This window comes from Acomys minous (genome assembly GCF_964271855.1).
Source record: "Acomys minous genome assembly, chromosome: 3".
NCBI lineage: Eukaryota > Metazoa > Chordata > Mammalia > Rodentia > Muridae > Acomys > Acomys minous.
The window spans coordinates 115,954,377-116,026,465 of record NC_140485.1 but is presented as its reverse complement, the minus strand read 5'-3'; the positions used below and the strand labels follow the sequence as shown (position 1 = coordinate 116,026,465).

The following is a 72,089-nucleotide window of genomic DNA, read 5'->3' as shown; positions in this document are numbered from 1 at the left end:
GCTGTATAGTTAGGGTATAGTGCTCTGTATGCTAACCTAAAATTTCAATTTTAAAAATGAGCCGCCTAGAAAATACATTTTAACTGTCAAGACCAATGTAGAATGTTTTTCATGCACATTGCACATAATAGCACATTATGCCCACACACAATCAGCTTTTATCTATCATAGAACACTGCAATGCGTGTGAATTGTGTAACAGCATGGTGATATATTTCGGGAAATATCTCCTCTTGCTTGCAGAGACTGAACAATTGCCAGACATTATAGCTGAAATAATACTATGCCTTGAGATCATGTAAGTCTATGTACTTAACCTGTTAGCCTGCTGTGCACTCAGCCTGATTAAGTTTAACTCATTTTAATTGTAACAATGTAGCCAACCTTTCTAAGCCTTGGATTTCCTCAACAATCGGCTTTTTGCCACTTAAACTAAGTGTGTAGCCTGAATCTTATGTATTCTTCCATGCCCCTGACCCAGAGTATAAAGCATGTGTGTATTGTGGTAACCATTTGCTAAAAACAGCCATCAGGTACTGAACACAGCAATATTCCATATACATTAGACGCAATGTCTGTGGGTTGATATGGCTGTGGGTTGATATGGCTGTGGGTTGATAACATCTGACTGTGGCTGTGAGTGCTATTCTAAGTTAGTTAGTGTCAGTAAAAATAACTTCCCTATTAAAACTCCATTAATGATCTCTGTAAAGAATCCCTCATTCCTTTCCCAATCTGTATGTTCTGTGCTATTTGTTCAATAAACAGAAAAAAATCCCATTGTTAGACAAGGCACAGAAACAGAACGGACACTGGCACAGAAGACAGGTGATAGGCTCAGATTAGGAACAGGCAACAGACAGGCAACAGAGATAAGCCACTGACCACAAGCTACAACAAGACTGAAGACCCGGGCAGAAAAGTGAAGAACTCAACCTTGCCTTTGCTCTTGGTCAAACTACTCCAAGAAGTCTCGGTTTTCCTTCCTTAGTGTGGTATCACTGCCCAAGAGAAGGTTCAGAAGAGAGCAACTGCCGAGGGAAGGACCTGAGGCAGAGCAGTTAGAGACCCACATCACACCGCAATGAAGCAGCCAGACATGCACACCACACTGCGGTGCTGAAGAGCATGCTTTGCCAAGAACAACTGTTGGCCAAGTTCCAAGGCCATGCTGTTTTAATCTCTATTTATGACCCATTTTTATTTTCTAATTAAAATGTAATTACACCATTTCCTCCTTCCCTCTTTTCTTTTCAACCCCTTCCATGCCTCACTTTGCTCCCTTTCAGTTCATGGCCTCTTTTCCTTTAATTATTAAAGTTACATGTACTTGTAAACACATAAATATGAGGTGAGGTGCTCACTCCATTTTGTACTGCTTGTGTGTATATTTTCAGGGTTGGCAACTCAGTATTGAATAACCTGTGAGGGGGCTCATTCCTGGGGAAGATGTCTCAAATCCGTGCTCTTAAGCTTTTTTTTTTTGACACGTTATTAGTAACCTTCAGTGGTTCCCCATGATATTCCTGAACAAAGTCAGAGCAGAGAAAATACCACCTAGTGTTCTTGTTGATTCAATGCTCTTGAAGAATAGATCTGAATCCCAGATTTTTAAAAGCTACAAAATTTAAATTCCGGTGATGAGGAAAATATGTACAATTCTGCCCTGTTTATATGTGCTTGAGTTTGGATGAGAAATTGGAATTTTAATTTAATTTGTTTAAGTAGCCAAAGTAGCAAGCTGCTACACAAAAAGGTTGAACAACAACAACAACAACATCACCATCAGAACATTTTGACTCAGTTTCAAGAATTAGATCTCATCCTGTGAGCTTTGATGATTTGGTCTAGAAAAACTTCGCTGTTGCATTGGAGGTCTTGTTTTTACTTTGTTTTACTTTTCACTTTCTAAGTATCTATTACTAAGGTGCATAACGGAATAAAGACAGATATAGGCTGATACTCAAATTGTACCATGCAACCTACACAATAACACGATTACTCAAAGCCTCAATTTCCAGAATCCAGAGCTCCTTGGTGTTGCATAAGCAAGACATTTGGCCATTACTCTTCTGCCCTACTTTTTCCTTCCTTGGTTTATAAAGCTGCAATGACACTCACCTAAATGATTATAGATTGTCTAACAGTTATGTCAAACTATAGCTTTCATTTTCCCGCTCTTTAATATTAGATTGCTTCTAATGTCTATGCTGAAGTTCACTTATGCTTTTCTCTGTAACTTCCATTTGACTGATCCATCAAAAATATTTAATATCACAGATTATAAATGTTTCTTTCTAGCTTTATTTATTTTATTCATGTTGTTGCTGAGACAGTCCTTCTCTATGGCCCAGGCTGGCCTCACTCTCCTGAGCCTCCCTCCCCAGTGCTAGAATTACAGTTTAGCACCACCATGATCAGCTGCAGTTCTAGAATTTGGTTTAACGTCTTAATTGTTTTTATTTCTCTATTGATGTTTGCAATGCTGCATTCATTGGTAGAACGTTTTGTTTTCTCTCATTAAAGATTATTTTTTGTGTGTGTGTACAAATTGTGGCATGTCTGTGATCTCAGTTGGTTTCAGTTGACCTTTTTTTTTTTTTCTGGAGGATGGGCCTCCTTTTCCTAACCTAGTTTGTAAAGTGAGACACCACGAACAGAAGAGTCTGTATTCCTCTGTTTCCTTTGTGATTATTATCTTGTTTCTTCTGTGGCAGCTCGTAACTCTTGAGTTGTCTAAACTTGGCATGTGTTTTTTAGTGAGATTGTGCAAATCTATGTTTCTCCATATCTGACAAGGCAAGCATTGAAAACACAAAATGTATTGGTAAATAAAGCGCTTATAAAAAAAAAAACTGCTTCTTACAAAATAACCCTCCAGCAGTGAGGTGACTACAGTTTTAAAAAAATGTGTGCTTAAATGTCAGGCCCAAAGCATATTCAGAGTCTACAGCCAGTGTTGAAAGCAGATTTCCAGGAAATGCTTTGTCACCCGTGTCAAGACAGCCTCTGTCTAGGATACAGAAGGCAGATGGGATCTTCCAGGAAAAAAGCAAGTATTAAAATACTTGCCTTGTCCCGTTCTGAATCATTCTTTGCTAGAATGGGAAAAATAAAGGCTACAATGACTCTCTGCTTCGACTCTTCCAGTATTCTCCCATGTGGGACAATGTAAACTTGGATTTAATGCTCTATACTATAGAGTCTATAGGGCTAGGTGAGCTGAGCCTAGTTCTGACTTTGCTATTTGATTATTACTAACCATGCACATGTGTTTTTAAATGAATACAATAAAGAAAACAATGCCTGTTGTTAAATAATATCATTTGAGCATGGTTTATGTTAATATTATATTGATATGTATAAATTAATCATTTAGTTTAGAACTCATTGTATAGTAAGTTCTCAGAAATGATTTTGATATTATCTCAAAAGATATCATGATGGAAAAAATATGTCTCTGAGGATATAAGCTAAAAACTACATATTTATCAAAAAGTAGCATGTACCTAAGTCACCTTGGTAGATATATGTGCTATATAGCACATGAATGTGCCATATAAATAAAGTCTTAGGAAATGTACAAGTCTGGGACATATTGAACCATACTCGTAATTCTAAAGGCAAGACTGTTCAACTTGTGCCCCGTGCCTTCTCTCTCACCCTTTGTCACTTATGTTGGCAGTCTCTTTGGATGTTCATAATGACTTGATGAAAAGAAAATAAAACCAAGCTTGGCTTTTCGGTATGCACATAACTCACAGAACACAAACCCTGTTACATTACAGTCATGCTAGAGAAAGCTGTGATGGACCATGACTAGGAAAAAAATCTTTCAATAAATAGAAATTTTGGTAGCACGTACCTTCCAGTGCACACCTAACCTAGAACAAAGGATGTTTCCAGGTATGGATTTGCACAGATGGCCTGAATTGGCTTACCTGGATGATCAGAACCCTGGAAGAGTCTAGATGAAAGGAGATTTAAGAAAATGATAAGAGTGACTAGATCTCTTGATATAGGCTCTGAAAGAAAAAGATCTATAGTCCATGTGAATACCTACCAAAATGGTACACCTGAAGGGAACCCTGTTAGCCACCTGGTATGAAGGCAGCCCACATGGAGATGCTAACTACGCTCACTTCACTGCTTGGCCAACAGCTTTCTGAGCCAGTAGTGATAGCAGCAGAAATGGGTGATAAATAGGTTCTTAGCATGGTAAACCCCTCTCCTCATTTTCCAAATTTATAGGGAGGCAGAACCAGGACCACAAACCAGGAAGCAAGTTAGAAAGGACTCCATTGTCTCAGGGGAGCCATAATTTGTTACTGTGGTAAAAAAAAAAAAAAAATACTGATGTGAACTCAAATCTAGTTTCATCACTTGGCGTGTTCTGTGAACTCCACCATCTGCTACCCAGGGAATATCTCATACACATCACAGGGCTCACACTCATCAAGGCAGATTTATGTCAGAAGAAATGCATAGCAGGCTGGTGTGCTACAGGGCTGGACCTATACAGATAGCAAGCTAGAAGCAGCTCGAACCACAGATCGTACGATGAACTATTAGACACATGAGTGGTCTTTAGCTGTATCTTTCAGCCTATGGGTTACTGACTACACAGAGAGGACTTTAATAGAAACAGAGAGGAGTGTATGCCACCCAGAAGGCATAGACTTGGAGCTGGGAGCAGAAGCTGGAAGGACTTCTTGTTCCTGTGACAAGCTTCGGTTACATAATGGGGGATTATATGAAAAAAAACTTTTTTGTATTATTACTTTTTATTTTATTAATTTATTCATATTACATCTCAATGATTATCCCATCCCTTGTATCCTCCCATTCTTCCCTCCCTCCCATTTCCCTCTTACTCCCTTCCCCTATGACTGTGACTGAGGGGGACCTCCTGCCCCTGTATATGCTCATAGGGTATCAAGTCTCTTCTTGGTAGCCTGCTATCCTTCCTCTGAGTGCCACCAGGCCTCCCCATCCAGGGGGATATGGTCAAATATGGGGTACCAGAGTTTGTGTGAAAGTCAGACCCCACTCTCTACTCAACTGTGAAGAATGTCCTGTCCATTGGCTAGATCTGGGTAGGGGTTTGAAGTTTACGGCCTGTATTGTCCTTGGCTGGTGCCATAGTTTGAGCAGGACCCTTTATATGTAAGTTTAGAGGAGGGAAAGTGTGTTGAGTGTAAGTACGCATGTCATTTTGAGTGCGATATACCCAAATTGTCTACCTAAAGCTGAGGAATAAGCAAAAGAAGGGACATCAGGATCCAGTTTGTGCTGTTTGCCTTCTTCCTGCATGTTTTTAATGTGCAAAGATAAATGTAGATGCATGATCAGAGCCTGCAGGTGTGGTGCAAGCAGAGCACAACTTAGAATAGCCACTTCTGCTGCCACAATGATATTCCATGTCCACTGTGACAAAACGGACCTAAGGTTGAATATTCTCATGTGGTTTTCCCAGTAGACCACTCAGTGGTGGAGTCTATATTGATTTCTACCAAAGCTAGGGTCTAGTGCCTGGAGGTATTTTCCTATGCCCTTCTATCTCAAAACAGCCTTGATGACACGGATGAGAAATGATGAAAATTCCAGACCAACTCCTAATATTCTGGCCTAGGTGACCTGCTAGAGGAGTAAATACAGATAAAGTGAAGGGGATGGAATTTCCAGTTGGGGAATATGGAATTACTTAAGAAGTCCAGCAAAGAAGTGGGGTAGATTCATACTGTACACCAAATATAAGAAAGATTTGTTTAAAGACTGTTTTCTCTTTCTCTCTATCTGCCTGACTCTCTCTCTCTCTCTCTCTCTCTCTCTCTCTCTCTCTCTCTCTCTCTCTCTCTCTCTCTCTCCTCCCTCTATTTTTCTCTCTCCAGAGAAAGTAGATTTAGTGGATATGGTGATGCTTAGAACAGGCACAGACAAAATGGTTAAGTGACCCCAAGTTTTCATTCCCGATGTAGACATGGGCTTTAGGTTTAAATAGAGGAAGAACTGGGGTGAGGGAAGGACTGTAAGCTTTGTCACAGGTGAAAGCAGTCTTGGCGAGCTTTGCTCTTGGACACACCATGGACACTCCCTGAGATTAACCTTGAGATAGACTGGGTGGAGCCCTCCTGGGCCTGGAATTCAGAAAATGGACCTGGGGACTCTACCTGGACTATTGTGTTTCTAATCAACTCTCGATGGGAGAGGGAGACCACCCTTGCATGGGACAGACAGGCAGATGGACAGGAGAGAGGAGCGGCAGGTTCAGACCGGGCTTGAGCACACGTGGGTCAGCAGGAGGGTCAGTGAACAGGCTGAACCAGCGCGCAGACCAGAGACACCTAGGGACCCATCCCATGGAACAGATACTGGAAGGTTCACTCTTTTTTCCCTTTAACCTTTTTTCCCTGTTGTGTAAGCTAGTTGGGTTGTATAATAAAGTTTAATTGTTAAGAAACAGAGCCAACACTGGGGTGATGAGCAAGAGGCCATATACAGTGTGTAACTAAGTGGTCCATGTCAAAGTATCATCTGGCGGGTCATTATTTCCACTCTGGTTCTTTAAGATAGTTTTGAAAAGTCATCATTTATGGGAGACCCAGCAGCTGCTATAGGATAATGTTTCTGCCTAGGGATGATCTCATCATGGGGTGATCTATCTGTGAGGCTCTGTTCTCCCTGGACTCTGAGGTGATGTCAGGGTTAGGACAATGGCTATGGTCTTTTGGACACATTTTTGGGAACTCTGGAAGTTTACTTTATAATGGTTCAGTAAAATGTGGAGGCCGTCATTCTGTGTGTCCTACCTGATCACCTATAGTACGGATAATGAGAGTGAGACTATCCATAGTAAATCTTCACCTCCAGGAATCCAAGTGTCACTGGAAGATAATGAAAATTGCTTTTCCCATATGGAAACAATAATGACTTTACAGTTCTATGCCATGACCTGAGAAAAATGGTACTGGAGGTTTTGTTAGAGAGGAGTTTGTCATTCCTACAAATTTGTTAGGTCATGTTCTATAAAACTTATAATCCCCTGTTTTCACTGTCATCTTGGAGGCTGACCGCCTCCGTCTGCTAACCTAGGCCTGGTCCTGGAAGCTTCTGGCCTCTGTACGATCTAATCTAAGCCTAGAATGTTTTCAGCCTCTGAGACTTACAGCTGAATAAACTCACCCTTTCTAGCACTTTCTGAACTCTTGATGTCTGTTTCAACACAGCTGTTCTGGCTCACACTCCTCTCCCAGATGACTTATTCAATCTGGCTTTTCTCAGCTTCTCCGAATTGCTCTGCTTAGCCTCAAACTAACTCTCGCAATCTGTTGTAATCTTCTGGCTCCTTCGTATTCGCTGGCTCATTGTGTCTTCACCTGCGTCTACCTTGTTTTCTCTTCAAGCTGTCTCTGTAAAACATTCTCCAGTAAAGCTGCCTCCCGCCATCTCTCATTCTCTGTGCAGTTCCCTAAAGTAGCTTCTCTTTCCTCTCTCTTCTCATGAGAGTTGGGCGTATCCTTTTCTGTCAAATCTTCTCTGATTTGTCACCTTTTCTGCCACTCAATCAGACATCACTTTCAATCATGGGCGCTTCCTTCTACAAACCAACTTTCCCTTCACAGTTTGGGATTAAAGGTATGTACCACCATGCCTGGACCTAAGCTTTTCTTTACCTCAAACTTGCTCTATAGCAGGCCGGCCTTGAACTCAGATCTGCTTGCCTCTGTCTCCTGGTTTAAAGGTGTGTTTGTATTCCAGGCGGATCACACAGTATGTGGGGAGTTTGCTTATTTGTTGCATTAAAAGTCATTGTCCCTTTCTTGGGTATACTCCATTTCTTTCACAAAGCATATTACTTTCCCCTGTCCTCAGGCTCCCTTTGTCCTCACCAACTGTGGACTACTACATTAACAATTTTCTGCAGCGCTCTCTTGGTTGTTGTGAACTACTTCACTTTGCACTTTTCTCAAAGCATCCTTATTTATCTATCAAATGTGAAAGACTTGCTGGGAATAGCATTCACGGCTCACAGCTACATTTTGTTGCATGCTCTTTTGTATTTTATGGTTACTGATGGAAAATCTGGTGTAAGTCTGATATTTCTGCCCTTGTATTTGTGTTGCTGCTTTTGTGTGTGTGTGTGTGTGTGTGTGTGTGTGTGTGTGTGTGTGTGTGTGTGTGTGCTGCTTGTAACATCACATCTTTACGCCTTATTTTGGTATCCTTGCTGTGGTGTGTTGTGGAAACTTCCTCCTCCAGTCACGCTATTTAGAGTTCTATGTGTGTTTTGTGCTTGTGTGTATACCTCACTGTTTGTCTGCGCTTAGGCAGTTTTCTGCTATAATTTTGTTAAATAGTCGTCAGCTCCACTTGACGCCATCACTGTTCTTTTTGGATCACAGATTCACAGGTTTGGCCTCTGGAATGCATGGTTAGAAGTATCATTCATGCTCCCTAAAGTGCTTCCTTATGCATGTATGTTTTTATTTGTCTCCACTGCTCAAAGCTGGTTTCCTATGTAATCTTGTCTGTGAGCAATACAACATAGTATAGGTTTGGTTTTTTTGTTTCTTTGTTTGTTTTTGTTTTATTGGCAATCTCCTTCGTCTTAAGTATTTATGTTTGGTTCTTTTTCAATGTTTCCATATCCTTGCTGAATTTTTTCTCCATACTTTGGACTTCCACCTCTAACTTAGCGTTTCCTTCACTTTGTCTTGTCTTGTCAAGATTGTCTTGTTAAAAGCTTGGTTAGATTTTCTTAATTTGTATATCTGTTTATTTTATTTTATTTCCTATATTATTATTTAAAAGAAAGATTAAATTTTCTCTCATGCATTTCTGCTACCTCCTCAACTCAACACCTTAATTGTTACTCATAAATAAGGTTATTTTTTAACTCATTGTATTGAATTTTGTATATTGATGCAAATCATGGTCATGTTTATTTTATCACAAGAATATATATCCTAGGTCTAATAGATAGATATGATTGCATAGATACATAAGATAAAAAACTTAAATAAGGTCTTTAAAAGCCTCAGAGACCCACAGAATATGGCATTTAAAGATGTTTTTATTATTCTAAAGATTCTTTGACAACAAGACAAGTTAACTCCTGGCAATTCCCAGCCTACTTCAAAGAGGATGATTAGCATCAAAGAAGTTCCTTATGGAGTTGGCTTCAAATGAGGCAAACCAGACATTGGGGAAAATATTCACATTTCTGACACACACTGAATTCTGCCTAAAAATAGGCAAGCTTAGATGCAGGCAGAGTCGACAGGTGAACTCTGCCAAGACAAGGTAAGCAAGTCCTCAATAGTTCCTGCCTCTCAAATATGTCTGTCAGATATATTGGGCCAGAAGGCTGAAGATGATGCTCCAACATTAATGAGAGTGTTGGGTAACTGTTCAGGCAGTAAACTGTCTCAATCATTTTTCATTTTGGAAGCTGCTAACCTGGACTTCCTATTCACTCAGGTATTTAAGTCTTATTTCTTATCAAGTCTCTGATGGGGTTGAAGACTAGATAGTTTAGTCTTACAATTAAGCTTAATTGGTTAGGGGTTAAGATGTTTTTAGGTCAAGACAGATGTTTTAAGTTAATAGAGATGAGATATGATAGATATTGATCTTCATTCAGAAATTCAGACCCAACAAGATAGGAAAGATGTTTACTTCAAATTTGCCAAATACAAATAACCAAATCACAATGAATGTAACATTTATATAATTCCTGATTGTCTCATGGTTCTTCCTGCTCTATGTAGTTTATTTTAGTCATGTGTATACATTAAAAAGAAACATAATAAAAAAAAAAGAAAGAAAAGCTCAGGACGTTTGGATTCATAACTGAATTTTATTAAAGTTTCAAGGAAGAGATGATATTAATTCTTGTTTCTCAAAAAAGAAAGTGAAGGGACACTGTCAAATTCATTATACAAAAGCATGCTATTCTGAGTTTTAAAAACAGAACAAAAAGAAAACTACATGCCAATTTTTTTTGAACACAGAAACAAAATGTTTCATAAATTCAGAAACACATTAAGAGCACACATTTTGGCCAGGTGAGCTTCATCCTGGAGAGAGAGGGTTGTTTCAAATTACTTAGAACAGTACGTGGAACACAGCATATAAAGGAACTAAAGGCCAGAAGTTACACAATCACTTCTGTTAATGCCAAAAAAGACATTTGGCAAAGTTTAACACGCTTTCATGATAAAAGTCTTGGAGACATTAGAAATGAATAGAGAATATCTCAAACTAATACAATCACAGCAACCGTGGTGGTTTGGATGAGACTGGCCCCCATAAACTCATGTATTTGAATGTTTAGCTCTCTAGTGGAACTGTTTAGAAAGGATTAGGAGGTGTGGCCTTCTTGGGGTAGGTGTGGCCTTGTTGGAAGAGGTGGGGGTGTGTTTAGGTTTCTAATGCCCAGCTATGCCTAGTTTTGCTCTGCCCACAACTTCCACAACAAATGTTAGCTCTCGGCTACTGCTCTAGCACTATGACTGTCTGTCTGCCACCACACTTCTTGCTATGCTGACCATGAACCAAACCTCTGACAGGGGCAAGACAGTTAAATACATAGCTGACCGAGAACAATGGTTAGTAATCACAAGGACAGAAAGCTAATTGGTTTTCTAGTTTTAACTCTGGAATATTTGGGGTTTTGTTTGCTTGCTTGCTTTTGTTTTCTTTTTTACAATTCATAGTGAAAGCATAAAACCCCAAGGGAAGCTCCACAGCTTCAGAATGACCATTCTAATCATGGGGTGTAATATTTTTGTGAGTTCATTGTAATAAAATGATTTTTAAATAAAGAAATAGTGTGTTTTTTTAAAAGACAATGAAACAAAATTATGTTTCCAGGCCCTATTTTCTTGCTTCTGAGGGAACTCCTCTCATAACTTAGAAATCATGTATATAAAGAGGAAATATAAACTATATTTGAGAAGAAGAGCTACCAGTAGGAAGCAAGCCTCTGTTATTGGCCTGTTTCAAGTTTATTACATCCATGCAAATTTAAGGCCCTCTAAATTTGCTGTAATTTGCTGCTCTCTAGTGGTCAATTTGAACAACTCCAGACTGATCAAAAAAATGAAGCATGAGAAAACCTGGGCTATTCCTTTCAAAATGGTACCTCTCTGTCCAGGGCTTGCATCTGCGCAGGACAGAAATAACTTTGGCGCTGGCAAGAGGGACTCCAAGGCTGAGAACGGACAGGATCTCAGGGAGAGGCTATATTGGGTCCTGGATGCCTGGGAAGGCTTTTCTTCCCACACCCTGTGTTCTTCTTGTCATGTTATAACCTCCCAATTCCTGATTGCCAGTGGATGTGTGTGTGTAACCTATAGTAACTGTAACCACACTTCCCCATACCATTCGAAACCATCTTTAAAAAAAAAAAGATGAGTTGGGGAGGGGGCATGAGAAAGGGAGGGTGGGACTGGGAGGTGACGAGGGAGGGGGCTACAAACGAGATGTAAAGTGAGCAAATTAAGAATAATAATAAAAATTAATTAGAAAAAAAAAGACCCTGAGCTGGGTGCAGTGGCGCACGCCTGTAATCCCAGCACTGGGGAGGCAGAAGCAAACAAATCTCTGAGTTCTAGGCCAGCCTGGTCTACAAAGTGAGTCCAGGACAGCTAAGGCAACACAGAGAAAGCCTGTCTCGACAAAACAAAATAATCACAATCATAATCAGAGTCATAATACCACTCCCTCACCCCTACCCACACTCACTTGAGAGTGTGGAAGACAAAACACCCACACACATAAAATAAAAATGACAATTTAAAGTACTAATGAACTACAGACTAATTTCTCCACACATCAAATGACTTTCCCTTCAATTGCTTGGACCAGAGAGTTATCCTCTGAGTGTCACCATCATCTTGAGCTGAAGCATTTCCAGGCCACTCTGCAGCTAAAGTCCATGCTTCCAAGATCCTCTCCCTCCCAAGCTATCCCTCCATAAAAAAATCACCCACAGGTTTGAAACTGTGTCTTCATCAGAATCACATTAACCTTCGTTGAAGATGCTAACCCAGACGTCCTGGTGTTCTGCCAACATTGCCCTCTGGAGTCCGAAGTGGAACCAGAATAGGCTTTTCCTTTTTCTTTTTCTTTTTTTTCTTTTCTTTTTTTTTTTTTTTTTTTTTTTGGTTTTTTGAGACAGGGTTTCTCTGTGTATCCTTCCAAACAACCTTTCCATGGGGTGCTGGCCTCGCTATAAAGGAGAAAGCTTAAGTAGGAGTTACAGAAGTCAAGGTAACATTCTTTCTTCTCCAGCAGGCTTGCTAAACAGGCTCCTTCCGGTCCAAGTGTCTGTGAGGGTGCTAAGACTGCACTGCAGGGAACCTCCGGAATAAGTTCATAGTCCACTTAGGGAGGGGCCAAGGAAACAACAATAATGCTCAGGAAGGAGAGAGCCGCAGGGCACCCTGGGAGGAAGAGAGCCTGCTTGAAGACAGTCATTGTCAAAGTGCCTCCTATCCAGGAGACTCCGGATTGAGCTGTGACAAATGACATTCATTTTCTAATCTGTGTGACCCAGCACACACCCTAAAAGTCTCTGAGTGTGTCTCTGTCATTCTGTGAAGGCTGACTGGATTTCTACTCTTTTGGTCGTTTGTGGGCTTTGTAGGGTTGCTTGATGGTTACTCACAGACTTCACTGGATTTGTAACAGTTGTCAGAGCTGACTGAGCTGACTCCGTAACGCTACTCACAAACCTTTCGCCAGTAAACATGGAACTGTATGAGAGTCCAAATGGAAAATTATATTTGATAACATGACAGAAATCGATTGTTTTAAAGAAAATAAAGGAGAGAAGAATGATAGAAAGACAAAGAAAGGGCCACAGGGAACCAGAGGAAGGATTTTTCTAAATTGCAACCTTCTGGTGATTCTGCTGCTGCGTCCTGATCCCTCCCTCCCTCCCTCCCTCCCTCCCTCCCTCCCTCCCTCCCTCGCTCCCTCCCTCCCTCTGTCTCTCTCTCCTTCTCTCTTTGTGTGTGTCTGCCCAGCAAAATGCTTTCAGTGTCCTTCCTGAAGCAACATCACTGCCCACACACACGGTGCTGCTACCTTGCCCATGACCCCGGTAATCAGGAAAATGTGAGAAAAATTGGAGGCAACTGGCCCCAAGTAGGGATATCTAATCCCAAGTCTCAATTGACTTTCTTCTAACCTTTACACTGTGGCCTAGCTACTATCAGAGGAAGTCCTTCAATTAAAAAATATTTAACTTTTAGGTAATAAACACAGGAGGTTGGAAAGATGTTCCAATCACTAAGAGCACCTGTTGCTCTCTAAGAGGACGCAGACTAGGGGGTCCCATGAAGACCCTAGTGGCTCACAACCATCTGTTAAATCAAGTTCCAGAAGACTTGATGCCCTCTTCTGGCCTCAGCAGGCACTGCACACATGTGGTACACAGACATGCATGCAGGAAAAAAAACCATCCTATATATGAATAAAAATAAATAACATTTTATAATATTAATGGACTATAGAATAATTTCACCACACATCAAATGACCCTTCCTTCAATTGCTCAGATCAGAGAGTTACAGTCTCAGGATCACCATCATCCTGAGCTAAAGCCTTTCCAGGCCACAGGAGAGCTAAAGTGCACCAGTCACTCTCTCAGATTCTACACGGCTCATCTATTTTTAAATAGAGAAATTTATTTTTTCCTCATGTATTCCACTTAAAGAAAAATTTGAAAGTTCAGAAGCATGTAAAGTAAAAATTTACAAAATGAACATTTACAAGTATATTCTTCTAGATTTTGTTCTCTCTCTCTCTCTCTCTCTCTCTCTCTCTCTCTCTCTCTCTCTCTCTCTGTGTGTGTGTGTGTGTGTGTGTGTATAATACAACAGTAATACACCTGACAATAACAGCTATTTTACTACATCTATATTGGGGTGTACCATGTACTCATTCAAGTAATCCTCATGGCGTACCTGTGAGATATATCTCTGTCTATTTCCCATGTGAAGAAACAAAAGCACTGAGAGATTAAAAAACAGATTAACCAAATCACATATTTGTGAATTCCAGCGCTCTTTGAGGCAGGCACACTGGCTCAGAGACAAACTGTTAATCACAATGTTATGTTGCTATCTGTGCCAGTGGCCACTTGTTATTCTTAAATATGTGAAAACGCCCTTAAAAACCTGTTATGCAGGTTTCTATGCTGTGGATTTGATTCAATTTGGCTTTAGCTTGTGTTGACTGGGGGAGCATGTGTGGCAGAGCATTGGTGTGGAGGTCAGAAGACAGCTGTGTGGAGTCAGTTCTCTCCTACAGCGTGAGTTCTGGGAATCAAATTGAAATAGTCGTAGTCCATAAGACTGAGACTATGTCCCCCATCTTTCTCTGTGATAAGGCAACACACACACACACACACACACACACACACACACACACACACACGCATACATACACACAAAGTCCATTCACAGTTAGTTCCACTTGAACTTCTGGCCTCCCCCAGTCAACAGGAACAAAACTCAATGTTGCTGAACCTTCAGTTGAGAACTCTACTTCCAAGTCCAGGGGCCTGAGCCAGCTAGCTCTTTTCTGAGAACAGGAAGGCCTGGAGTTAAGCATTATCTGATCGGCCCCTCCCATTCGTTCCACTTCTCACACTCAGCCTTTCTGGCCCTGTTTCTATAAAAGGAAACTCCTTTGTGTGAATCAGGGAGTCATTTGTGGCTTCTGTAGTCCAAGGATCTCTGCCCTTGGAGTAGGCCTCTCCCCAGCAAGAAAGGGGCTGCTGCAGCTGCTGCGTGATGCCCTACTAACTACAGGCTGCTTCTTCTTCTTCTTCTTCTTCTTCTTCTTCTTCTTCTTCTTCTTCTTCTTCTTCTTCTTCTTGTTTATTATATCTCGGGAGCTTTTTCAACTTTCTTTTACTCTTTTACTGCTCTTTTGTTATTCACATGTAAATGCGGGCTACTTTTTGTCTCTTCCCCTGTGGTCTATAACATCCCCTGGCAGATGTGCTCATTCCAGGATGGGTCTCACGTCTTTATTGCCAGGAGATTCCAGTCCCTGGGGCATTGATTACCCTACCCCTCTGGACCTCATGGCTTCCTCTACAAGTGAGTGGTTCCACAAAGTCTGTCACAGGTCTTAGCAGCTCAGGCACAGTTGCAAACCTGTCCTCTCTCTTAGTTGGACCAGTTAGTTTCCTCCTTTGCATGTGACTTTGTAAAAAGAATGGATAATAGGACCCATCTAATCTAGAGTTTGAAAAGTGAGCAGGCATGTGTTTGTGTGTGTGTGTAATATGTATAGGATATGTTACCTATGTCATATATGCACACATATACACATATGTGCACATGTGTATATGTATATATATATATCACATGTATATGTGTATCATATACATACATATATTATATATCATGCACATGTACATTTGACACACACATATATGTGTATGTATATTAATGAAGAGAATAAGAAAAATTAGTAAGAATTTCATTTTTTTTTAACAGAAATATTTTGTTATCCACTGCTTTCCAGAACTTAGATCCCAGGAGTGTTCTTTGTTATCAAAAGACTCAAAAGAGGGCATCGGGTCCTTTGGAACTGAGTTTACAACTGATTTTAAGCCACCTTATGATGTGCTGAGATCTGAGCCTGAGTCTTCTGTCAGAGGACTCTCCACCACTGAGCCATCTTCCAACCCCTAGTGTTTTGGTTTTGAGTGATTGCTTAATTAAAAGACAAGATCACAACAAATTCTGGTTTCAAAAAACCCTTAAGACAAACTTAAATATACAGAGAGGCAATTTAGGCCAAGTTCATTTCAACTTAACATTACTCACAGTCACTAAGGATCAGTTACCATGGTAATTAAAGGGAATCTGGTTGTTGTATCATTAGCAATTATCACATGAAATGTGTCTTTTTAATATTTGTTAGAGAGCACAAAGCACTTGTATTAGACTTGCAAATGTTCTCTTTCTCCTTAATGGAGAAATTGTTCACTTTGTGTCATGTCTACACATCTGTGACATCTCTGCTTTTCTCACCCTATTCACTTCACGGAGACAACTCAATATGCATGAAAAAATTTCAACTAGGTTACAAACTTGGTTCTACACAAAGAACTGAAAAAAGAAATGGACAGTATAAAGGCAAAACAAAACCATTTCCCCTTACATAACTAAAAAAGATTAGTGCTTTTTAAAAAGCTAAGAGACACCTTGGGTTTTTTAAGTGCAATATATGACAATAGCGAAGAACTAAGATTGGAGGAGGGGCCGCCTTTAGGTTCTTAAAGCACTTGATTCAAGGAAAATGGAGATAAGCCTTTCAAAATTACACATTTCTATAAGCACATATAATAACTTACTAGTAGAGATTAAAAATACAGTTTTAAATAGATTCTTAACAAAACTCAAGAAAGAAAGAAAATGAGAAGAACGAATGAAGAAATGGAGCACATAGACGGAAACAACATCTTGGAAGATGCAGTTCACCCGCACTGTGACTGTACGCGTGGACGGTCAGCATCTAGTCAAAACACGAGGAACAAAGACAGACATCAAGGAAAGACCTTATACTCTCTATCCACTGCTCACTTTAAATGTGAAGACGGTAAGATTAAAAGAGACAGATGAAGAGAGGCCATGCAAACCTCAACTAAATGAAAGACAAAATGAGCGCAAAGTGAACCTCCGATTGCCACAACAGGAAAAAAGGAGTATTGCGTAATAACAGAAGAGCAGTTAGTCAGGAGACGCAGCCAGCCTGCAGGAGCATACACACAGGGCCTGCTCTTTAAAACACATGAAGTAAATCCTGACTGACACGGAAGGAAAAGTAAAAAAATCACAATTGGAGACTTTGACCCTCGTTTTTTAGTGATCGATGAGAGGAGTAAAATCAGTAAATCTCTTACATACGTGAGCCACCTTGAATTCACTGATATTTATAAACCACTCTTTCTGATAGCAGCTTTATTCTTTTTATTTTATTTTATTTCTCTCTCTCTCTCTCTCTCTCTCTCTCTCTCTCTCTCTCTCTCTCTCTCTCTCTGTGTGTGTGTGTGTGTGTACCATTCAATGCCTCAATCCCATTTCTAGATAATTAGTCAAATGAAAAAGTCACTTTTGTTGCTAAAAAAAAAAAAGTGTATTGTTATGTTTACATTTTCCTCATAATAAGCTGAAACTAGGAGTAGCCATCTGGTGATAATAATAAGCTACGTCATATCCAAGCATTGAGACAAAAAAGAACAAAGTATTGACTCCTCCAGCAATGTGGAAGCAGCTTAAATGCATTATGCTACCTGAAACGAGAGCTGCTAAAGGTGACACATTGTACGGCTCCATCTTTGTACTGGCCTCCCTGTGGGGGAAAGGGGAGACAGAGCGCGAGCTTCACTTCCACCCTGGGCAACCTCAGGAGTTGCTTTAATCTCTTAGGGATCTTTACCTAGGCCAAACTAAGATTTGTGACTTTGATATAAGAAAGCATTTCTGTTAGCAAGTTCGAAGCTGGGGTGAAGATTTTAGTAAGAATGTAAAGAAAGGAGCTCAGGGGAGGAGAAAAACACACCTGAGACTTCAGGTGTTGACCTCTGTAAGAAGAATCACAGCCAGTAAGACACACTCTAGTGTGGGTACAGGCGCCTGAAGGGGCATCACAATTCACAGTCTTAGTGCATCACCATTTTTTTTTTTTGGTTCTCAAGTTACATCTGAAAAAGCTGCTAAGAACAAACCCGCCCCTTTCTCTTTCTTTTAGTACATGAGTATGTAAGGGGGCCCCAGAGACACCTGGGATGGAATTATAATTTGATAAGCTAACACCAGAAAGGTCTAGGGTTTCACAAGGGTTAGTAATGTCATCTTCCTGTAGATAATGTTTCTGGTGAGATTCCTAGAAAACAGCTCGTCTACTGCTGGGAACGGGGAGAGGCCTTGAGCAGTGGCCAGTTGCTTTAGATGATTGCTTCATTGCTGGTAAATTCAACCCGGTTCCTGGGTAAGGGGTTCTTTTCTTCTCTCAAATCCCTGTAAAATTCCTTGTCTTCCTATCCTGCCTCGTTAGGATTAGAAAACACCCTAGTTGCCCAGGTGAGGGGAGAAGAAAGCATATTTGTTTAAAGGGAGCAGAAGGAAATGTTTAGGGCAATGGAAATGTTCTGAGCCATATCAAAGAGACAGATGCATTGCACTTGTTAAAAAATCCATTTAACTATATGTAGCTTGATTCAGATGACAAAATAAATATATATTATATGTGTAATATGATACATTATATTGTAACTATGTTATATTAATACATAGAATATATGATTATGCATTGTATATGTTATAATAGTATATATTATATATTATATATTATATATTATATATTATATAAAGCTTTATTCAGATAAAAAAATCACCCTTTAAGAAAAGAAAAGAAAAAAAAAAACAGTTCCTTAGAAAGGAATTCAGATCAACAACTAACAAGCCTATCTGCAAAACACATGTGCCACACTTTATTGAAGTGGGTAGAAAAAAGAGCTGATCTTGGTACATTTGGAAACATTGTTTTGACTTAATTCTCTAATTGCTATGAGCACTATATTTCAGATTTTATTTTCTCACATGTGTATGAGCCCATAATTTTGAAACAACCTTTATATCGCACAAATGAACAACTTGTAGCTCATAGCAGATAGATTCTTCCTTGTTAGAGAAAGATGTCCTCACAACCACAGGAGGACACCTGATGGCTAGGGTGAAGCTTGTGATGCTGGGTTATAGTCAAACAGATTGGCATACGCTCCTGTCTGTAGACACAGAGAAAAGAGAATTACAGATGTGTGTATATAGATGAATTTATGGACTACATCGATTTCCTAGCTTTTTCTGTCTCCCAAAGAACCCATTCTGATAACAGTAAGCTCTCTGATCTTGGATTCTAAATACTTTTCACAATAAAAAAGGGTGGTTTTTTGTAGTAAAATAAGTAAGTTAGAGTTGGAATGGAAATGAAAATTGAAGGTAAGCTTGGACCCGTCTTGTGCCAACAAATGCAAAGTAAAATTAAAAGACCCAACAAATGCACAGAGTACACAACTGAAGAAAACTGTCAATGGCAGCGGGGGATATCAGGCTCAGACAATAAAGTGCTTTCCATGCACTCAGGTGGGTCTGAATTCGTATCTCCAGTACCCACATAAGAAGACAGGGGTCACAGCAGCCTGTGTTTGTCAACTCGGCACCGGGTGGATCCCTGGATCTGGTAACCAGCCTAGCTGAATCAAGGTGTTCTAGGTTTAACAAAAGCCCTTGTCTCAAAAAATTAGGTGCAGAGCTCTTAAGAAATATACCTCAAAAATGACCTCTCTCCCCACACTAATACACACACATGTGCATGCACATGTAGTGCACACACACAAAGATCCCAAATGTGTACACACACACACACACACACACACACACACACACACACACACACACACGAATTCTAAATGGTGGAAGACTGGTGAGACAAATTGAACTAAAAGCATAAAGAATAATATATAGATCCACAAACTCATACTGATATAAATAGATGATTAAAAAATAAATCTGGGAGAAGTGACAAACTCCTCCTTAGATAAAAGTAGAAAGAAATAGAAAATAAGCCCTAGAAAAATAATCACACATGTTCTGATGGGTGCTGCTCAAAATTCACTAGTGATTTTTTAAAATTGATTTACAAGACTGTAAGGAAATATAAAATACGCCCACCATCTCAAAATATCTCTCCCCAAAGATTGACTAATTATCGGTGAGGTCTCAGTACAGTCTTGTAAACTGTACTATTGTCACTCTTGTTTGTAGTGGTGATGGAGACATTGCTACACTATGTGCTGGCCTCACAACAATCTGTCTGCCTCGGCTTCTCAGTTACCATGGTTTCAGATACACAGTCAGCCCGTACACTTAATATTCTTCCCTAATATGTGCTTCCAGTCTAATCCCCTTGATTATAAAGCAGGCATGGGATGCTTCCCTAGTGTAATAAGGAAGTGGAAATAGTTCTCGCCCTTCACAGACACTCAGACACCACCTTAACCAAGGGCTACAGCCGTCGTCACCAACAACAGGGCCTGCCGACCTCCTATTCTACATGAGGTGACACAATGTGAGGAGAGGGTCACTTCCACTCCGGTTTGCTTTCCAAAAGACCCAGCCCAATCACACAACTCAACAGAGAGAGGAAAGCTGAGGTGTATTTTGCAGAACATTTGATTAAAAAGTGTCAAGGGCATGACAAAGAAACACACAGAAATAGTCACTGGTGGGAGGCGACAAAGGAAACACTGTATAGACATGGCGTGAATTCCTGGACTGGTTCCCAGAACAGCCAACATCCATGGCGCTGTTTCACTGAAGTTGGTAGTTTAATTGACACTACAGGACAAAGGTTCCTTGCTTATTTTAGACAAATGTCATATAAGTTGTTTACCTTAAAGCGACTGAATGGGTCGCATATACAAATTCTGGAGGATCTTTGGGGACTCATCTAAACTTCTTTTTACGTTTATTTGTTTGTTTGTTTATTTATTGGGAGAAAGAGAGAGAGACAGAGACAGAGAGCAAAGAGACAGAGAGAGAATGTGTGTGTGTGTGTATGTGTGTGCGTGCGTGCAGGCACTGTGCACACATGTGGAGCTCAGAGCGCTAACATGGGAGTCACTTCTCTTCCTGCGTCATGTGCGGCTGGGGATTGCCAGGCTTGACAGCGAATGCCTTTAACTACAAACCTCTTCCCTACCCCTGTTCTATTTATTTGTTTGTTTGCTTATTGCAAGGTCTCACTCCATAGCTCACTCCGACCTGTAGCTTTCTATGTCGGTCAAGCTGGTCTGAAGTTCACAGCAGTCTTCTTGCCCCAACCTCCCAGGTTCAGGGATTTCAGGCATGAGCAGCCATGCTCAGCTAGCAACTTTTCTATGTCTAAAATAAAAGAAAGAAAGAAAGAAAACCACTTGAAAACGAGGAAGTAGGAGCAGCAGATGATAGTTAAAGATAACTTCTCCGAGCCAAGCACAGGAATAAGAAAACCCCCAGTGTGTGGTTACGCTGTGGCCACGAGGGGAGGAAGAGAGCAGACAGACGAGTTCTCTAAAGCAGTGTATTATGGTGTGTGGAACGTCAGGGTCCAAAGCACTGTCCTTACATGTAAGGTGACTCAACAGTGCATCCTCTGACCTCGTGCATCTTTAAGAACGAAGGGCTGCTCAGCGGGCAAAAGACTGAGACCAAACGATAAAGTGGGACTGTCCAAAGCAAAGTAGACGAGATCGCCCTGTTTTGTCACCGGAAGAAGCTTGGGCATAGTTTTGAAAGTTTGCCATGATAAAGAGCTCGGACTTAATTTTGAGACCAATGTTTTGTATAATGCAAACTTGAAAGCTGTTTTAAGAGTTTCTGTTGCTGTGATAAAACACTATAACCAAGAGCAGGTTGGAGAGGAGGGGTTTATTTTATCTTATAGTCTGTACTCCATCATCCATGAGGGAAGTCAGGGCAGGGACTCAAGGCAGGAACTTGGAGGCAAAAATTGATGCAGTGGACCATGGAGCAATGCTGTGTCCTGGCTTGCTCCCCATGGTTTGCTCATCCTGTATCCTAATACAATCCAGTACCACCAGCCAAGGGGTAGCACCACCCACAGTAAGGTTGGCCTTGCCCATACCAATCATCATCCAAGAAAATGCCCCATAGGCTTGCCCACAATCCAATCTAGTGGGACCATTTTCTCAATTGATGTTTTCTCTTCCCAAGTGACTCCAGTTTGTCTAAAGTTGACATAAAGTTAGGCGGCACAAAAGTGTTCTCAAATACTCAATATAAAAAAATATTCAGAAATGTTGGATCAAATAAAATCACACCTGTTTCTTTACTGAGCCACCCTTCTTGGCCTCTGATTTATGAATGTGCAATGTGCTCTTTAATTTTCAAAATGTCATAGGTTGCTCAAGCATTTCTCTGTAGACCAGTTCTCAGCTTCCTTCACCCACCTCCAAGTTCCACCATCTCACTGCCGAGCTCATCTGTCTTGAAGCGATCCACTCTGGGGCACATGACGATTACAGAGTGATGGTTTCGGGGTCAGGCTTCCAGCAGGCGAGTAGCTTCATGGGAATAATAAAATGGAGCAAAACTGGATTTGTCACTTTCGATGCTGCTGTAATGGACAAGGAATGGACAATGATGGAGAAAAAGCAGAAGACTTGTGGAAACAGTGGGGTTTGACGTGCCTCCTGAGGTTCATGTGTTAAAGTGGAGTCCCGAGTTCCTACAAGTCATGGCGAATCCCAATGGTCAATTTAGGGAAGTTTGGAGTCACCTTGTAACAGGCCTTTGAGTGTGCTTTTGGCAGATTATCAGGATTTAATTAACTGAGTCAGGAAGCTCTATCCACTGTGGGTGACACCATTCCCTGAGATGAAATCCTGGACTGGAAAGGAGAAAGTGAGCTAAACACAGGTGTTTGCCACGCTTTGTTACTTGACTGTAAATGTGACCAGCCCTCATGTGCCCGCTGTGGTCACTTCTTTGTCAGGACAGACAGTGACTGCAATGTGTGGGCCACAATAAACACTTCCTTCCTCCCTCCCTCCCTCCCTTCCTTCCTTCCTTCCTTCCCTCTTTCCTCCCCTAAGTTACCTTTGTCACAGAATTCATACAGCCACAGGAAAAGTAAGACAATGCATTAATGCTGCTTAGAGGGAGTTAACTGGGATTAGGAAAGACCATGAGGGCATTAGCAGCTTTACCTGAAGATTGCTGCCTTGACACATGCTTCTTTAACCTTTAAAATGTTGCACATTAGGTTTAAAAACACTCATCGTGGAAGACAAATGTTGCATCAAATGAAGTCATGCCCGTTTCTTTACTGAGCCCCTTCTCAGGGCCTCTGAAGTGCAAATGTGCAGTTCTCCCCCAGAAAGAAAGCAAAGCATCATGGTCTTAGGCTTGATAGCCTCCAGAATCATAAACCCAAACAACTGTCTATTCTTTATAAATCAATCAGTCCCATATTTTGTTATAGTAACAAAAATGGACTGATGTAAATATAAAGATTATCCTGACACAAGTGTCCATTTAGAACCTCAGTTATAATCCAAATGGTTCAGCATCACCACAGACCCTGACCTGTGATAGCTTTTGTCAAGGCACTTGTGTAGTCATAGGAAACAAGTTGACCCCAGGAGGCTGCAATGTTATTCAAATGATGACATCCGAAGGTAACTCTCACCTGCTGCATACTAAGAACCTTTTGCTCTAATGCAGACTTCAGAGACACAGCCATGGTTTTCTCATTATATTATAAACCACAAGATTTCCTAAGTCAAACTGTGGGTCTCAATTAGCAAGATAGCCTTGCCTTGCTACCTATAGTTTTCTTTTTGCATCTTCTGTTTTTCTAGATTTTCTACAAAATTACACAATAACCATTGAAAAGCATTTAGGTTTTATTTGCTTGTTTGTTTGTTTGTTTGTTTTAGTTTGTTGGCCAGTAAATAAAAAGGAAATATTTATATATTTCCATCCACTAGAATGCTATTCAGAAGCAGGTGAAAGAGCCATGAGTGACTCCCTAATCCATAGGCAGCTTATACAGGAGATATTTGCATAGGGAAAGAAAGATGCTAACAACTATCCAATGGCTCGCTTTGATTGCCTCTCAAATTCTTTCCGAGAAAATGTAATTCGCAGCAAAATAACTACTTCTGAAAACCCCAAATTGCTCCTCATGGCTTGCTCACCCTGCATTTCCTGCTTGGTTTCCAGTGGGTGGAAGTGTGTGGAGGAATTAGGATGCGTGGACCCACTTTAGTTCCTAGCATCACTGTAGCTCCTCTGTTAACGCCAGCTCCTAGCATATCAGAAACCATTTTAACTCAAGGTCTCCATTTTGATCATAAGGTGAAATTAGGTTCAAGTTCTCAGGCCCTAGGTGCTTGGAACCAGGAAGGTTCAGTGCTTGTTGCTTAGAATAAAACAATAGATGATAAATGCATGTTCTGCTTGGGTTAAAGATAAATGATGTTCTATTAGAGTTAAGGCCGCAACATCCTGCTATATTTCTTACTCCCAGAGAGCTGGAAAGTCCCCAAGAGCTCTCCTACCCTAAATCCCAGCCAATCAGCTTAAGATGCTTTGTCTAGCCACCTGGACATTGTGCCCAGAACAAAATCGATTCTTCTTGTGTATAACTGGTCAAAATGACGTGATGCTGCCCTCCTCCTTGTTTCCTACCTGGTTACCTAGTTGTCACCTGGTTACAGTTTTTCTTATAAAAAGCCTGCCTCAGGAGCCGACCAATGTCACGGTCTAATTCCCAAGTTCTTACTGTGGCACTGATTAACTAGTTCTTGTTACCAGTGTCACAGTCTGAATTTACAGGCCGTGGCACTGAGCAGTCAGTTCTTGATCAGTGTTCAACTAAACTTCCATCAGTCTGAGTCTGGTGTTTGAGCGGCCAGTATGTGGCTGCTCCTGAACCCATAACAGGAGGGATTACCATTGGTAGTGGGCTTTGAGGTTTCAAAAGCTCACTCCGTTCCTGGTTAACTAGGTCTCCCTGCTCCCGTGTGTGTGTGTGTGTGTGTGTGTGTGTGTGTGTGTGTGTGTGTGTTGTGTGTGTCTGTGTGTCTGTGTTGTGTGTGTCTGTGTGTCTGTGTGTATATGTATGTATGTGTGTGTGTATGTGTCTGTATGTCTGTGTGTGTGTGTCTGTGTGTATGTGTCTGTATGTCTGTGTGTGTGCGTGTGTGTATATATGTGTGTGTATCTGTCTGTCTGTCTGTCTGTCTGCCTTGTTCTTATGGATCAGATGTAAGGTCTCATCTACCTCTCCAGCACCATGCCTGCCTGCCTGGTGCCATGCTCCTTGCTGTGATGGCCATGCACACACTCTGAGACCATAATAGGCCTCCAATTAAGTGCTTTCTTTTTATAAGTCACCTTGGTCATGGTGTCTCTTCCCCAAATCAGACATGTAACTAAGGCCAACTCCTAGAAGTGTGAAAGCATTTACTTTGTGGGGTGCAATGATTGCTTCTTAAAGGTCTTGGTCCAATCACTAGCTGAGACGTATTGGGCCTCACTGGGCTCAGGGCATCTATCAGAATTTCGCTGAATACCTGCTAAGTAATGAAATGTCATACTGCAACTGTCAGGAACTCCTTTGGAGTCCACTTACTCTCTGGGCCTTTAAGTTCAGCAGGGCATTACGGCTTGATTTTTCTCTTTGAAGTCAAACAACCAGGAAGGAATCCAATTATAACATTATTTTTAAATGACAACTTGGAATAAGCCCAAGATTTGACTTGGAACCACCAGCCTTGGTCCCAGTATAGTCAGTGAGCGGCAGAGCAAGCTGAAGAAGTCCCAGCTCCAGGGCTTTATCTAGGGCCCAGCACACTCCCCTCCAGCCAGCCCAGGGTTCTAGCAGAAGTAGCTGGGAAAGGCATATGGAAGTTGCACCTGATATCAGCTTTATCTCCTAAAGGTTGTCTTTCACTCTCCATACCCAGTTGATGTACAAACCTTCTTACGTATTTGTTGTATTAACTTCACTCCTTCTCCATCTTATTTGCCCCATTGCAGCCTTTCAATATCTCTAACGTTGATGCAATTCCTTACTGAGGCATGCTGTTATTCCAGGTCTCCTAATTGTCATATATATATATATATATACACACATACATACACACACATATAATAAACAACACACAGCAAGGAGAATGATGAAACAATCAGGAATTATATAAATGTTCCATTTATAGTGCTTTGGCTATTTGTATTTGGCAACCTTGAAGAAAACAAATTTTTCTACTTGGTGAGTCTAAAATTCTGAATGTAAATCTATAACTATCCTATCTAATCTCTACCAACTTACAACATCTGTCAGACTTAAAAATTCTCAACCCCTACATAACTAAGCTAAATTGTGAAATTAATCTACCTGATCTTCAACCCCATCAGAGACTTAAGCCGGGCGTGGTGGCGCACGCCTTTAATCCCAGCACTTGGGAGGCAGAGGCAGGCGGATCGCTGTGAGTTCGAGGCCAGCCTGGTCTACAAAGTGAGTCCAGGACGGCCAAGGCTACACAGAGAGACTCTGTCTCGAAAAACCAAAAAAAAAAAAAAAAAAAAAAAAGAAAATAACAGAGACTTAAGAAGGGATAAAATTAATTTCCCGAGTAAACAGGAAGTGCAGATTGGCAGCTTCCAAAATTGAAAAAAGAACGTCAGAGACAGTTTGCTGCCAGGACAGTCACCCAAAACTCTCTATAATGTTGGAGTACCGTGTTTAGCCATCTGGCCCAGTGTATATGACAGACATATTTGTGAGGCAGGAACTATTGAGGACTTGCTTACACTGGCTTGGCAGAGTTTGGCCATCAACTCTGCTTGCATCAAAGCTTGCCAATTTTTAGGCAGAATTCTGTCTGTGGCCAAAACAAAGATTTTTTACCCAGTGGCTGGTTTGCCACATTTGAAGTCATCATCTCCATAAGGAGGTTCTTTGATATTCATCATCTTCTTTGAGTTAGGCTGGGTGTTGCCAGGAGTTAACCTGTCTTATTGTCAAAGAATCTTTAAAATAATAAAAGCGTCTTTAAATGCCATCTTCTGTAGGTCTCTGAGGCTTTTGAAGACCTTATCAATCTATTCTACCTTATCTAACTACAGAAACATATCTACCTATTAAATTTAGGATGTATATTCTTGTGATGAAAATATGCTAGTAATTGACATGAGCATGATTTGACCAACTAACAATTAACTTATATTACTTAATTATCTTAAACTGCCTGCTATAGTACTTTCAAGGTGTTGAAAGTAAGACTTGAATTGCAGTTGAGTTGTATGGTTACAACACCACATATTAGAGTAGGAATATACATACATACATATATATATGTATACATATATATATATAATGTGTGTGAAGAATAATCTTAAATTTGGATTCTATATCAATGTATCTAAATTAAACTTATTTTGCCTTGCTATACAAAATTCGATACCAGTGAATTAGAAATAACCGTGTGAGTAACAATTAAGGCCTTAAGTTGAGGAGTAGATTCAATAATCTACATTTTGACACACCAGCACCCCATGGGGAAACAGCCTACTCTGCTCATTGTGATATCCATAGTACAAGGCTTGACAGCTGGTGCAGGACGGATCCCAGCACATGTTTGTTGAATGAGTCAGGTGGCAGGAAGGATTGTAGAGTCTGGACCAGGATACCCATGCCTGTGCTGTTGCTCACTGCCAGTGTGACTCAGGAGTGGTTGGTGTTCCAGGTTCCCCAACCTATGCAACGAGGAAACAGAACCTGATTTTCGGAAAGGAACTCTATAGCTCTAACGGTTAACAAGACTTTTTATTACAGAGGTTGCTGCTTGTCAGAGAATGATTTTTTTGAAATGTAACAATTTCAAAAAAAAAGGGGGAGGGAGCGATTTCTCAACACCTGAATTTCCTCTGCATCTTGAAAAAGTTCACAGTGGGAACTAAGGGTAGAGCTCAGTGGTGGATCAAATACCCAAAATGTGAGGCCCAACTTGTGAGCTGCTCAGCAGGGAAGCAGGAGGCAGGGGGATTGCCAGATCAAGGCCTGTCTGAGCAATAGAGTGAGAACTAGGTTAGTCTGGGCAACCTATGGAGACCCTTTCTGAAATACAAAACAAACAAACAAAAATACTGGGATAATGGTCACAGTTAAGGCACTTGCTTCCCACGGGCAAGGCCCTTGGCTCTGTTTCCAGTTACCCGACAAAACAGAGCAAAACACAACGGTTCACAATGGCTCTAGTGGAATCACATTGCTTGAAATGGGTGGATGTCCTCTGATTCGTGTGCTCACTCCATTTTGTGTGGATCCGACTTGGAGGGACGCAGTGTTTGAGTCTGACCTAAATCATCTATGTGTGCTCGCATGTGTAATACCAACCAACGTACAGTTTGCTCTGTGGTTCTGGTCCACAATATTACGGATTTCCTCCGTCTTAATTATAGGCAAAGGTCAAGCCAATCTATATTCTAATTAATTTGGCAAAGTATTTATTTCACCTGAGCAACTGATGCTTCTCATCTGAGAGCCACATGCTTTTTTGAAAAGCTATTGTTGGAATGTTCTGCACTCTTAAAGGCAGGGGGAACTGCACCCTGTATTTCAAGGAAGCCAGAACGATCACGAACGGGGAAAACATCTTTACCAAGTAGGCGTCTGGAGGTCATTCTTTATTTAGTCTTTCGTTGGTTCAGCTAGCATTGCTTTGACATTTTTTTCAGTGGCATTTTAAGATGGAGTTGTCAAAGTCTACTGCAGAGCTGAGGATGATTGGAAACAGGACCTGCTGCAGGAGCTGACTGTGACTCTGGGATCCAGGGAGGACGGCGCGACCGAATAAAGAAGGCAGCGTTCCTCTATCCCTTCCTCTTTTGCACGTAGACTTTCATTATCAGCACGTCAGCCTTCAAAGCACAGCTTCCTAGCAATTTTGCTAGTCCCTCCAAGCTTTCCTTGTCCTGGCCAATGGGAGAGGCGCGAGCCCCGCCTCCTTCTTCCTAGGGCTGAGCCCACTGAGCATGCGCAGTGGACGTACTCCCGCCACCGCCCATCAGCTGAGACCAGCGGCGGCCGGCGCTGGGCCCCCGAGGTGACAGCGGCCGGAGGACACGGAGAAGGAAGGTTAGGGTAAGAGGAGGTTTGCAGAGGCAGCGCGGGGTGGGGGGTGGGGGGTGGGGATGGGGAGGGCTCGGGAAGGGTACTCCAGGAGCGCAGCCCCCGTTGGCTGTTTTGGGGTGCGCAGGATCGAGCTTCCCCAGGTCGCAGGGCCGGCGCGTCTCCGGCTCCCACGCCCTGCAGTGGACACTCCGAGACTCGCGGCCGTGGATGCTCCGGGGCTGGACCCCATCGCCAGCTCCGTGAGGGCGACAGCTTTGTTCCCATTCTCTTTCGGGTTCTAGTGCAGAAGAACAGCAAAGCAAACGCAATGGGCCCTAGTCATCTGGCCACAGGTTCTTTCTGGGGCCCATTGCGTTTGCTTTGCTGTTTCTTTGACCTACCTCGTGCATGTCTTTAGTTGATTTACCCCAGGACCCTTAACAAAGTATTTCAAGAATTCGCACCTGTGTTTCTAGGTTAAATTCAGACCAAAAAAAAAAAAAAAAAAAAAAAAAAAAAAGGCGTGAACGAGGTGGGGAGAAGCCTCTAGTCAAATGCTAATTTTTCCTTAGCTTTTTAAAAAAATATGCTTAGATTTTATATACATATATCATTTTTTGGTTGCTTCAGATCTTGTATTCTGACAGTAATTATCATTTACAAGGTGTCCGAAATCAGAAGAAGAAAGAAAGAAAAAAAAAAAAAGGAAGTAACCATGGAGTACTGGTTTGGAGTACTGGTTTGGTCCTCTTGGAGGCAGGCATTTCTTTTAGGTGTACTCGTGAAGCTGCACTGGGCAGAGACTGAGAAACTTGTTAAATTGTGTCTTGTGATGTGGATGGCTTTACAAGCTGCCTTCGAAGTTGGCCCCAGGCTTGTGACTAGTTAAGAATTAGGCTGTAGTTTCCCAGTGTGTGGGGAAGTTAATGAAACACTGTATTAACTCGTCGTCGACCTCTGCGTCATTTTCCTTCAGCTAGCTTCCCTCTTACGCTGCTCCCTATTAACACTCATTTCTAATTTTGATTAGGTTCCCAAGTTCATCCAAGTGCTGCTGGTTGAAAGTCGTTAGTAATTATGTTGAGGTCTATGCAGCTAAATGGTGCGCGCACAAGGTCCTGGTTCCGACCTCAGCACTACAGAATAGCGTGGCCATGGCTATGTCTGTGACTGCTACATAAAACGCCCATGGTCTGTTTTGATACTGCAGTGTTTCACTAGAACTTGAAATATTAAAGTGTAAAACCAAACAAACACAGACCCTTGGTGAATTAACCTAGAACCAAATAGTGTGGCATAGTGGTTCAACTGATGAAGGAGCTGGGTTGAAATGCTCTCTTTGGTAGTTTGTGGAAGGAGTACTCATAGAGAAGGCTGAGCACCCTCAGGTGGGTCCATGGATTATCTAAAGGATTCCTCTCCTGTCTTAGGGACTGAAAAGAAACAGTGTGTCTGTTTGGATCGTCTAAGTGTGATCAGTGGTTTGAAGTAGACGTTACATGGACAGAGAGCAACAGCGGTGGCTTTAGCTTCTCTAGCGTGTGGTTACCCCTTGCGGAGAGGAGCTAGTTGTCACGTGGACATCACAGGAAGGGCCTTCTAGAGATAGAACCCAGGAAAGCCAAGGCAAGCAGTAAGCCAGCAGCGGAACGTTAATATCCACTCTGAGGCTGGGCGTGTGTTCTTAGGAAATGAGCACACTTGTCCATTCATACTACAAACGCTTATTCAGGACCTAATTTGTAGCCAAGTGCTAGCGAATAGAGTAGGTCCACGATTCACACTCCCCTGCACACACCCCCACCCCCACACCCCTCCACACACCCACAGATAAAAAACCCTGGGGACAAAAGAGAAGGAAGCTCAGTATTTTATGCTGGTGTTCATGATTAAGAAAGTGAAACTGGCCCTTTGGTTTGAACAGGCTAAATTTCCAGCCGGAAGTCTTAAGGATTCTACTGTGCCTACAGCAGTAACTGTGTGGCAGGGTTTTACATTCAAGAATCTGCATCAAAATTCCCTTTGTTCGTTTCCTTATTGTTCTTTCCACACAGTCTTGAGACAGCCCTCAACCTGGGTGCTGCGCTTTGATCCTCCCTTCTCCTCTTTTAACCTTAGTGTTTATGTGTCTTCATAAAAAGATCATTACTGAGGTGTTGAGCTGAACACTGTGCAATAGGACTTTCTGTGGTGATAGAAATGGACATGCGAGCTGTCCAAGCTGCCGGCCCCTGGCCACATAGAACTTCGGAGCACTTGAAAGGTGGCTTTCGTTTAACCTAATTCGTTTTAATAGTCCATGTCAGTAGTAGCTGTTCTTCAGGCAGAGCAGGTGCATGATGCGTTACATAATTATTTTTGAGCGAAGACACTAGGAATTCCAAGTAGGTTTTCAGCAAGAATACTTTTGTGCGTTGCAGTTAAAGCTGAGGACTGCTGGTGGTTATAGACCACAAACATTTTATGAACAGAGAATTAATTAGGTCACTTGTAAAAATCATGAACTTTAAAGTCATTTATTGATAACTATTTATGTACTCATCTTTTTTTTTTTAACAGAAAACTTAGCCATCGTCTCACTTATTTTGTATTCAAAGAGCCAACTCTTGTCTTTTAAGAGTCCTCATTAATTGGCTCCATCCGTGTAGGCCTGCAGGAAGGTGACGAGTTTGGCTGTGTACTTGACTGTGTCCGCATGTGCTAAGTTGTTGTACAGAAAGCAATAGGATTTAGTCTAGTGTCTGCAAAAAAAAAATGTTAACTTCAAGATTTACTTTCAGATTTTAGGCCCTTTACTCTTCTTAAGCGAGTTATTTGTTTTCCATGATGCCTTGGTTTCTTTGTGGAAACACTAGAATGTTAATTATGTCTGCTGCATAGGCTTTTGAGGGTGAGAAAAAGGCACCACGTGTAGAAATATATTCAGCCCGTTTTCAGATTGATGTTCATTCATCACCCAGGGCTGAACTAACATGGCCATCTCCATATGCTCTCTGATAAAATCCATGCAGATGAAAAGTGGTAGTTCTTATAATGAATGAAGCCTGCTTGTCTCACCAACAGGCATAGTCCCTGGTTTGTTTGCTCTAGTACAGGGACAAGAACAGGCTGTGATTGTGACTGTCTGACTTACTCTTTGGAAAGAAAAAAAAAATCCCTTTAAAAGAAAACACTGAGAAGATCTGCACTGTATGTATATGGATTTTGAGAGTGAAGAGAAAGCCAGAACGTGTAGCAGAAATTAACAAGACTCTGACCTTAGTCTCTGTGGGGGAGGGAGGTTAGGCTGCAGGGGAGCGTGTGGCTGTAAGCCTCTGATGAGGGCCCCGCAGGTGCAGGAGTGCATCAGGCCTGTCCTCTGTGTACACTGGAAAAGCATTTGGTCCCTGGACTGCATTATCTTATTTTGATCCTGGCAGGAGGCCCAGATGCTAAGGATCTTGCCCAAGGTAGAGATTTCTGGTTGCCAGTTACCCTGGCAGCTGAGTAGGCAGTTGATAAGCTCTAGTAACTTCAGAGATATACAGACAGACAGACAGACAGACAGAAGGGTGTGACTTGCAGATGGGCATATGAGACTTATTTGTGCCCCTGGCTAAAGGAGGGATTATTCATATTGCATTGGTATTGCCTGTAAATCGAGGGCACTTTTGGAAGTCTGATAGAAATATGCCACTGAGCCAAGAGAAAATTGTCTTGATCTGCTTATTACAATATTGTCAATAAAAAGGCTTGAGGTACTCACAGATCCCGCGAGGTGACAGTCCTTGAAAACACAAGGAAGAGAAACAAGTCGGCCACAAAGAACATGGAATAGAAAACATACAAAGCGAATGGGTTTTATGGCTGAGAAGCAAAGCGGAGATGAGAAATAATGCGTAGGGACTTTTTTCTCAGAGCGATGTGCATTTTAAGAATCACAGGTGATCATCACACAGCTTTGTTAATATTAAAAGCCACTGGATTATATTATTTAAATGGTTGGATTGCATGGTATATGAATTATATCTTAATAAACATTTTTTAAAGGATGGGGCTAGCAAGATGGCTTAGCAGCTAAGGGCGCTTGTTGCTAAGCCTGATGGCTTGAGTTTGATCCCCGGGACTCACGTGATGGGAGGGGAGAAGTTGCCCTTTGATCTGCTTGTGCTTGTAGTAGCACACACACACCACACACATACACATACAACCACACATACATACACACACACACCACACACATACACACACCACATATACACACATACATACACTACACACATATTGACACATACACATACCACACACACATACACCACACACATATATACACACATACACATACACACACATACACACACATACCACACATACACACACCACATATACACACATACACACACTGCACACATATTAACACACACCATACATATACACATACCACAAACACACACACATGTACACACACATACCACATATGCACACACTACACACATACATACCACACACACATACACAACATACACACAGAGAGAAAATGTTAAAAAAAATTAAAGATATGAATTAGAGAGATCTAATTGGTTCATAGACTGCTTAAAACAGTGTCAGGGTAATTAACTCTCCAGACCTAAGCTGATCTTGATCTCAAGGTCCTTATGTTTTAGTGACACGGTGCTGGGATTGCAGGCGTACAACATCACGCCAAACTTTGCTTGTCTGGCCCTACTCAACCTGGCCCAGTTCTTTACATGGCTGCAATCTGTGTCACCTGCAAGGATGCTTTTTCCTGCTACCCGGTTGCTGTGGGTCAGCTCTTAGCTCAGGTTTGAATTTGCTTTTGATGAAATTGGTTTTCAGTCTCTATCTAGGACCTGGAAAACATACCAAAGCGCCCGAGACTGTCCGATGACCAGGCGCGTTCTAGGACTAACCAGCTGCTTAGCCAGTAGTGTCAGCCCAGCTATAGTGTCTCCTCCCAGCACCTCCCGTTGTGCCTTCCCTACCCTCAGGTTTCCTGTCTGTGAATTCAACCCAATGTTGCATTAAAATTATCATTCAATTCTATCAGTATAGGACACATATATAGATTTCCTATTCTCTAAACAATACATTGTAACAACTACATACATCACATGAGACTTAAGCATAATCAGGTCGTAGTATCTGTGTGCCCTGGTCTGTTGCAAATCCCAGTGGTTTTACACAAGATTATGGTCAAACTGAGTCTGGAGACCAGGCTTCCGCTCTTCTGGAGTCATTTTTTTCTGTGCTAACAAACTTGGGTAACGTTGCAATCTGAACCCTGGGCTTAGATCTCACCTTCATCCATGGGTGGTTCCTGTTACCCTGGACCAGTTACTGCATCTTTGTAAGTCATGGTTCTCTCCAAAGAACAGCTCACGAGGACTGGAAGGAGGTTCAGTTGGGCAGCCGATGTGAAGTGTTTTCACTTCACAGATATGAAGTACGTGTTTAGGTCATCCTTCTCATGCCCTGTCTGGGCTGCCTGCCGCTGATACCAGGCTGGACCCATTTGGTCCAGGCCTGGCTACAAGCTTCCCTTTCCTTTGATAAAAATCATTTGCCCTTTCCACATGTTCTAGATCTGTCCAATTGGTCTTCAAGTCTAAGCCGTTGTTTTCTGTATATATTATACCAAGGTATACAACCTATATTGTTAGGCTTTATAAATGCTTTCTAGAAAATAGCGGTAGTAATTTTCCCTTTTCAACCATATATATAATCTCCCAGGTGGATACTTTGTGGGCTATGTTCACCAATAATTTTAAAAATATTTAATTGTATGACTTTTATGCTTTTTAGGTGACCCTGAGAAAAACCAGATCGCCTACCTGCGTCTGATGAAATCAGCCAGCCAGCCAGCCAGCCATGTCTTACACTCCAGGGATTGGTGGAGACCCTGCCCAGCTGGCACAACGCATCTCTTCTAATATCCAAAAGATCACACAATGCTGTGAGTTCAGTTTCAAGTCAACACCACTGTTGTTTTCAATTATTAATTGAACCTGGTGGTAGTTCAATAAATATAAAAATAAATAAATAAATCTCCAGCAATTGCGGAAGGAAGGAAGGAATAATGGAGGCATTTTCTCAGAATACATCTGAAGAGGTTAAAACTCTTTAGAGTGAGTATAGAGGCAATTCTAATAGAGGAGCAGCGTGCCAGCAAAGGCCCGAGCTGCATGGCTTCTAGTGAAATAAAGATTTACAAGTTGGTGTTTATATTTACTCTGAGACCATCTAGTCCTTGAACTTGAGATCTGTTGGCTTAGTTTTCATAGGTTAAGACCTAGTAAGGACTAGGTAGAGCTCAAAAGATTTATATTTATTAAGAGTAACATCTAGGGCTGGAGAGATGGCTCAGAAGTTAAGAACACTGACTGCTCTTCCAAAGGTCCTGAGTTCAATTCTCAGCAACTACATGGTGGCTCACAACCATCTATAATGTGATCTGATGCCCTCTTCTGGCCTGCAGGTGTACATGCCGACAGAGCACTGTATACATAATAATAAATAAATAAGTCTTTAAAAAAATAAAGAGTAAAATCTGATAGTGCTTAGGGAAACTTTGCTCCTACAAATATGTAATATAAAATTATTTCAGTTTTTGCTGTTGTTGCTGTAACAAAATACACGAGGATGGGCAGGTTATAAAGCAATACATTATTTAGTCACATTTTTGGAGGACAAGAACACAGCACTAGCATCTTCTTGCTTCTGGTGAGGACCTCTTGGCACAGGACATCACACAGCAGGCAGGGAAGCGGGAAGGTGAGGAGAGGTGGCCACGCTCGCTGCTGTAGCGACCACCATCGTCATGAAGACCATCCAGCTCTGAGAGACTAGAAACACAGTAATCACCGCTCAGTGGCAGCTTCCTACATGACCACTTTCATGCGGTCTTTTCATCTATTGAGAGATAGTATGGAAGATGGGGTAGATCTCCCGCCAACTTGCCTTGCTGCAGAGACAGCAAGCCACCAGATGTGGTGTGGCATTTACTCCTCAGCACATGTCCATGTAAATGCTTATGTGTAGCCACATGCATGCATACAGATTTTGGGTTTTAATTTCACCATCACAGCTAATTCACACACTACAGAATATTCTAGCCATCTTTCTCTTAGTGCTTTGACATTAGGACACTGCCAGAACTCTTTGTTTTTATTAATGTAGATCTGGCCTAGAACTCACTCTGAAGACCAGGCTGGCCTTGAACTCACAGAGATCCACCTGCCTCTGCCTCTGGAGTTCTGGGATTAAAGGCACCATCCTATATGACATTCTTGACTGCATGTTAATGCTCTTTTATTCATCAGCCTTACCAACAACTATGACATTACTAAAATACAGAACACTTTCAAATGATCTTACCATTTTTTAAAATGTAATCATTATCCTCTCAAAACTATCCTATGCAAGTGATTTTAAATGAGATGCCAGTGGGCTTTGGAGACAAAAGGAGTAAAGATGATTCTAGAAGGTACTGGTGGCTACTCTGATTTGGAGTAATCAGTGTTTTCTTTGGCTACCAGCAGAGGAGCCATGGAATCATGGCAGGTAGTCGAGGGTGGTCCATCAGGACGATTCCAGCTTCTTGCTCTTCTGCCTTCAGATCACTCTAATCTCTCTGTGGCTCCCTTGCTGCTGGTTCTACACGTCACTGACCGGCCTCAGGCAAATGTAATCCCCTGTGTGAAATCAAAGGGAGCTAATCGTTCAGTTTACACATCTGGAAAACCCAGACCTTTTGCAAGAAGGGATGCCAAAGCAGACGAAATCTCCTCGCTCGTATTATGACATGGTGCTGGGGATCCGGGAGGCTGAGGGATGGCTGTCCCACTCTGGGATTAGAGAAGTGGTGAGCTAGAGACAGTTCAAAAGGTACCCAGAGTGCAGGGCATGTGCAGCATGAACCAGAAGGAGGAAAGGGCTGGTCTGAATCAGGCCATGCTTGCTCAGAAAGAGATCGGTCGTTCTAGGCATATGAGAAGGGGTAGCCTGACCCAGGGTTGAATATGACAGTGTGGACAACAGCTAAATACACAGCTTAATTATCGCCTATAGCAATTGGCTTCCCCCAGCCATCCCACTTCCCCAACCCTTAAGAGAGGACCAGGCTGAGCCCTGTGGTCCAGGCCTACAATTACAGATACTCAGAAGGCTGGGGCAAGAAGATTGCATGTTCAAGGCTTGCCTGGGCAACGTAGTGAGACCCTGTCTCAAAATAAAATAAAATTAAAACGATGGCTAGGGATATAGTTCTATAATAGGGCTCTTAGCTAGGATGTGCATGATTCAATATAATAATTAAAATATTATTTAATGAAGACAGACCATTAAATCAAGAAAGGGTCCAATCACTGTCTTCAGATATGCGAAGTACTGTCTGTCGAGTATGAATCTGAAACCATATGCTCTGTCCATTGGGGATACCTTATAAGTTTGAAGCTCCTGGGAGTTAGGCCCCAAGATAAGACAGAGGAGGGGCTTTTGAAAATCCAAATTGCTCAAGGGTGGCTTTGCCTCTCTAGAGTGAGTGTTGTTACTAGAGTGGCTAGAAATAGTGGTCACCTAATTCCCAGGTCATTTACTCAGAAATGCAAATATCGGAAGGACGGTTCAGAGTGAGTGACTTTTAACTGGGACCCTATGTTTTGGTTCATTCAACAGTAGTTCTCTGATACAGGTTCAGAGACTGTGAACATAGCTGTAAAAAAATGCATAAGGTTCTGTCTTGATGTAAGTTCACAGAGGTGTTGGAAATGGCGTGTGGTATAAAGTTAATAAGCAACACAGCCTCCTATGAGGGAAGGGATGTGGAAGCAGGCAGCTGGGCGCGTTGTTGCTTAGATGGACCCTGGATGTGGGAGGAAAGCCTGACAGAAACAGAGAGAGAGAGAGAGAGAGAGAGAGAGAGAGAGAGAGAGAGAGAGAGAGAGAGAGAGAGAGAGAGAGAGAGAGCGCTACAGGGGCGAGTCACATGGAGGGGATCGCTAGCAATAAACATCCCGAAGCAGCCTAGAGCTTGAGTTGCTCAGAAAATAGGGAGACCAAACAAACCTCGAGTCCAAAGCACTGTACTTGAGGCTGAAGTAACAGGAGCGGGGATGAGAGGCAGCCTGAAGAGTTGCCTAGGCCTCTGTCTGCGCTGTGGGGAGTTTAGACGGCACTGTTCAAGGCAGTGACAATCGATCGCTGAAAGCTTGAGACCAGACAGGGTCCTCCTCACTTTGAAAGGCCGCTATGTAGAGAACAGACATCAGGAGAGTGAGAGGCATGCATTGCTCTTTGCAGAGGTCTACAGAGAGAGATTTCTATCAATGGGATAGAGAGACCTCGTGTGGGTGGGTGGGGCAGAAGAGGAGGAGCCACGCTTTTTGCACAGGAGTACCTGGTTACAAGTATGAAGGGGATGAGAAAAACCATCATCCAGGACTACTTGGAGGGAGATTTTGTTTCCTTCTAAGTACATGTTTTTATTTATACTACAGTTCTGGGGAGAAGCGTGATCACTGGTCAAGTAAATTGTGAAAAGGCTTTTGGACATCTAAATGGAGGTGTCAGACAGTTGAGGACATATGAATTTGGAAATCGGGATCCGTATCACAATTTGGAACTTGGGATCATAGCACTGATGGTATTTATGGTATTTAAATCCATGGATCTGAATTAAACTCAAAAGGATTTGGGGAAAAGGACTGGGGAGCTAAAAACGTTAGAAGTCAAGAAGAAAGTAGCAGGAAGGATTTGAGTAAACAGAGAAATAAGAGCAAAATCAAGACAAAGCAGCTTACTAGAAGTCAGAGAAATCCCCCCCCCCCAAGACAGCATTTCTCTGTCTTGTTCAGAAAGAGATCGGTCATTCTAGACATATGAGAAGGGGTAGCCTGACCCAGGGTTGAATATGACAGTGTGGACAACAGCTAAATACACAGCTAACCCTTGCTGTCCTGGAACTCATTATGTAGACCAGGCTGGCCTCAAACTCACAGAGGTCCACCTGCCTCTGCCTCCCTAGTGCTGGCATTAAAAGTGTGCAACACCACCACTCTCTCTTTCCACTTTCAATGTCTTTCTTGCCTTAGGTCTTTTCCAGGATGACCTAGACAGGCCACAGCCCCTGCTTTCCCGTGGTTGATTTGCCCCAGGATTAAAGCTGTGAGCCACCACTGCCAGTGAACGATTTCGGTCAGAGCAGGGATCACATTTGTTTGTTTGTTTGTTTGTTTTTTAAACTAGAAAAATGGTAACTCCAGGATTTTAGAATATAAAGAAGAGTCTTTCTAGGCCAGAGGAGACTGGAAATGTACCACACAGAGCAGCAGTCTCAAACTGTGGGGTCTCAGCTCTTTTATTATCAACTGGCCCTTACACAGCGGTCGCCTAAGGGCATCAGAAAACACAGGTATTTGCATTACGATTCATAACACTAGGAAAATTACAGTTATGAAGCAGCAATGAAATATATTAAAGCATCACGGGTTACTAGAGGAAGGTTGAGGACCGCTGCTCTAGAGAGAGCTCTGCCTTTCGTCTGCTCTGCAAGGTGAGGCCAAGTGTGCTACAGGGGAAAGTGTAATCCATCAGAGATGTAAAGGGAGGTAGGAGATGGGTGTAGAAGGCTTGCACAGCTGCGATGGGAACGCACAGGCCAGGAGGAGGAAGAGTAGGAGGGGTCAGCGGGTTGATGCCAACCTGAGATTGGTCATGACTTTATGCCTAGCACTTCCGTTTCTAATTTTTGAAGCTCCGTGTCTGACGGAAAGGACGTTTAGAGTGAAACCGAGTGGCTGGTAGAAGTCTAGCCTCCCATTCTGATGAGAGCTGTGTAGAAGCATGTGGAAGTGAAAGGCAGAAGTGTGAAATTTCAGTTCTCCTTCCCCCCACTCTGACAATGCTATTAATACTGGTAGAGCGGCGGAGCAGGGGTCCTCTGCACCGCAGGTAGGCTCTTCCTCTGACACTAACGTTTGCATCTTTTAAGCTGGTGACCTTCCAGATGGCCAGGGTTTACAGATGGGTCCAGGGAAGGTATGGTGAGTAAGGCAGCTAGGATGTGGGGATCTCGCTCAAGCAGAATGCAAAGCTTCCTGGAACTGCAGTGTTCCTGCTAGTCTTGATCAGATAAATAAAGGCTTACATGAATATTGAGTCTTGCAGATTATTTTATGCCAAAAAACGAAAACAACAACAGTTTTTTTGATTATTAGAGGAAGTCAAGAATAATATGTAGCAAGACTATAAATTTTTCCTCTTTCACCAGTACTCTGGCAGTTCTGTTCTGCAAAGCATCGCATAGATGAGCCTTTGTTTTTCCTGAGGTAGTGAGTATTGACTCCAGGGCCTCATGAATGTGAGGCAAGGGCCCCACCACTGAGCTGTGTCTCCAGAATCCTTAGCCCTAAAACAGTATTTTAAAGTAAGTGATTTTTGCTGCTAAATAACTTTTTGTTGAAGGGGATCTATGCTGTTATAAATCTGCTTTAGTAGTAAACATTTACGCTATGGCAGTGATATAATTTATGGTGAACAAAATATTTAGATAGGTGTTTACACATAATATGTAACGGGCATGTGCTATATATTGTAGATGTTTACTTGCATTGAAACAACCTGACCTTTAAGTGGCAATTTGAACAGCTAGAACTAACTGGAAGTTTATGGATTTCTTTGTGGCTCCTCTATGGAACGTTAAAGCGATGCAGTGGATATTTTTATCCCTTGGTGTAGGATATTGATCCTAGCAGAGTTGGTAAGACATTCATTCCTGCTTCCAGCCCTCCCTACTGTGCCTGTGTGCCATGGCCAGTGCTTTCTGTCCCAGGCCTGTTACTGGCATCTAGTCCTTCTTAGCTCAAGCTTTCTGAAAGCTGTTTCCAGCAGCCTGGAGGTTGGGATGCAAATGAGCCTCCTGTCTCAGAGCTGCTGAGGGGTTCTTAGTTTCTCAAAGTTTGAGCTCATGGTTTAACAGTTGCATCAGGATATCTGTCATTACATCCTGCCACCCTGTATTTTCCCTGAGACAACTCCTGCCTGTGATGTAGGAGGCCCACAAGCCTTTGTGGGATGACCAGCAAGTACTTTAACATGGGCCATGCATGCATCTTCCTCAAAGACCTCATAGAAATTGTCTGCAGAAAAACGCAGGGAACTTGTATTGTTGAAGTGCTGAAAAAATACATCGACATCTCCAGCATAACATTTTTACTTTTAGAAGCTGGCATATTTATTACTAAGATGTCTATGTGACGAGCACGCAGCCCAGTGGCTATCCACCACCATATTGTACAGATCAGGGCACACATACCCTTCCTCCACGTCCGTCAAAGGTTAGCGGGATCCTGAGTTGTTAGCATCACTAACTAACTTACCTGATTCTCAAGCATCACCAGATAGTTAATAAGTGTTTTATTTTGTGTTGAGCTGTTATGAATCATAGTGTAGATATCTGCTATACAGGATATCTGACATATGACCATCAAAAGGGTTGAGGACCACTAGGCTAGAGTACCCCCAGGATTATGTAGTAGTTTCTGATAATAGAAGGTAGGAGTTGTGGGCATAGATGTTTCTAGAGTGAGTCATGCTAAAATTAATTGAATTAAGAATTGAAGAAAATTGATAAATAGAACTGAGAACAGCTAACTATGAGATAGTATCTGAAGAAAAATAATTTCCACATATAGTTGTTACAGTTAAGTCTTTGCCATTAATGGGTAGTTACAAACCCAGGGTCTCACAGACGGCCCTAGTTACCTTCTGTGGAACAAAACAAAAAGTAATGGATGTGGTAAAGAGATTTGTAAAGGAGTGTGGCTGGCAAAAGCAGAAGAGAAAGAGAGAGTAGCCAGAATGCATCATATACATGTATGAAATTGTCAAAGAATACAATTTGTCAATAAAAAAAATGCATTCTGGCAGTTGAGTAAATATTTTAAAGGAAAAATCTGAGGTGGTTAAAAACTTTCAGAAAGCAAACTCATCAAAATACATTGGTGACAAGGTCATATTGGCGGTTGGAGAGATGGCTCAGCAGTTAAGAGTTCTGGCTGCTCTTGCTGAGGACCCAGGTTCATCCCCAGCACACACATGATGGTTACTCACAACCATCTATAATGCCAGTTCCTGGGGATATGACGCCCTCTTCTGGCCTGCCTGGGCATTACATGCACATGGTTCACATACATACATGCAGGCAGAATGCTCATGCACACAAAATAAAAAGTAAACATCTCCAAAAGGAAATCAGAATTTGAGTACAGACTTCTGCTGAAGCTTGCATAGTAATATCTTTGGGAATGTGCCAAGTGAATGCTTGAGCCTTTGCTAGATGTAAATGGTAAGCTACAGAAACATGTTTTCTGTTGAATCATTTGTTTCCTTTTTTTTTAAATCATATGTCTCCCATAGAGTCAATTATCTCATTAGATGCAATCTTGATTAGAATTTTAAAAGAACCATGATGTCTCTGTGCTGTTCAGTAACTGTTCTTACTTCACACGGTCTGTTCTTGTTAAGAAGAATCTCTGTTTAGCTCCTGAGCCCGTAAGGCTTTTAGGACTCTAAATGAAGTAAGACTTTTCTACAAAAAAAAAAAAAAAAAAAAAAAAAGAAAAAAAAAAAAAGAAAAAGAAAGAAAGAAAAAGAAAAAGAAATAGGTGGGAGTGGATCCGGGAGGAATTGCGGGAGGAGTTGGGAGTGAGTCTAGTCAAAGTACATTGTCTAAAATCCTCAAAGAATTAATAAAAACTTTTATTTATTTATTTTGGTTTTTGAGACAGGGTCTCTTTGTGTATCCTTGGCTGTCCTGGACTCACTTTGTAGACCAGGCTGGCCTCGAGCTCACAGTGATCCGCCTGCCTCTGCCCCCCCAAGTGCTGGGATTAAAGGCGTGTGCCACCATGCCCTGCCTAATAAAAACATTTTTAAAGTATGGGTCATCTGTTGTTCTTGGAGGAAACGTGTTTTGGTCTATTGGAAAGATACTTATTTTTGCTACTTAACCCATGACTGCACAAAAGGGAAGCTCGAATCTTGACTTTTCTTTTTGGAGGCAGAGCACACTTTTCTGTAAAAAGAGCTCCAGTCCTCAGAAGTAGGTAGATTTGCAGGAATCCTGTGTTTACTCGGAAATGGGGAGTGATTTTTCTCCAGTGGTCTTTGGTAGACTGAGAAGGTGGCAGGTGGAGGAACAGGAGTAGAAAACTCGCCCCCTCCCTCCTCCTATGTGGTCACAACATTTGGAAATAGGTGGCTGGGATTATTCCCCCCTCCCCCTTGCATGTCAGTAGCTTTGGTGCTGTAATTTTCTCCCACCCAGGTTGTTGACACAATGCAGAGACACGTAGGAACAGATGTCTTAACCATGGGACTCTCAGTGGCTGTGTCTCACCTGAGGGCCTTTGTGCTTGCTTTTCTTTCAGATACCTCTGTTGGGGCGTACCAGTGCTCTCGGTACATTTCCTTAGTGATGTCGTATTTGACCTGTCCTCTAATCATTTCCTCATAGGCTTGCTTTGTTTTTATAATGTCTATTACCAGAAAAATCAAAGTATAATTACTATTTTTCCCTTGTATTCTCCCAATAAAATGTTAGTCTTTAAGAGAAAGGTTTTAGTATCTTAGCCACCAAAGTACTTATACAATTTAAAAAAAAAAGAAAACAAGGTTATAATATTCAAAGGTATATATAGGTGTATGTGTGTGTGTGTGTGTGTGTGTGTGTATATATTTTTTTTTACTATTTACTTTTTCTCCTCTATCTGCTAGCTCCATGTCTTTCATTGTTGGATGTTGCATCCATCTTTTAATGATTCTCTATCCATGGAAATTTTATTTCAAGATTAAATATATGTTTATGAGTTGGGGATTTTAACATCTATAGTTTCCAGGTGATCTACAAAGGTAAAGTGTGATGCTGCCCATATGATCAATGTCCCCATGTGTACATATTGTGCTACATTTATTCAAGTAATTGCAGTTACTTTAGCTTCATTTACCAGGAACATAATCTATGCCCAGTGACTGACTGGATGACAGTGCTTCCCTTTTATGAGATTACAGTTTGTGGTCAGTTGTGCAATGGCCCCGTGTGTGTTTGCTTGGCTAGTGTTTCTCTCCTGGAATTATTTTGACAGCACTTCCTCCTCACCTCTTTGATTTCTTTATTGGAACTGTTTCCTTGTCTGTTCTGCAGCAATACCTGAGCAGCACTTCTCATGACAGAGTCATTGCCTTTTATGTGTATACCAAACAGGTTTTTTTTTCTTACAGTAGTTGCTACCATTTGGTGCTTAGGAAGAGTCCACACAGGACATGGACAGTGTCCTGCTTTGCCGTGTTCATGTCCCTAGTCTTCCATTCATGGTATAGTTAGCATGGTCACTGAAGAAGCCATTGCTAGGGTAATGTGAGTTGTGGCCACTTACTTCTGTAGGGTAGATTTACCTTCAGCCCCTTTGAAGTCATAGAAGACAGCCACAGACATCACCAAGAGCAGATTGTGATGAACCATTGTTCTCCTGCTCAGGAACGTGGAAGCATTCAATAAAGTACCCCCGAGGCCTGCTCACTGGGGAAGCTCAGAGGCCTGCCTTGCTGCTGGCCATGTGTGGGAAGTAGGCTGGTCTGCACACATCTGGTGATTTTAGTTATATTGTCCTTCTGGCATGTATCTAAGGTCATTTGGTGTTGTGTGTGTGTTTGTTTGTTTGTTTTCTGGGAGTGCATCTTACTCTGTGGCTCCTGTTGGTAAATACCTCAGCTTCCAGAATGCTGAGGTTATAACACATACAATCCTGTCTGCAGTCTTAATCTCGTATTTTAGTTTTTAAATTTCATGTGGGTATGGTGTGTGTGTGTGCGTGTGTGTGTGTGTGTGTGTGTGTGTGTGTGTGTATGTTTAAGTATATATGCACGAGCATATGTCTCTTGTGTAGAGGTCAAAGGGCAACCTCAGGAATCAGTCCTTGCCTTCTGACTCACTTGGGACAGGGTGTTTTTGCTGTGTTGCCTAAACCAGGTTGGCTGTCCAGTGGGCTCCTGGGGAACCTCCTGTCTCAGCCTTCACCGTTCCATGGGAGCCCTGGGAATATAGACACCTGCAGCCGTGCTTGCTCTCCATGTGTTCTAGGGTCTTAAATTCAGCATCTTAAGCTTGCATGGCAAACATTTTACCCACTGAGCCATCTACCCAACCTTAACCTAGAAATTTAAAGCACTGTTTTTTTTCTTTTTTAATTGTGTATGCTGTGCCTCAAATTAAGCATTGTGTAGTTTTAAATGATCTTATCACATTTTACCAACCAGTCTATCAGATGAGAAAGTTTAGTTTTGGAGTACATGTGACTTAAAGTCACTTGCTCAAGTTCATACTGTGGGGAGGTTTGTGTTGGATCTCGGGACACTCTGCATATTTAAGATCAAGTTCGTGTTGTATTGTTCCAGAGTATAACTTGTGTGTTTGTAAAACTTGTCCATGTTTATAAAGCATCTATGGTGTGATGGGCAGTCTGCATGTTAGAGGTCTATCAGGGAGTAAAGCAGATGTTTGCATCTGTTGAGTGAACCTTTAGCGATAAACTAATAAGGTAAAGATATGAGTTAAAAAGAAAGATCAAGTGATTTGAACGATGGCAATAACAAAAGTGTACTATGTGCTGGAGGGACACTGCACAGACCTTGGAGGAGGGTACCTGAGGACCAAGCAGGCTTGCCAAGGAGTTAATGGTTGAGCTGGTACTTGAACTCATTGCTGAGGCAATTTGCAGAAGGCATCTTGCTGTACCCAGGAGTGCTTTGAATGGGGAAAGCTGTTCAGGTGACAGCTCCCCTGGGGTATTAGAGGGGGAGCCAGTGCCAGCTTAGATCTGCCTCTCAGGCTGCTGTAAAGCCCTTTCCCATGGGTGATGTGCCTGGCATGGCCCTGGGATTGTGGAGGAGGCACAGTGTGTGACATATTCTTGGAGTGTGAACTCGTGGTCCAAGGGCGGAGGATCACTTTTGGGAGCAATGGAAGGATCAGCTGCTTGTGTATTGAAATCGGCAGGAATTAAGACAGGCATCTGGCCGAGCAAGATAAGAGTGAGCCAAGAGCTACAGCTATCACAAGAGGCAAATGTGGCTGGGAAGCCAGAATACCTAAAACAGGCCTGGACAGAGGGGATGGGTTTTGGCACTGGCTGCACACCAGTTCTTTCTGGTACTCCAGAGTTCACAATTTGCCCTTCCTTTTCTTTCCAGAGTGATTCTACTTTTAGCCTCCTTTTGTTTGTTTGTGAAGTGTGTGTGTGTGTGTGTGTGTGTGTGTGTGTGTGTGTGTGTATGTGTGTGTGTGTGTGTGTGTTGCTTTTAATTTGATCACTTTACATCCCGATTGTAGCCCCCTCCCTCATCACCTGATCCCACTCTCCCTTCCTCATACCCTCTCCCTCTCTCCCCTAGTCCTCAGAAAGGAGAGCCCTACTCCACTGACATCTGATCTCCACCTAGTAAACCTCATCTGGACTGCCTGTATCCTCTGCCTCTGTGGCATGGCAAGGCCGCCCCACCAGGGGGATGTGATCAATGTGTGTGGGACAGAGCCCATGTCAGAAGTAGTCCCTACTCGCCATATTATGGGACCCACAAGGAGACTGCGCTGCCTATCGACTACATCTGAGCAGAGGGTCTAGGTCCTCACCATGCATGGTCCTTGGTTGGTGCACCAGTCTCTGCAGTGCCACCCACCCCAGGATTTGTTGGCTCTATTGATCTCCTTGTGGAGCTCCTGACCCCTCCAGGTCCCTCTATTCTCCAACTCTTCCATAAGACTCCCTGTGCTCCACCCAGGAGTTTGTCTGTGGGTCTCAGCATCTGCTTGGATGTCCTGCTGGGTGGAGTCTTTCAGAGGACCTCTATGGTAGGCTGCCTTCCTGTTCCTTCTCTTCAACCACTTCCGTTATCTATTCTATTTGTCCTTCTGAATGAGAATTTAAAAGTCTCACTACAGACCTCCTTGTTATTTAGTTTCTTTAGTTCTGTGCTAAATGGCTAATATCTACTTATAAGTAAGTACATACCATGTGTGTCTTTCTGGATCTGGCTTACCTCACTCAGGATGATCATTTCTAGTTTCATTTGCCTGAAACTTTCAAGATTTCCTTGTTTTTAGTAGCTGAGTAGTCTTCCAAACCCCTTTAGTGGCTATTATCTGGCTAGCTATGCTATTCTTTTGTGACCTTCCTTTCCACATTTTCAGATCTTCTTTTGTGTGACTGTCATTCTGTGGGAGCACTTTGATTCTCAGGGCGGGAGATGGATGTGTGGAAAAGAAAGTGACCATTTTCCTGGCTCAAGGACTCCTTTTCCCTGTGCCCCCCACCCCAGCCCCCAGAGGCGATGATCCCTTCCTTCGGTCCCTCACAGGATTGTCTTGGCATTGGAGGGTGGTTCCTAAGTCGTGATCTCTAGAGTCCAAGATACACAGCCACCTCTTTCCAAGCTGTTCCTCTCCTTGTAGAGGACGGTTAGCCTTCCATTTTGAGTTCAAACCTTCTACCTACCCACCTTGGCAGCCTGCTCAGTAACTTTCCTGCCCAGCACTAGCCAGTGGGTCGGGATCTCTCTCTTTCTTCTCTCTTCCTCTTTCAGGTTGAAACCTAACTATGTTGCTTATAGACCTTGAACACATGGTCTAAAAATAGTTGTATACATGGTTTTTTTTGTTTTGTTTTGTTTTGTTTTGTTTTTTATAGTGGCACAGGAAAAAAATTTCATAGCATGCGTTTTTCTGCTTGTGTTGCTGTGTAGATGCTCAAGAGTTTTTTTAATTGGTTGCTTGTTTTGTTTTGTTTTGGATTCTGGGTTAGGCATGCTCCATTGAGAGTGAAGTTCCCTCAGTGACAGCCAGCAGCTCCGCCCCCCTTACTTGACTCCTGAATTTTCTGTGGTTACCTGCCTGGTAGCCAGCCGCTTTATTTCTGTTCCTTTGGCCTATGGCTATACAACCTTAAGTTGATTTTAATACTTCTGAAAATGTAAGTCATACGGGTTCCCCGCCCCCACCCCACACAGATGTTCCATGCGTCCAGATAGGCAGAGGGAAGGAGGGAAAAGGCTCAGCATCCAGCTTCTACTGCATTCCCAAAGGAGGCAGATGCGCGTCCTTAGTAACTTAGAGGCACCTGAGTGGTGTCTTGGCAGCAAGCACAGATCAGAAGTTGGGATGGAGGGAAGGGTTTGGAAAGCATTGCCATATATGCTTGAGGTGACACAGCTTGTCCTTGGCTGCTTTCAGACAGAATGGCTGGGCCACCCACCGTGAGTGGGAGAGAGAAGGAAGCTGGGGACATCATGAGCAGTCAGATGTCAGGGACCCTGGGGTGTAGGGCATCCCCACAGCCCTGTCCCACTCTGTTGGCTTCTTAGGCACTTCCACTCTGCAGAGGCCAGGACCACACAAGACAACTCTGCAATCCACCCAAGTGCAGAGTGGCTCAGCAGTGCATGTGTTAAAATGGGAACACAAAATCAGGAAGGCACGCAGGGCATCCTTGCTGAGAGGTGCAACCGGCCATGCACCCTCACCTGGAAATCCACCTTAAGAGAACACCTGTTTCTGCACGTTAGTATCAAGAACAGTGTTGCCCTCTCCTAATCTGCTGCAGCAGTAAACTGCCCATATTTTATTTCTTTGGTAACTTATGCTGACAATAAACCTAGGGATGTCTTCAGGGATTCTGAGCTCACTGGGCAGCAGAGTGTCAGCAGCTAGGGACTGGGCATCTGGAGGCAAAGACATATCTCTCTCTCTCTCTCTCTCTCTCTCTCTCTCTCTCTCTCTCTCTCTCTCTCCTCTCTCTCTCTCCTCTCTCTCTCTCCTCTCTCTCTCTCTCCACTCTTCCAGAAAGAAGTCACAAGACAGGACAGGACAAGAGATAAAACACTTTGCAAAGAGGCCATTGTGTTTCAAGCTGCTGTTGTTTTGGGTTTTGGTTTTTCTTTCTACTTGAAATTAGAGCACAGTTTTATTGATATTAAATAGGCCAAGTTCATTTGACATTTTCCCTTAAAACCTTTTTTGTGTTGATGACTTACACACATTTTCACCCGCTAACAGGGCTTTCGTGAGCTGTCCCTGCTCCCTGCACCACACGCTCCACAACGGACCTGAGTTTCAGCTCTCAAATTTACTGGTAAAGAAAGGCCTTGTATTCTTAGAAAGGAGATCTAAGGCGCATCCAATTGTCCTGTGCATTTCCTTCTCATATCCCTAACCACCCTGTAACGCAGGCAGGACTGATAGATGAGGGATGCTTCGAGTGTTTTGACATTTAAACCTTCTCTGGCTCTGTGTCAATCCTGTCACTAGCACGCAGCTGCTGGGTACCTGCCACTGTCAGGTACTAGCTGACTCTCTCTTAGTTAAGACGTGACTCTCATGTGGTGTCTTTATCATTACCTCTTAATTCTGCAGTATATTGTAGATTGTCTGTCTCAGATAAGGTAACTGGTGCTATGATGAGACACCATGCCCGAAAGCAACTTAACGGAGGGAAGAGTGTTATTTGACTTACATATCCTCAGTTGCAGCCCCTTGAGGGAAGCCAAACTAGACAGAGACCTGGAAGCAGGAGCTGATGCAGAGGCCGTGGAGGCGGTGCAGGCTACTACTGGCTTGCTCCTTGTGACTTGCTCAGCCTGCTTTCCTATGGAGCCCATGTGCACCAGCCCAGGGGTGGCACCACCCACGATGGGCCGGGCCTTCCAACATTAAATACTATTTTTAAAAATGCACCGTATGCTTGCCTACAGCCTCATCTTAGGGAGGCATTTTCTCAACTCAGAGTCCCTTCTCCCAAATGGTTCTAGCTTGTGTCAAGTTGACAGAAAATTAGCAAAGACATCACTGCTACCGAATTCTTCTCAAGCTTGAGTGACAGTGTTTAATAAGGATATTCTTACCGCGATGTTCACACTGTCTCCAGTATGAGCCACTTCCCCATAAGTTAATGACAACTGGGAATGAGATGGTTTCTGTGCAAGAGACTGCCAAGCAGCTGTGGCTGGAGTGATGAGGTAAATGTGCACTCAGCAGCAGGAAGTGGAGTCACATTTCCAGGCCAGGCTGACTCAGGTGTTCTTGCTGGTGACCTTTCCTCAGAGGGCACTGACCTGTTTGTCCTCTGTGTAAGGAGTGTAAGACTGAATGGGGGTGTCAGGGTCTAACAGGGGTCTCACCGGTCATTTCATCTCTGACTCATTGCCACTCTGTTATTCAGCATTCAGTGATGGTGACCCTTCTCTTCGGAAAGGCGGTGGTGAATTCTGCCTTTGGCTGTTTGGAGAAGTTCTTTGAAGGTGTTCTGTGTGGGTTAGGGCAGGTTCTGTGGTCCCCAACAGCCTTGCACACTCGCTTGTCAAACATTTGCAAGAACTCCACATTCCCCAGCCTGCAACTCTACCCCATCCAATGCACCTGAAATTTAAGGACTAAAAGTTTTTACTCATAAAGCATTTTTCTTATTCCTAATCCACTAGAGGGCAGCACACACTCTTACTTAGAAGGACTTGTTTTTTGATGAAAGAATAAAGCACTTTTGGGGTGGTTGTGTTGGAGATAGTGTTATATTTCTGATATAAAAAAATGTAGTATATCCCATAAATCCCCTTCCTGGAAGGGAGTAATAGTGCAAACAGTACAAAGTGGCAGATAATGGCAAAAGTAATTTATTTCAGTCTTATAGAAACCTGAATTTACACTTTTTACTGTGTGGTAAATTAGAAATTTCTAGAATCCTTTTTTGTAACTTGAAAGATATTCCTTAATCTTTATGCATCACATTTTTAATTGAATTTATTCCAATTGAAATCAAATTTGAATATGCTGTAAGCTCAAAACACCCCCTAGACTATAAACTGAAGTGGCACCATCAAGAGTTTTTCCAGGTCACTAGTCGGCTTGCCATTCCCTGGTCGGCCAAATTGGGCCAAAGCAATCCCATCAGCCAGTTCTCTGTCACAAAATAACTGTGGGTACAAAGAAGTCCACCAGTGATACAGAGTAACTGGAATCCAGCTTGTAAATGAGTGTAGCAGATGAGAGATTAGTCTGCTCCAGCTTGCCCTCCCTAGCACTAGTAACACGGTTTCGAAAAGGATAGGCGTTCAGCTTGACACCCAGGCATCCTCTGTGCAAAATTTGCAACACTGTTAAGTATTTGTGCTAGGGCAACTTAGTAACATAAGGAGTTCTTAGTGCACTCAGGGCTGCGTGGAGCTTTTGAATACAGAATTTAGTAATAGTTAATAATTCAGGACAGGGATGAGACCGTATTCTCACTAAAGCATCAAATAGCAAACATTCTTGACTTGGCAGGTAATGCACAAGTTCCGACAAATTCTCCACTTTGTTTTTTTTTTGTGTGTGTGTGTGTGTGTGTGTGTGTGTGTGTGTGTGTGTATGTGTGTTTACTCTTTATATTTAATATACATCTTAGCTTGGAAAATTGTATAAAGCCAGATCCAGAGTTCATCAGGCCATTTGATGACCTTGGTACAGGGAAGTAGTGATAGCGATCTGTAAAATGATGTCTCTAGAATTTTGTTAGGTCATAGCACCTCAGCGACCACAAGCGACCAGACCAGTTTCTCCTGCACATCATCCCCTGCATATCATCCCCTGCATATCATCCCCTGCATATCATCCCCTGCATATCATCCCCTGCACATCATCCCCTGCACATCATCCCCTGCACATCATCCCCTGCACATCATCCCCTGCATATCATCCCCTGCACATCATCCCCTGCATATCATCCCCTGCACATCATCCCCTGCATATCATCCCCTGCACATCATCCCCTGCATATCATCCCCTGCACATCATCCCCTGCACATCATCCCCTGCACATCATCCCCTGCATATCATCCCCTGCATATCATCCCTGCATATCATCCCCTGCATATCATCCCCTGCACATCATCCCCTGCACATCATCCCCTGCATATCATCCCTGCATATCATCCCCTGCACATCATCCCCTGCATATCATCCCCTGCACATCATCCCCTGCACATCATCCCCTGCATATCATCCCCTGCACATCATCCCCTGCATATCATCCCCTGCACATCATCCCCTGCATATCATCCCCTGCACATCATCCCCTGCACATCATCCCCTGCATATCATCCCTGCATATCATCCCCTGCACATCATCCCCTGCATATCATCCCCTGCACATCATCCCCTGCATATCATCCCTGCATATCATCCCCTGCACATCATCCCCTGCATATCATCCCCTGCACATCATCCCCTGCATATCATCCCCTGCACATCATCCCCTGCACATCATCCCCTGCACATCATCCCCTGCACATCATCCCCTGCATATCATCCCCTGCACATCATCCCCTGCATATCATCCCCTGCACATCATCCCCTGCATATCATCCCCTGCACATCATCCCCTGCATATCATCCCCTGCACATCATCCCCTGCACATCATCCCCTGCACATCATCCCCTGCACATCATCCCCTGCATATCATCCCTGCATATCATCCCCTGCATATCATCCCCTGCACATCATCCCCTGCATATCATCCCTGCATATCATCCCCTGCATATCATCCCTGCATATCATCCCCTGCACATCATCCCCTGCATATCATCCCCTGCACATCATCCCCTGCACATCATCCCCTGCACATCATCCCCTGCACATCATCCCCTGCATATCATCCCCTGCACATCATCCCCTGCATATCATCCCCTGCACATCATCCCCTGCACATCATCCCCTGCATATCATCCCCTGCACATCATCCCCTGCATATCATCCCTGCATACCATCCCCTGCACATCATCCCCTGCATATCATCCCCTGCACATCATCCCCTGCATATCATCCCCTGCACATCATCCCCTGCATATCATCCCCTGCACATCATCCCCTGCACATCATCCCCTGCATATCATCCCTGCATATCATCCCCTGCACATCATCCCCTGCATATCATCCCCTGCATATCATCCCCTGCACATCATCCCCTGCATATCATCCCCTGCACATCATCTCCTGCATATCATCCCCTGCACATCATCCCCTGCACATCATCCCCTGCATATCATCCCCTGCACATCATCCCCTGCATATCATCCCTGCATATCATCCCCTGCACATCATCCCCTGCATATCATCCCCTGCACATCATCCCCTGCATATCATCCCCTGCACATCATCCCCTGTACATCATCCCCTGCATATCATCCCCTGCACATCATCCCCTGCACATCATCCCCTGCACATCATCCCCTGCATATCATCCCCTGCACATCATCCCCTGCATATCATCCCCTGCATATCATCCCCTGCATATCATCCCCTGCATATCATCCCCTGCACATCATCCCCTGCATATCATCCCCTGCATATCATCCCCTGCATATCATCCCCTGCACATCATCCCCTGCACATCATCCCCTGCACATCATCCCCTGCATATCATCCCCTGCATATCATCCCCTGCACATCATCCCCTGCATAGCATCCCCTGCACATCATCCCCTGCATATCATCCCCTGCATAGCATCCCCTGCATATCATCCCCTGCACATCATCCCCTGCATATCATCCCCTGCATATCATCCCCTGCATATCATCCCCTGCATATCATCCCCTGCACATCATCCCCTGCACATCATCCCCTGCACATCATCCCCTGCATATCATCCCCTGCATATCATCCCCTGCACATCATCCCCTGCATATCATCCCCTGCATATCATCCCCTGCATATCATCCCCTGCATATCATCCCCTGCACATCATCCCCTGCACATCATCCCCTGCATATCATCCCCTGCATATCATCCCCTGCACATCATCCCCTGCACATCATCCCCTGCACATCATCCCCTGCATATCATCCCCTGCATATCATCCCCTGCACATCATCCCCTGCGTAGCATCCCCTGCACATCATCCCCTGCATAGCATCCCCTGCATAGCATCCCCTGCACATCATCCCCTGCATATCATCCCCTGCATATCATCCCCTGCACATCATCCCCTGCATATCATCCCCTGCATATCACCCCCTGCGTAGCATCCCCTGCACATCATCCCCTGCATAGCATCCCCTGCATAGCATCCCCTGCATTAGCATCCCCTGCTTGGCACAGTGGGTCCATACAGCCTCTACTCAGCTCCTTTGTCTTGCTTCTGCAAGGTAGGCACACTCGGCTTTTGTCTCCTGTTCATTGGTCGGACACTTAAACCATGAAATCACCCTTTTCAATAATTCTATCACACTGAAAAAAATACTTTTTTTGAAAGCCAGGAAGGCACTATCTCAATCCCAGCACCTTTACTAAATACATACAGTGTCTTGGACAACAGTTACTCTCTGTGGCTGACAACATCTTTGTACATTGGGACTGACTCACTAGCTTACATATGTTTTCTAATGGGTGTGGTAATTTCTGGTGTATGTTTCTGTGGGTCTTTATCCAGTAGTCAATAATTTGGTTGATCTTCGGGTATACACCTACTCAAGTCAAAAAACCCTACAGAACTGCTGTTCATGCCCAGAGCCTCCCACTGTGCCTGATCCATAGTGGATAGCCAGTAATTATTAAATGAGTGGATTAATTACAATTGAGCACTTAGCAATTTTAAACTCACCTCCTACTTATGCTTTACATTTTAGAAGTGCATGTGGTTTCTTAGATAAGTTTTAGTGCTTTTTTAAAAAAATAATTATGCTATAAATATATATATATATATTGAGTGTCGACAGTATGGTAAATCCTACCAACACAGAAATGGATAAAACATAGTTCAGGCCCTTGCCTGTGAAGAACTTCCTTCCTACTTGTAGGTGATTTGGTCACTTCACTCTCTTTCTAAGTATGGGGTTAGATGTCTGAGTCTCCATGTTAGAGGTTGCTTTCTTTTTCTTATTATTCCAAACCAATAGAGATGTCACCCCATTGGCGATTAGGGGGTTGTCCTCCAGAAGAGCACAGACGTTTTAGGTTCCGGTTTGAAGCTCTTTTGCAGCATTTGTTTCTGTGTCTCGTCTCACACTTCTTTCCTTCTCTGGGCTGGATGCTGTGAGTGTCCATGGCCCCCTCCATCTGCATGCATGCATTGCTCGAGCAAATGCGTCCTCTAGGACAGTGGCGTAGTTCTCAGTCATTCCTTCAGAGTGGAAGGTGATTGGTCCCCAAAGTATCTGACTTGTGATGAATTTATCTGCCGTAGAAATTGGTTCTCTGGTGCTACTTTGTGTTGATCGTAGTGTGACCAAGTAAAGAAATACCAGCATAATGAGAGTTTTGAGTGTTGGGCCAGGTGCAAATTTCCGTTATGCTTCATTCCTTTTGTTTCCACAATAAGATGCTTTCCTTTTTCTTTCTTTCTTTCTTCCTTCTTTCCTTCCTTCTTTCTTTCTTTTTCTTTCTTTCTTTCTTTCTTTATTAATTTTTTTTAACTACATGAGCTTTAAAAAGAAGCAGTGATGTGGCATACTGCTTCTGTCTCTCATACAGCTGGAAACACATTCACTCTTTCCACAGGGGCGCTGAAGTAAGACCTCTTCTGCCCTGTGCCCAGTGCAGTTTCCAGTGTGTCATTTCTGGATGGCCTCTCCTGACAGCATTCCTCAGACTGAAGACCAGAATTTTAAGTGTAACCTGTACACGGCACACCCCACATACAACAGTGGAGAAAACACACAAGGAAAGAGGCAAATAGTTAAAATATAGCTCTCAGCCGCTTACGGCAGGCCAGGTGTCCACATGACCCTTTGGGGGAGTGCACAGAAAGCACTCTTGTCCTTTTACACATCCTTGATCCTAAAGGTGCTTATGGCAGACTTACTTCGTGTAAATGTGTGATCAGAGAGAAAGTAGTATAGTTAAGCAGCCAGTAACACAGCTGCAGGATCAGTAACGGCAGCACCAGCCAGGACTAACAGCCTTACAGCCCTTCAAAGGTCAACAGCTAGCAAAGCATAAGTCAGAGATGGCAGAGGCGGCAGAGGCATTCACTGACTTGATGGGTAGTCCATGGACAGAGCATGGTCATCAACCTGGCTGGACCAGGGGACCTGCAGAGTGTGTTTAGGCCCCCGCATTAGCTGCTGATAACCTGGAAAATGACCTGGTCTTAACAGTTAGCCCAGCCGTTGTGCAGTTTCTGCCATAGCTCTGTAGAAACTCTAGACACGGAAGTTCAAATGTCTGTTCCTCTCTCACTCTTCCTTAATTTCTTATTTTTCTGAATTCTCCTTAATAAGGTGAGTTTCCCCTTTACATACTCCCAGGAGTGTCTGTATCTTTAAATCTTCACTGGAATAAGAACGGAACAATCTTTGGTGAACAGAGTATTTGGACACCTAGGTCCTCGGGTCATACACTACTGGGCTGTGAAAGGTCACGTCACACACAAAACTCCCCTGCAACGCTGACATTTCCCCAGCTTCAGGCCAGCTATCTTGTAGATTATCCCATGGTCTAGATTGGTCCAATTTCTTCCTCATGACATAAACTCATGAGGTTAAACATTCTGGCAAGAAAAATATGTAAGGGCTGTTGCAGCTTTCTCCTCACATCTTGCATATGGTTCATAAAGGCCGTTTTATCCCATGTTGGTGCTGACTTTGAGTTTATGTTTTAAACAATAAATTTATCAATGAGAAGGTTGTCTCTTATTGTTTTTTTTTTTTAAACAGGGTTTCTCTGTGTAGTCTTGGCTTTCCTGGACTTGCTTTATAGACCAGGCTGGCCTCGAACTCACAGCGATCCGCCTGCCTCTGCCTCCCGAGTGCTGGGATTAAAGGCGTGCGCCACCACGCCCGGTGGGAAGGTTGTCTCTTAAGCATTCATTGTCTCTCAGGGATAGCTGAGACTTGTGTAAATGTCTTGTGATTTTAGCCTACGTCATCTGTAGTAGCTATTACACAGATGACTGAAAACAATTTTGTTAGATAGTTCTCATTTAAAGCTGTAATACTTGCTTTGTATTGAAGAAAATATATAATTGCCACAATTATATAGTGCTCCATAATTTTTATGTCAGCAGATTCAAGTAAAGTTTACATATTCTACTTCCAATGCAGTCTTTGTAGCATAGGAAAGAGATTGCCATTTTGGGTCACGAGCAGGGGTTCACAGGTCAATGTTCCCAGTCAAATTTCTCTTGGAAAATCAGTCTGTTGCTGTTACTGACTAGACACAAATAAAGCGTTTACTTCCCCTCCCCTCCCCCCCCCCCCAGTTATTGCTATCCATCATTATGGCGCTGTTTTTGTATCTATTAGTCTTTTAATCACCTTATTGCTTCTAATGTAGTATTTTGTGCGGCTGTACATTTTGTAACAAATATTCATTAATTTCCTGTTATGATAGCCGTGGAAATCCAAAGGGCTCTGAATCAGCTCGGAACGCCTCAGGATTCACCGGAATTGAGGCAACAGCTGTAAGTATTTTGCTGTTTAAAGACAGAGAAAAGGATACCTATTTTATGCTGCATTTGTTCTGGCTTTTTAATTGGAGAACTGATGGGAAATTAAAAGGTATCTTCGGCATTAGAGCCAAGCTTCTATGTAACTTGCCTCATCCAGTGTAGACAGGTGCTTTTTCACCTTTAAGGAGCAGGCTTGCCATGGGAAACCTAATTTTTATTTATTTACTTTATATTTCAATTAATTTTAAAATGGGTTTTCAGTGGCTTTTAAAAATCTGGACTGTCTATCTATCTACCTATCTATCTATCTATCTATCTATCTATCTAGTGTATTTCTCTCCTTTTTGTTGGTTTATATCCAGTATGTGTTCAGTTCTATGAACTCTTCCCCTCAAACAAAACAAAACTAAAACAGAAAACCCAGCTTCAGGTAGACTGACTTACCCAATGTGAACTTTAGAAAGCAAGCGCCAGCTTCTTAGCTTCTGTGCAAAACAAAGCAATGCCTACATGGATGCTCATGACTATAAGCCTAGTTCTCCAGACACTGAGGCAGGGGCATTGCTGAGAGGTAGAGTAAGTTCCAGACCAGCCTGGGCTACACAGTTGAGACTCTGTCTCAAAACTTCTAGGCAGGCCTGTCTCAAAACTTCTAGGCAGGCAGGCGCACACAGGCACACACACATTCACTCACGCTACAAAAAGATATAGCATAGAAACTCATGTGTTTTACAAGTACCATTTGAAGTATTTGAAGTTGTCTGTAATTTAAATTTTATTTGTCTACGATAGAATAGATGCTGGGTACATCATAGTTAATGCACCACCGTCACTCATCGAAATGAAGTGCAAAACAAATAGTGACATTATTTTGGTAGCTTCAGCTCTGGAAATTCTGAACCTGTAGACATGATCATGCTGGTTCCCTTTTGGGAGTTAGAGAAGCTTGTCTAAGCAAGGGCATCTGCTGTCTAGCTCTGTGAGCTGCATATCATCCGTCCTTTCCAGCAGAATGCAGGCATCTGCATCTGGGCACCATTTTACTGTGAACCCCCATGGCTGCCCATGTGTGCAGTAAGGGGTGTAGAGTGGAGGCCTGATGTCATTCCTAAGCATTCCTGTAAGGTAAGATTATATTGTTGAACATCAAGGGTTTTTTTTTTCCATTAAAATTCATATTTTTTTTCTTTAAAAGATATCAAGGAGAATACAGGTATAGGTACAATCTACTCCTTTCATGGTATTCAGATCTATTTATAAGGAAGCCCTGTTAGACTTTCCATATCAGGTTTAACTATGAGTAAATTTGTACTATCACCCCTTCTCCATCTTTGTGTTTATGGAGCGTAAGTATTCGCATAAAGAAATAAGATGTACAACTGGACCTCACACCTGGGCACTGGACAAAGACAAATAGTCTTTCGCTCTCAGAGGCCATCCCAGGAGGGACACGGGTAAAAGCTGTACACGTTTCTAGTTCTCTAAGTCGGAAGGACCAGAGAGCCAGCCCTGTCCTAACCACATGCCCTTCTCACTGGGGCCATTTGCATGTGTGGGTAATGATGCTGCGCTCTAACAGGTAACAGCAACTCAGGTTTGTTTCTCTAAGCTCAGTGACGGTGACTCAGGGTGGATGAAGACCTTTCTATGTCATATTTCTTAGTATTTATTTTAAAAAAAGAAACAGAACCTATAGATTTGGCGTGGCAGAAGAAATTGACAGCCAGTTCAGAAAACTATGAGAACTTTCAGTTTATAGTTTGAATAAATACGTTGACAAAAACTAGTTTTTCTACAACAATTGGGGTATCAATACCCCAGTGGCAGAGGTCTCCTTTGGCTATGACATGGCTCTGCTTTCTGTTTTTGTATTATTTATTTGCTTATTTATTTTATCTTTTCACTGCAGGCAGCAGAAGCAACAGTATACTAATCAGCTTGCGAAAGAAACAGATAAGTACATCAAAGAGTTTGGATCTTTGCCCACCACCCCCAGTGAACAGGTACCAGGACCTCAGACCCATGCTGTGACGTACTGAGTGTGAACAACATTAAATGCATGGTCCGACCTCTGAACTGGGGCACAACAAAGGAAGTTAGGCAGCAAAAAAAAAAAAAATGTATTTGAGATTAGTTACCAGACACAAAACTGCATTTAGTTGTTCAGGTAATATCATGTGCTTCCACAAAGCAGAAATGATTTCCATGTAGTTGCCCTGGCCCATAATTAGGTGCATGCTGAGAAAATGCCTCCTGTGCAGTTGCTTCCTGGCTCTGCAGGACTGCCCACCCACCACTCTCCCTACCCGCCCCACCCCCAGCATGCACACACTCAAGATGTGCCTGGGGGCATAGTTATTATACTTGCTGCAAGTTATATATATGGTATTTTATTTGCCTAAGAAATGGATTACGTAAAATGAGCCTTAACACCATGACCCCACTTATTAGCGGCTATGAAAGTCTAGGAGGGAACTTCTGCGGGGTTGGCCTTTTGCTCCAAGATCAAAGTGCAAGTGTTTGAGCATAGTGGAAATGTGCCTGAGGGTCCTTCAGAGAGTTTCTGTAACTTGAGAGGGAGTGACAATTTTAGGATCCAATAAAGAGGCAAGCAGTAGGGAAGCAACTGACACAAATTTCAGCAGGCTGCTTTCTCTCCCGTCCCTCCAGCGTCAAAGAAAGATACAGAAAGACCGGTTAGTGGCGGAATTCACAACAACGCTGACAAACTTTCAGAAGGCCCAGAGGCAAGCTGCCGAGAGAGAGAAGGAGTTTGTGGCTCGAGTGAGAGCGAGTTCTAGAGTATCGGTAGGTGTTGTGCTGAGAAGCATGTCTGCGTTTGCATCCTCCTGACGTGTACACCTATAGAGGCCTGTGGCACTCTTAAGGGATCTCTGCTCAGGTTTTAAGAAATACAATGTTATATCTTGTAGCCACTCTTCATGGAACAATAACAGAGTACAGACGACATAAAGATAGAAAAACTTGTTTTGTCCTTCCCTTCTCCCCCAAAAAAGGTTAGAGGCTGGTTTGAGGCTTGGTCTCAGGTGTGTGCCAGTATATAGAGTACCAAGGGGTTCTGAGAATAGATATGGGCCTGGAAAAGAAAAATGAAAGGATGATCTAGGGTGAACCTTTGAGTTAATCTAGTTTTAAATTATCTCAGGAGCCACCAGGAGTTGGTGTTTTGCTCTTCCATGTAGAGGTCTCACAATGACATGGAATATTAGCTAGATGACATTTAGTATTTAACAAAAATTGTTTATTTGTATTTATTACATAAATTATTATATTTATCATTGTAAATAGTGAGTGAATCACCTCCTTGCCAGCTTAAGATATTATTTTGTCATTACTTAAGCAGTCCACCTAGAAAATAAGAACTAAGCCATCCCTGTTCCCACTGCACATGCACACACCTATATATACACTCACATACATGTACACACACATGCACATGTATGCACACACACATGAACATATACCCCGACAAAACACAGGTAGACCATCCTAAGGGAAACTATGAGTCTTGTTTAATTTTTCTCATTCTTTCTTTCTATCCTCTAAATTATTCAGGGTGGTTTTCCTGAAGACAACTCAAAAGAAAAGAATCTTGTATCTTGGGAAAGGTAAGAAATAAGAAAAATGTTTTGTAAATCAAAAGATAATTTTCGAAGTTTTATATGTTACAGTCTGTGAAGCAGAATGAAAACTTTTATTGTATAATAGCACATACCCTACTATTTATAAACTGAAATAGTAGATTTGGGAAAGATTAAATATTTATAAAGTATTTTGTTATATAATATGTAAATAGATCATGCAAATAAACTTACTTGGAAAAAAATATTCTTATGTGAAGTTACCAGGTATAACTTTTAATAAATAAGTCTAAACGTATATATGATGAAATCATGAATAGGATGAAAATGGGATAAAATATGTATTTATTCCCAGAAGTTTTTCTTTATTTATTGAGGCTTTATGGAGTCAGGGTCTCACTCTGTTGTTCAGGCTAGTCTGGGATTCACTGTGTAGCCAGGACTGGCCTTAAATTCCAGATCCTTTGGCCTCAACTAATGAGCACTGGGGTTGCAGGCATGTACCACTGTGCCTACTTATTTCAGCACTTTTTAAAAGAGCAATATTCTGATCTTGAGGATCAAAAGATCCCGTTCAGTAAGCGTGCCTTAAATGGTAAACAAATCTTCTTTCTGTATTTGTTTTGATAGCCAAACACAGCCTCAGGTGCAGGTCCAAGATGAGGAAATCACAGAGGATGACCTCCGTCTTATTCATGAGCGAGAGTCTTCAATCAGGCAGCTGGAAGTAAGCCTCCCGTGGCCATGGCCCGCCACTGTTCCAGTCTGAGTTCTTGTTCACACACCTGGAGGATGCTGGGGAAGAAGACTCCAGGGACATCTGTCAGTTTAGTGAAATGTCTAGTATAGAATTCAGAATAATTCCTGCTAAAGACACTGTTGGTGCTAGGGCAAGGGAAGCCATATTCCTTCCACATTGCTAAGTCATTTACAGTTCTCTTTAGCATTGAGAAAACGACGCTCTAGAAACACGTCTGTCTGGAGAGTCTGGGTAGCTTCCTGCAGCATGTGCACATCCCTCCATGAGCAAGACTTTTACAACAGCAGTCATAGAACTGTAAAAATTTTAAGGGTATCTACGGCATCCCAGAGATGAAGGATTTGTTAACTGTAGTTCTTGTGGAGCTGAGCTAGCTCCTAGAATGTAGGCAATAGTAGTTACCAGTGGCTACAGTTCACTGAAGGTCTCTCCTGCGCCAAGGCACCCTGGTAACTGTGTTATCTCTTTTCGTTCCATCCTTGTAAAAGCTCTTTAAACTTGCTTTATCATTATTATTGACATTTTACAGATGGGGAAACTAAAGCCACAATAGATAGGCAAACTTCCTTACACACTTACATAAAAAAGACTCTTTAATCGGGGAAAATAAATAGGTATATATTGAGGAGAAGCAAAGTTATAAAATTTCCTTATCCAACAAATTTATGATTTGTTTACCCACTAATGATGTTTATAATTTCACTGTGATCTATCTGTTGGATCTTCCAAATTTATTAAGGTGAGGCTTGAAATTTATACATAATGTTTTGTTCATTGAAGTTGTCAAGTTAATGGGTAAATTTGTATTGAAATATAGGAATATTCGTGTTCATCTAAGCAAATATTGCTTGTGACAAGAGAAATTATCAGGTTGAGTTAGTCCTCCATGTTCTTCCTCAGTTTCCATCCTGGATCACTTGCTATAGACAATGTCACAGATCTGCTTTGGACAGCTAGTGGGCATCCAGAGGCTCCAATTAGGATGGCTTGTAGTAGCGTATTTTTCTGATGCTCCTAAAATTTATATATTACTTCTAAATGCATGTTATATATGTATGAGTGGGTGTAAATGTGTTTGTTTCCTTTCTTTTTTTATTTAATTTCCTCCTTTATGGGAGTGGGGACTGAATTTCTAATAATGCATAATAATGTGTTCTTTTTTTTTTTTTTGTCTTAGGCTGATATTATGGACATTAATGAAATATTTAAAGACCTGGGAATGATGATTCATGAACAAGGAGATGTGATTGGTAAGTCTTGCTTATGTGGACTGTGAGGTGGGAGCAAGTTACCTGCAGCTCAACTGCAACAGATTTCTCAGCCTTTTCTGTTTCTTGGGGCTCCTTTGGAATCCAAACCTTAGTCTCTACAATCAGAACACAGTTCTTGCTACTCTCTGCATTCCTGCCAATAGAAGCTTCTCTTGCTTCAGAAGCTCCAAGCTTAATTAGTGCCTCCTGATGCTGAGCTCATAAGGCCCCATGTGGCATCCAACTGCTTTCCAGGGCTTGAGTTTCAGTTTTATCCAAATCTAGTGTTCCCTATGCTGAGGAGTGGGTGAACTCATGTTATTTGTAATTATGTATGCATCCTCGTTTTATGGGAAATAGTTAACTATTTGCCTGGTCCTTTGTCCTACCAATTACCAAATGGTTTTTGATAGATTAGTGTAGCTCACTGAGATGCTAGGGTCTGAGACTGTTGGCATTAAAGCTTTAGGGTTGAGATGTAACCATGGAAGTGGGTGGGTAGTAGATGAGGTCATTAAAAAAGAAAGTATGGGAGCTGGAGGGAGAGTTCAGTGGGTAAGACCACTCGCTGTGCGAGAGGATCTGAGATCAGGTGCCTGTGAAAAGAGAGCTGGATGTGGCAACACATGTTTGTAATCCCAGCACTATGAAGTACAAAGGCTGGATCTTTGAGGTTTGCCCCCTGCCTAGCTTCCAATTCAGCGAGAGACCTTGTCTTGATGGAATAAGGTGGAGAGTGATGGCACAGGACACCTGGCATCCTCTTTTGGCCTCTGTGCACACAAATGTGTGCACCCACACATGTGTGCATATACCACACTCACATTCCAACACATGTGCATGCATGCATGAGCATGTGCACACAACACAACACACATACACACACAACTATAGTAGGGCTGGAGAGATGGCTCAGTTAGTAAAACAGGTTGCTACACAAGCCAGGAGGATCCGAGTTCGGATCCCTAGCACTTACATAGCAGACTGGGTATAATGTAGGTGCATGTTAACAGCCTTAGTCCTAATCCTAGAACTGAAGCTGCAGAAACAGGGGTATCCCTGGAGGCCACTAACCAGTTAGTCCTGCTGAATTAATGAGCTTAGTGAGAGGCTCTGTGTCAAAAAGTAGTGAGGGAGACATCTAAGGAAGAAACCAGATTGTTAGCCCCTGGCCTCCACACCCATGTGTACACATACAGACGGTGTGGTAGATTTGTACAGACCAAGGCGTAGTTAGAAGGGCCCTCCATTTTATAATGCAATCACCAGCTATGACCCTAAGAGAAGCATTGAAAAGAACAACACTGAGTCAGAGGCCAGGACGTTCAAGACAGGAGGAAGCTATGGGGTCTCTGGATGTCTGCTGCCAAAGAGGGCGAGAAGAACATGACAGACTGGCTGTGGAAACCTGTAGGGAGGAGGAAGCGATGAGAGTGTCCGCTCCTACAAATCAGTGCCTGTCCTACTCTGAGGGTAGAGCCGAGCGGAAAGGTGGGCTGCCACCTTCTGAAGGCCCTCGGGCCCTGGGTGAGGTGGATGGTGGAAACCGAGTGAATTAAAGTTATTCTGACTGTGAGGTTGGCCACCATGCCTCGCAAAGCAGGGAGAGCCCTGCGCTTCTGTGAATGGTTTAAGGTGGGTTGCGCTTACAGCGGCAGACGCAAAGCCGAGGAACACTGAGGACTGGGTTTATTAAGTGGACACACAGGACCGAGCTTTCATGTCGTCGGCTCATCCTTTGCTCCTGAGGAGACTGTGTTTTTGAGAAGTTGACGTGGGTTTTTTTTTTTCCTATGAGATGATGATAGTCTTTGGAGTTGGACAGAAGGGGCCTCTATCTGATTTGCACTTTGGTCTTGAGACAGTTCGAGCTCTATGGCTAGAAGCTGACAGGAGCTTGTGCTGACGCTGACCCTGTACCTACAAAATAACAGGTTGTGTCCAGGTGGAGCTGGAGAGGACGACGACGGCTCTTTACGTATACATTTGTATATTGGTTGGGCTGTGTCTTTTTCTTAAATGTCTGCTGGATGAAATTTAGCGATTTAGCACTGGAGCATCAGCTTGTGTTTAACGATTCTCTGGGTGTGTGTGCGTTTTGTTTTAAAGACAGCATAGAAGCCAATGTAGAAAGCGCAGAGGTTCACGTTCAGCAGGCAAACCAGCAGCTGTCAAGAGCAGCAGATTATCAGGTAACGTTAACGCTAATACGTCTCCTCAGTAGCTTGAAGTGTTAACTTAGAGGGTAAGGACATCATGAGTTTGAAGTGGCTGCCAGGGACAGTTATCACAGCAACGATTCGGGCATGGCTACACCGACATACATTTTTTTTAGCCAAGCATCTCTGACCTTTACACAGAACGGGTTCTATGGACAGAGAAACAGCTCAGGACAAGCGCCTAGGGAGAAAGGCTTTAATGAGCATAAAGGTGGGATCAATGCTGTTTACAGAACAGCGGAGACCACCAGGTACGAACACAGCCATTCACAGCCTTCTGGATGGAACCGTGTCATTTTCTCCCACTGAAGACAAAATCGGCATGTTTTAACAACTCGAGGCTTTCTAGGGCGGTCTGTAGGCTGTGCCCTCTACCTCTGTCACGGTCCCTGAAGCGCTCCTTGAATTATAACAGTATCTCAAGAAAAAATAGTTTTTGAAAACCAAAACCAAAGCAAAACACCACATGCGTTGTAGAGGTTTCTAAGAAGAAATACCTCAGCCCCGAACAGGTCGGCAAACAAGTCACTAAGCTGAAATGAGCTACTTTCAGCTGTCATGGAGTCAGTCGCCTCACTGAATCTGTCACTGTTTCTCGTTCTTGCTTCTGCAGCGCAAATCCAGAAAAACCCTTTGCATCATCATTTTTATCCTCGTTGTCGGAATTGTGATCATCTGTCTCATCGTATGGGGACTGAAAGGCTGAGTCATGAAGGAGCAGGCGGCTGCATGGCGCGTTCTCATGAGCAGTTACCGTTACCATTATTTTAAGGCTGTTTGTGTAAAGGACGGTCCCATATTTTTGTCGTTTTTATTGGGGGGGAGGATGTTCTTTTGGATTCAATCTAATATTTTCTAATACCGAAGGCTTTACTGAATATCGTTGCAGGCATAACTCCCACGTTTTTGCAGTCCAATGACCGATGGGTTTTCCTCATATTGTATATGCCTCTTGTTTGTAATTTATTTATATGGTTTGGCTGAGTTTGGGGGAGTTATTTGATTAGTGTGTGTCCTCTGCCTGCACCTGTGTCATGGTGAGCATGTGGTACATGATCGTGCTGTCTTATTTAAAAAAAAATCAAGTTTAAGTTTGGTTTGTCCAGCAAATATTCTCAATAACGAAATCTTAACATACCTGTTTGTGGGACATTGTATGCCCCGTGGTCCACAGCAGTCAGATCATGGCTGGTCTGTCGTTATTGGATTGTCTTTATCTTCTGTGACTAGCATCAGTGAGTCATTTCCCACTGTGTATATATGCACTTGCTGTAGATTGCATGGTGAAATAGGAAGGACAGGTTGTATTTACACATGGTCCACTTAACCCAATGTGTACTAGGGTAAGTGTAGTTACTGTACTGTTTGGTGTCAGTTGGAGGAAGTGTCTGAATGAGTCAGACCAACATCTGTTCTGTTTAGATGCAAAAGATGCCAGTTTCTTACTACACTAAACAATCATTGCCATACTGTCTGGTTTTGTGGGCTATTATTTACTTTCCCTTGTTTTCTACAGGACACTGATTAGACGTGTCTCTTTGGATCCTATCTTCACAAAGGAATGTTCCCACAGTTACAAATTTGGTATTTAATTTTTATGCTTAAATTTTGACACTTAAATTTTAGAGTTTACTTAGAGTGCCATTTTTTTTTTTAAAACCATCTTTCATTAGAATAGGAGTCAGATGTCTGCCAATGAACTTGTGTTTTTTTTTTTTAATCAATGTTTTAACCTACTAATCTAAACACTGTAGAAGGGGTTATCTTAGTTTATTGTTTGTGTTTTATAATGTTCTTATGTAGCAGTTTGCTAGTGAAGGTGTTTCGTGTGGCAGGATCTAAAACTTCTAAATGGGAACAAGTGAAATATTAACTACGTAATTGTATCTTTGCAAGCAGAATAAAGATGATTTCGGAGATGTCTGCTAATCCTGATTCCCGAGGACTCTTTCTGGGAAGCCAGGCTTCCCTCACCCTCACTGTTGAGGGAGGCACATGCGCTGTGGCGGGACACTCTCTGGATCTCTGGATCTCTGGTTAACATTTTTAATTTTGTAGTATCAAAAGGGTTATTCACTAATAAGTAGAAGTTGCTTCACATCTCAGCAGAACTTACTTTTTTATTTATTATTTTATTTATTTTACATCCTATTTTAGTTTCCCCTTCCTTCCCCACCTCTTTTTTTCTTTCTTTCTTTCTTTCTTTCTTTCTTTCTTTCTATAAAAGTGACAGTATAAAACATTTCTGTAAGAGATTGGAATGTTGAGGTTTTCTAGTCCCAGGTTCAGACTGTTTTCCTGATGAGGAATGGGCTATATAAGGAGAATTCACACAGATGCTGCCAGGTCAGTCCTAGCCCACCAGGCCTGGTCCCACAAGGTCTTCGGTTCCAGACATCCCCGTAGCATGTACGGCGTCAAACAGCGCACTGCCGTCTCATAGCTAAAGGAAACTTCCAATGGCATCTACAGAACCGCTCTGTGCCCAGCTCTCCTTATTAACAAGTGTGTTCTCATGCAGGCGCACTCATTTACTCCTATTCCCTTCATGGTGGGTGACTGGGCCATGACTTAGCAACTTTACTTAAAATTCAATCTTAAATTATTATTTTTGCTGGATGGGTGATCAGGGATCTGCCACAGGAGCTTTAGTTGCTTGTGTAGAGAATGTGACCGTGCCTTGGGCGGGGCCCCAAGGTGAAAGCAGTCTTGGGTAGCTTGACCCCACTGAGACTTTGTCTCTACAAACTGATAAAGATCTTAGTAAGACTCAGAGAGAGAGGAAGTTTCAGCCCAAGACAAAACACAGGCTCCTGGGACTCCATCTCCACCCGAGTATTGTGTTGCAAAAAGAGACCGTGGCTTAGAAGGACATTGGGGAATTGGAGTGAGAGAGATCAGAGGTTCCTGCTGGATGGAGTCTGAGAATCTGGTGGTGGACAGCGAGCTCCGTGGATTCCTCCACTGATGGTGCGGCTTCTTCTGTATGATAGAGGATCTGCTAGACTCCTGCGAATTACACCAGACGATTTGCCCCACCGTGGAACTGATCCTCAGAAGGTTTCATTCTTGTTCTCCTTAATCTCCTTTCCCTCCTGCTTAGGGTAGTCGGGTTGTAAAAGAGGTGCATTCCTTTAACAAATTCATAATAAAGTAGAATTGTTAAGGAATCAGAGCTAACAGTTGCTCATATTCTCTTAAAAAGCAGTAATTTGAGGAAACTTTTACAAAGATATTTAGAACAGAAAACTTATTTTTATTGAAAAAAAATGTAAGAGCAAAGCTTAACAGACTAGCTAAGTGAGAACAGAATCTTCAAGTTTCTGTCAAGTTAGTTTTAGAATTGAAAAACGTTGTTTTTTGAAATTTTTTCTTTATTATTGAGAGTTTCATATACTATACAATGAAATATATTTGCCCTCTCTATCTCCCTCCTTGAACTCTTCAACACTCTTCTTCAACACTCTCCCACGCCAACTTTATATATATTTTTTATTATCTCACTAAGATCAGTTAGTGTTGTTTATGTGTGAGCGAGTGTGAAGCTATCCATGAGAGCACGGGAACTCTATCCAGGACCACATCCTTAAAAAAGATTACCCCCGCCACACCCCCCCCAAGCAACTATAAAGTGCCCTTAGCTTCTCGGTAAGGGGTGGGAGGTGGAGGGCATCTACTCTACCTGTGGCCTGGAGGTTTGGCTGGCTTGATCATCCACTGCAGGTCTTCTGCACGTGTTCCCAGCTGCTGTGAGGTCATGAGGGTGACAGGCGTTTCACAGCACTCCTCCCCGTCCTCCATCATGTATGCATCACATCTTTATACAGGGAAATAAAGTGAGAGAGTTTTGTGACTGCGTCTGAATCTAGTTCTTACTGAAGAATTTTCCACACTGGGTGCCACATTGTTCAGTGCTGAGAGGAACTGAATGGCAGTCTAACGACAAGCATGTAGTGTGACAGAGACATGATTTTGCAGGACAGCTCTAGTAAAAGAATAACTGGTTAGCGGCTTGGTGGTGGCGCACGCCTTTAATCCCAGTACTCAGGGAGGCAGAGGCAGGTGGGTCACTACGAACTCAAGGCCAGCTTGGTCTACATAGTAAGCCCAAGGCGGCCAAGGCTACACAGAGAAACCCTGACGGTAAAAACAAGAACAAACAACAAAGTGTTCCATTTGAATATAGTGCAGTATTTCTCAGTGGGAATGGCGTGTTCTCTTACAGATATGGGCGCAGACAGGGCCCATGATAGTATGGTGTGTCATGTGCACTGTCTGGAGGAGCATGTGACAACCAGGACAGCATCCAAGGCAGGGACCACTCACTTTACACCCTGATGATGCCCACACTGAGCCAGTTAGTGTCCTCACTGCTTTTGATTAAAGTGCCCCAGTTCTGTAACCACAATGTTTTGAGCACCAATCTCTTTAGATAAATCTATAATGAAAACAGGGTGACTTGGTTCACTTTGGGCCCATGAGTCAGGTGCATGCCTTTAGCAAAGACAAACAAACAATAAACCCACTCACAATAGTTTGAAGCTTGTATAGTTTTCGTTCCCTTGTGCAGAAAATTGAAGTCCATGATGAAAAATGAAAACTGCGGGAAGAAAAAGAAAGTGCCACATCTAAAAGATGCATTTGATTTGGGCTTGCAGTGGGCAGTGGGTAAGCCACTCCTTGGCACTGTCCTTGCTGCTGAAGAGAGTGATGGCTTTTCCCCACACCTAACAAGAAGATGTGTATTTGTTAGGCCAGCAGCAGCCAGCAGTTTCTTTCTTCTTCACCTCTGTGTTTTCCTCCCTACTTCCATCCCCACAGTAGCTTCCCAATAAATACTTGACTATCTGTCATTTATTTGGGGTCAGCTTTTTTGCCACGCTACTACCCATTGCCTGGGCATAAAGATTATGAATGAACCAAAGGAATTAGTCCTTCTCACAGACAGCACATATTTGATATTTCACATATAAAAAGTACTTACTATGGGCCCTGGGAATGGAGCTCAGTTGGTACTGTGCTTGTGGCGTACACAAGGCTCCAGGCTCAGTCGTCAGCACTCCATAAAACAGTCTGGGAAGTAGAGGCAGGAGGATGAGCATTCAAGGCCATCTTCCTCTAAGGTGAGTTCAAGGTCAGCCTGGGCTATACTTTGTGTATCATAAGAAAATGGAATAAACAAAATAAAAAAGAAGAAAAGAAAGGGGTCTGTGGGAAAGGAAGAGAGAGTGTGCAAGGCTGGATTGACTTTGGGACCACTGGGCACTTAGACAATTGGCCACCACTCTAAGGACTGGTCTTTCCTGTTGATGCTATTTCTCCCTCACAAAGTGACTGGACTTTATTTTCTTTCCTCAGTTAGAAGGCCTCTAGAAAAATCAAGTTTTGTAGACAGAATCTGTTTTGATGGTCCACCTAAAAAGTCACCAAGGGGGGTGCTGACGGCTGTGACTGGATCAGAGTATCTTGAAAGTCAGGCCCCACCTTTATGAGACAGTGACAGAGTTAAGTGCTTCCAGTAGAGGGCAGAGCTATACAAAGAAGGGAGGGAGCAAGGGGAATTTGGAGTCTACTCCAGCAATACACCCTCAAACAAAGGCAATGAGCATCCTCTTTGCAAAGTAACCCACAAAATGTGTTACAGTGTACTTTACCGCACCCCTCTGTGGTGGGTGGGTGGTGTTTTATTTTGCCTTTAATGACAAGGGGATGTTGAAGCAAGCCCTCGGCGAGGCTGTAATCCCTGCTTGAAATCCTGGCACTTGGGGAGTGAAGGCAGGAGGGACAGGGATTTCATACCAGCCTCCACTAGTTACACAGCAAGATCCAAGCTAGTTTGGGCTACCTGTAACCCTGCAGTAGCTGGGAAAGGAAGAGAAGCAAGGGGAGTGAAGACTCACCTGAGAGCTGACGTAATTTCCTGTAATTCAGATACATGCACCAACGTGCTGATTTAACCCGTTATCTTGGAAATCATTTTGATACACACACACACACACACACACACACACACACACACACACACTAACCAGTGAGCATTATTATCCAAATAATCCTACCTCCAAACACTGAAATGGAGCCATATAGCCGATGCTGTTGCTTCTGGCAGGGTCTTAAGAAGTCAAGTCACTTAGTTACTCAGAGTGGGTTCCCGTAGGTTGTGGAGTTGCGGCATTTTTTTTCATGTGAGTGGTAGAAGGCAAAACCAGATTTCCTGTGTGGGCCCTCCATGCATAACACCCCTACTTGTTTTCCAGGGAGGCTTCTAGAACTGAACCAGGTCTTTAAATAAACTTGAAAGAGCATTAATTCCCACTTGGGCCAACCCAAAGTACAAATTTTTAAGTGTTTACTGCAAGTACTGCTAGACAGTAGTTGGTCACTAGGAAAGCTATGGGCATGGGCAGAAAGCTGAGATGAACCCACTTATCCTTGGCTAAGATGTACCGAGACCCGCTTTCACTTCAGAATGCCTGCTTTGTGCCAGTGATTTAGCAGTAGAACAGAAATACTGAACTTTAACCAAAAAATAAAAAATATAAAAAAGTCCTAGAAGTTAGGATCTAACCCAAGTAACATGAAAGATGTATTCTTTTTACATTTTTGAATCACTAAAGACTTAGAGGTGACAGCGTCTAGGTCTAAGCCAATCTTTCTGTTAGTAGGATCCAGGAATCACAAGGCATGTTTTAGTGAGGTTTAAGCTGTTGTCCATGATGTCATGTAACTGGAACTGCCACAGCATGTGGCCCTTGTGGTTGACATTTTAAATTTTGTTTCTTAGGAGACGCATCCCAGGATAACATACTGAGTCAACCAGCATTTTCTTTGTGATGAAATATAGTTCCATAGTGTGGATTTACCCTGTCTTATTTGCCTGCTGAAGAATGTCAGACCAGTTCTGTGTTACTATGAATGAAATAGCTATATACACGAATGTGTAGGTTTTATATCAGTATAATTTTTTTTATGGAATAAACTTCTTCAGTGCAATTGTTAGGTCATGTGCTGGTTGACTAGGTTTGTTGTTGTTGTTTTTTTAACTGTTATTCTTTTTAATGTGAATGTGTGATTTGCCTG

The 72,089-nt window shown here is 42.7% G+C and overlaps 1 protein-coding gene across 3 annotated transcripts; it reads left to right on the top strand.

Moving 5' to 3' along the window:
* Positions 1 to 28,608: 28,608 nt before the first annotated feature.
* Positions 28,609 to 66,938, top strand: STX7 (syntaxin 7). 3 transcript variants are annotated; one of them, XM_084777979.1, is made up of 10 exons: positions 28,609 to 28,746; positions 34,519 to 34,669; positions 57,121 to 57,190; positions 59,088 to 59,181; positions 59,849 to 59,986; positions 60,755 to 60,807; positions 61,411 to 61,507; positions 62,718 to 62,790; positions 64,900 to 64,982; positions 65,623 to 66,938. In XM_084777979.1, exons 2-10 carry the CDS (start codon positions 34,585 to 34,587, stop codon positions 65,713 to 65,715), a joined length of 786 nt encoding a protein of 261 aa, XP_084634105.1. In that variant the 5' UTR covers positions 28,609 to 28,746; positions 34,519 to 34,584; the 3' UTR covers positions 65,716 to 66,938. The 3 variants fall into 3 exon arrangements, with proteins under 3 accessions (XP_084634105.1, XP_084634106.1, XP_084634107.1); XM_084777980.1 differs by having other exon boundaries at positions 28,653 to 28,756; positions 34,530 to 34,669; XM_084777981.1 differs by having other exon boundaries at positions 28,659 to 28,740.
* The last annotated feature ends 5,151 nt before the right edge of the window (positions 66,939 to 72,089 follow it).

What these genes read in the sequence shown, in the direction of transcription:
- STX7 (XM_084777979.1), top strand. Translation starts at nt 34,585, where the DNA reads ATGTCTTACACTCCAGGGATTGGTGGAGACCCTGCCCAGCTGGCACAA. An exon ending in GAGCGAGTTCTAGAGTATCG is followed by an intron (nt 59,987 to 60,754) that starts GTAGGTGTTGTG and finishes TAAATTATTCAG; the next exon opens with GGTGGTTTTCCTGAAGACAA. An exon ending in CTTCAATCAGGCAGCTGGAA is followed by an intron (nt 61,508 to 62,717) that starts GTAAGCCTCCCG and finishes TTTTTGTCTTAG; the next exon opens with GCTGATATTATGGACATTAA.